General features: G+C 40.3%; 1 protein-coding gene across 3 annotated transcripts; it reads right to left on the bottom strand.

The window, feature by feature from the left end:
• Window positions 1-1,084: 1,084 nt before the first annotated feature.
• On the bottom strand, window positions 1,085-40,672 carry SIM2 (SIM bHLH transcription factor 2). 3 transcript variants are annotated; one of them, XM_070751777.1, is made up of 11 exons: window positions 40,458-40,672; window positions 21,499-21,581; window positions 20,236-20,325; window positions 18,231-18,339; window positions 15,127-15,212; window positions 13,386-13,585; window positions 11,407-11,513; window positions 9,131-9,278; window positions 6,373-6,541; window positions 4,352-4,757; window positions 1,085-2,437 (listed from the first exon to the last, which is right to left on the bottom strand). In XM_070751777.1, exons 1-11 carry the CDS (start codon window positions 40,630-40,632, stop codon window positions 1,713-1,715), a joined length of 2,298 nt encoding a protein of 765 aa, XP_070607878.1. In that variant the 5' UTR covers window positions 40,633-40,672; the 3' UTR covers window positions 1,085-1,712. The 3 variants fall into 3 exon arrangements, with proteins under 3 accessions (XP_070607878.1, XP_070607879.1, XP_070607880.1); XM_070751778.1 differs by lacking the exon at window positions 40,458-40,672 and adding an exon at window positions 26,041-26,799; XM_070751779.1 differs by lacking the exon at window positions 40,458-40,672 and adding an exon at window positions 25,985-26,797.
• Window positions 40,673-60,948: the final 20,276 nt, after the last annotated feature.

Here is a 60,948-nt window from a genome sequence, read left to right as displayed (position 1 = left end):
TTACTAACTTAACGATGGCAGTGATTCACTAAACTGGCAAGAAAGGGTATAAAATGGGGCAAACTCACTTCAAAAATGTCTCATATAACAAGAGAAATGTTGGGCTCAATTATAGACATAATTGAGGACTACCTGTATTATTATATATCAGTATATATTATACACTAGTGCAGTGATGGTGAACCTTTTAGGCACATGCGTGCATGGCCAAACTGCATGTGAGAACGTGCGCATATGCAGACATGTGAGCATGTGCAGCACAAACCCAAAGACCAACTGGCCAGTGGGAAGCAGGGCATCCTAACACCGGCAGCACAGCAAGAGGTAAGATCTTTTTTCTTTCATGAGCTTCTATTCCATTGTTTGCAGGGCAACAGATGCTCACAAAACAAATACCAGAGATCTGACCTGGGATGATGGCACATGTGCCACAGAGAGGGCTCTGTGTGCCACCTCTGGCACAAGTGCCATGGGTTTGCCATCGCAGCACTAGTGTATAATGTACGTTATACACACATACAGGTATGTGTCTATTATGGTTTTTTTAGTCTGTCATTAAAAATAGGGAAATGTATTTCAATAGTTACATCCAGCTAATAGCATATTCCAGTAATTGCATGCAGATGATTTCTTATCCACACAATAATTTATATTATCTGCAATCAGCGATAGGAGCAGGAGCACATGAGTATTGATTCCTTTGTGTGTATGCTGAAGTGCTCCCAAACAGAGATTTGAAGAGTAAGTACTGTGAATACTTACATAAATATGTGTTTAGACTGTGTTATTCTCCAGATTCAATATAGGTTTAAAAAAATTAACGTAATATGTATTCTACTAAAAATCCAAAGTAAATTCTACAGGCCTATTCACATTATCTTTAGTTCCTTCTGTGAATGCATTTTATCATAGCTTAACAAGCCAAGTACCACAATGTGTTGGGATAAAACACACACACACACACTTTGGAAAAGGATTTCTGCTGAAATGAAAGGAATTGAAATATCATCATCAAAGCAAAATGAACAGAATACAGCTTCTCTACCTTCTTGGATCAAAATTAAAAGAAAAGTTGAATCTATTCTTTTATCTAGAAATTGTATTTGAAATAGAAAAAGCTCTTCTCAGTTTTCAGAGATTTTTTTAAAATGTTCATATAATAACTACTACAGTCTGAAAGTCATCAACTCTTTGGTAAATATTTCAAACAGTAAGCATTGAGTTTTTCATTGTTCAAAGATGCATAGTTGTCATGCAGGATGGCAATTCTTGAGTGCCTTGATAAAAGGTATTAAAGTCAGATGCATTAAAATGAATGATTTGTAAACATCAATATTCCTGGGATATTGAATAAAGATTATTTGGGGGGGAAACTGTCATAAATAATTGTATCCATTTGGCAGCTATGTTAACATATAATTGTAGAATTGAAGTTGATAAGAAAACCATCTTTGTACTGATACTTGTAAAATCTAAGGGATAAACTCTTAAGAATAATAAAAAATATCATCTGTTACATGGCTTCTTGATGGCAGTGTCAACATTGAGGTTTTCTGTTTCCTGACTGTAGATGCATTACTTTACATGGCTAACCTATAAGTTTGTTCCCACTGACCTTGAACTTTCCTTATTGGCTACAGCCATGCATATTCATGCTCTCTGGAAACAATTCCAATGTGTTTATTTTAATTTAGTAACAGGCTCAATTACTGTTACCTTCCACTAGCTATTATTACAGACGTTCCAATATAATGAGGAAGCGTGGAGTCTTTGTGCGTTTCAGGGGAAGAAGCTGATGAGGGACTTTGGTTTTTGTAAAACATATTTACATCCTCAGAATTATGTCCATAATTTTCTGTTATGTGGCCTGTCGCCATGCATGAAGAAGTTTGAAATGTGCCATGTTTGGCTAAAACTCGGTGATAGTTCAGAAAGACAAGCGGAACTTGCCCTGCTTGTCTTACATCCACTGTATGGTCAGTTTCAGGGTCACTGTCAAGCTTTGCAACCATTCTGTCCTCAGATTCCAGTTCACTTAAGTTTGTAGCACGATGAGCAATATTTTCATATTTTGGTTCTTTCATATAAATTCTTCTTGCTTGTTCATATACAGTTTGAACTGGGACAAAGTGACTTAACTGTCCAATTGATTTGTTTTGGAAAGGTTCTGATTTTGATACAAAGGTATTGGGGAAGGAGTTTGAAAAGGCCTTTTCACTAATGCTGTTTTTTTCTTGCAAGTCTCTGCTGAAAGTTACTTTAGTTTCTTCTTTAATGAGATTGTGTGCTGGACATGTTCTGTTTTCTGTTTTGTTCTGTTTTATAATGCCAAAATCATAGATTTCTTCTTTGTATTTGTTATTGGGTGTTAAGCTGGCACAACTTGTAAAACTTTCAGAGGTATTTTCATGATTGTATCGTCTATGTGGTAGTGGCACTTAGGGGGGAAAAGAAATGCATTAGATGGGCAGCATTCAAAAGATGAAGACAAAATAAAAAAATGCAATTCCTACATTAAATATAAGTGGGTACAATTGTCATTAGTTTTAGAATAAAAAGCTGCTAGTAATGGCAAGAAATGAATACGGAGCTACACTACACTCAAGTACAGTGGTACCTCGAGATACGAGTTTAATTCGTTCCGGACCTGGGCTCTTAAGTCGAGCAGCTCTTATCTCGAACGACTTTTCCCCATAGGAATTAATGTAAATAATTTTAATTGGTTCCAGCCCTCAAAAAACTCACAAAGTTGGTCTAAATTATGCAGAAAGACATGTTTTTAATGAAGAAATGTACATGTACATATAAATGAATAATGAAGTTTCTTTCACTTAACTTGTAAACTTTCTTAAACTTTTAAATTTACATATGTTCAACTTCTCTGCCACCCAATCCTGTAGGACAGAGGTCCCCAACCCTTTTTGAACACGGGACCGGCTTTAAGCGATCAAGAGAGGAATGGGTGAATGAATGGACGGAGGGTGGGAAGGAAGGAAGGAAAGAGGGAAGGGACAGGAACAGAGGAAGGAAGCAAGGAAACTTATGAAAGGGGAGAGTAAGAGAGGAATGAGTGAAGGGAGGGAGGGAGGGAAGAAGGTGGGAAGGAGAAAGAAAAGAAGAAATAGAGGAAGGGAAGGTAAAAGAGAGAAAGAAAAAGAGCAAGAAAGAAAGAAAGAAAGAAAGAAAGAAAGAAAGAAAGAAAGAAAGAAAGAAAGAAAGGGGGAAGGGACAGGAACAGAGGAAGGAAGCAAGGAAACTTATGAAAGGGGAGAGTGAGAGAGGAATGAGTGAAGGGAGGGAGGGAGGGAAGAAGGTGGGAAGGAGAAAGAAAAGAAGAAATAGAGGAAGGGAAGGTAAAAGAGAGAAAGAAAAAGAGCAAGAAAGAAAGCTGCAAGCACCCCCCCCCGAGCCCCCCAGGCCGGCTGCAACCTTTTAAAACACGCGCGCCGCTTCGCAGCTGTCTCCTGAAGCCGAATGCGGAAGTTAGCGTTTGGCTTCAGGAGACAGCTCCTTGGCGCTTGTATCTCGAATTTGGGCTTGTAAGTAGAACAAAAATATCTCTCCCCTCCCAGCTCTTATCTCGAGTTGCTCTTAAGTAGAGCAGCTCTTATGTCGGGGTTCCACTGTACATTCAAGAGGAAAAGGAACACTGTTCCATACCAAATTTCAAGATGAAGTTGAAGCAGCTTCTCAGCATCTCTAAAGAGTGAAATTATTAATAAAGTGACCCTAAATTGTATTCACAATTGTAATTCATATTAAATATGTCAAATTTAAAAGATTAAAATATTTTTTATGCTCATCTACGGTGGGTTTTTTCTATTTTGTAGGAAATTGCAAAATAAACTCCCAGTTTTATTTGCACTTAATTATATTAATATTAAACATTCATGAAATCTTAGACTTTGACAGTTAATATTGTGGGGATATGGTATTCTAATGTCTTCGCTAAAATATATAATTATCAGGAAGCCCAAACCAAGGTTATATCTCTTCATAGACTGAGATGCTTAGTTTTATGGGTGAATTCTATAAAAAAATAAATGTAATCTAGGATTTTTTAATTAAACTTTTACATTAGGCTTATATTGGCAAAACTGTAATAAATATAGAAAAAATACCATTACTATAAATGTGGCTATCGATACTCAGGTGCAAAATATACAAATTGGCACAAGAAAATTTGCCAGTGACTTAAAAGGATTCTTAAATCTAGGGTTGTTGTCTTGCAGACTCTGGATTTAACATAAACACCTCTGACTTCCAGGAATTCGATTACAACTATACAATGAGAATTACTATACATTTAAAAATCTAAACACTATTCTTAGATTGTTTGAATAATACCCACCTTCATAATTTTGTAAGAGATTATGCCGTACATTACATGCTGACTGATCAGGACTTTTACATGGTGATTGACTCCCTGGTACGAGAGAATTGGCGTAGTGCCACTGGCACTCTCCACTTGTCTGCAATGTACTTAAGAAGAACCGTGCTACTTCACAAGGTGCTCCTTGAGGCTGGCCAAATTTAGAAGGCAGCATTTGTTTTTTGCTACTGAATACATGAGAGTCTACTGGAAAGTGCCCATAATGATATGAGAAAGGTAGGCTGTAGGGTGGAGTGTATAAAAGTTCACTGTTTTCTGAATGAAAGGCTTGTTCTTGGATGGTGGCAGAGTTTGCTATGGAGTTGGATCTCCAACTTCCAACTTGGCCGCATTCCAACTTCTCTGTCTGGAAGGAACCATACTGCTGATAACGAAAAGAAAAGGAAGCGTTTAATAGTGGACTCTGAAATCTATCAGTATTACAGAGTATCAGAATGCATGCAGTCAAGTAATCACCTTGAAACACTCATACATTAAATGAAACAGACTTAACCAGACTTAAATTTCTAAAGTGAGAAACCTTATCAAGCCTTTTAGGGCCTCCTTTCATTGCCTTTGAAAACCCTGCTCTTTAATCCCAGATATTCAAAACAATATCAGCAGAGGTGGGTTCCCCTCAGTTCACACTGGTTCTATAGAAACAGTAGCAAATCACTAATAATATCACGGAGCCAGTTCTGTTGTTGCCAGCTGGTAGACGCCGCAATCTTTTTTGACGAATTTTTTTGGGGAAATTTTTTGCTGATTTTTTCTTTTGTGAATACGCAGAAGCCATGCTTCCAGGACTGAGCGTATTTTTGGATTTTTAAAAAATTGCTAATTTTTGTCACTGTGCATGCCCGCGTGTGGGGATATGGCACAGCTATGTGGTGTGGGAGGAAGTGAACCAGCGGCGAGGTAAGTTAGAACCCCCCCTATAGTACAGGTACATAGGTAATCCTTGACCTATGACCACTGTTGTATCCTGTAATGGCTACCTTGTATCTCTGTAAATAGTTATTCCTTGTTAAAGCGCTGTCTGAGCTAGAATCAGGAAGTCGCTCCTGATTGGCTCAGACGCGGCTGCTCTTGCTTTGGCGGGAACCGCAAATGTATAAAAGGAGCGGTTTCTCCCAGCTAGAGCACACGGTACTAGCTGAAAGTCACTTACCTCTCTGAGCTGAAATAAAAGTACCGTTCTCACCCAACCCTGTCTCTGGGTCTACTTCACTGGCGACATTGCAGAATTTTTTGAAAAAATCAGTAAGGATGCTATCTAAATTGCTTTGTCAAATAACATTTGAACCATTTAGATTTTAAACTTTTTATCTTAGGATAAAAAAATGAGGGATAAAAAAGCCTTACATGTTTTGAAACAGACCAGAGAATAATAAACACCAGCTGAATTAGGCTAGGAAACTGTTTATTTTTAATGCACAGTAGTGCAATCTTCATAACATGATCAACTAAGATATTGTACTGATGGCACCAAAAATGATGGTCTCTATAAATCAGTGTTTGATAAGGTGTGCAATAAATGGAAGCAATGAGGAAATCTTTAACCCTGGCTAATGCCAGTGTCCAAAAAGAAAAATACTATACAATAATTATCACAAGAGTACATATTATTGATACATGCAATTGTGATATTTAAAAAAATATATAGATAACAGAGTAATAACAAACATCAATACAGAAATGACACCACAGTTCTTACTCAGTCCCTGAATATTTATGGACCAGTGTGTCAACTTGTAGATTACAAAAGGTGCAAATATTGATAATTTGAATAGCAGAGAAATTCTAGTAACTATTCCTAAAGCACTAATTGCATGGATGCAATTGGTCAAAAATTGAACTTTTCATTATTGCTTTAACCATTATATTTGTAAATGGTCACTAACTGATGTAGTCACTAAACAAGCAGTGGTTTCATTACATCAAGGCTGTCATGCTATTAATATATGAACAGTTTTGTCCAAAGGGAAGGAAAAAGATACCTGCTGTGGATAAGGAGTTGTTCTGAGTTTCACCTTCATTTTATTACTCCTAGGTTTTGTTGCTTTTCTTGTTTCTTGTGAGGTAGACATCAAATTTCTGCATGAAAATTGTGACTTAGAAACGGTAATTTGATCCAGTGACAAGGGAAGTTCTTTATATTCTATATCTCTGCAAGACAACGTTACAGCAACAGGTTGATTGCAATCTATTTCTCATCTAGTTTCGCCAAGAAGCTATCCACGTAAACACAGTTTTAAACATTTTATCCAAAAACCATACAAAAAGAATTTAGTAGATTGCCTTGAAATTGCTGGTAAATATAATTCATAAACTTTGAAATTTAAATCAAAATCCTCAATCTGAACTACAAAGATCTTTCTAAAGAGGAAGAATTTAGGAACATGCAATTATATGAGATTCCTGGTTGAGGTTGCACAGAAGTAAATGGACAACTGACAATATCGAAACATAGAAACATAGAAGACTTATGGCAGAAAAAGACCTCATGATCCATCTAGTCTGCCCTTATACTAATTTTTGTATTTTATCTTAGGATGGATCTATGTTTATCCCAGGCATGTTTAAATTCAGTTACTGTGGATTTTCCAACCACGTCTGCTGGAAGTTTGTTCCAAGGATCTACTAGTCTTTCAGTAAAATAATATTTTCTCATGTTGCTTTTGATCTTTCCCCCAACTAACTTCAGATTGTGTCCCCTTGTTCTTGTGTTCACTTTCCTATTAAAAACACTTCCCTCCTGAATCTTATTTAACCTTTTGACATATTTAAATGTTTCGATCATGTCCCCCCTTTTCCTTCTGTCCTCCAGACTATACAGATTGAGTTCATTAAGTCTTTCTTATACGTTTTATGCTTAAGACCTTCCACCATTCTTGTAGCCCATCTTTGGACCAGAACTGAACACAGTATTCCAAATGGGGTCTCACCAGTGCTCTATACAGCGGGATCACAATCTCCCTCTTCCTGCTTGTTATACCTCTAGCTATGCAGGCAAGCATCTTACTAGCTTTTCCTACCGCCCAACCACACTGCCACCCATTTTGAGACTGTCAAAAATCACGACCCCTAAATCCTTCTCTTTTGAAGTTTTTGCTAACACAGAACTGCCAATACAATACTTAGATTGAGGATTCCTTTTTCCCAACTTGTATATAAACTCAAGATATAATATGAGAATAGATTGACTATAGTCGGGCTAAGCCTAAGAACGATGAAGAACAATTCAGCCAGAGTTCAGATCTTTATTTGATCAAACACTAGAATCACACTAGATTACTCTTTTACTATTCTCACCCTAACAATATAACCTGGGACATTCTAGGGCAGTGATGGTGAACCTTTTTTAGCTTGGGTGCCAAAAGAGTGTGTGCGCATGCCCGCACCCATAATGCAATGCCTTCCCCCCCATGCATGAATGCACAACCCTCTGCACTGACCCCACCCACGCATGTATGCAGGCCTCACTGAAGCCTCTGGACTTCCAGTAGGCCCGTTGGGCCATTTTTCACCATCCAGAGGCTCTGGAGGCTTTCCTAAAGTCAGGGGTGGGCAAAAACGGCCTCCCCCACCCTCTGGAAGGCTTAAAATCAGCTGGCCAGGCTGGAGCTGACACAAAGCTTTGTGTGCTCTAAGATATGCCTCTGCGTGCCACCTGTGGCACCTATGCCGTAGATTCGCCAACACAGTTCTAGGTAATGACCATCCTTACTTACCCTCCCTTTCCCCTAGCCAGATCCTGCCAATATTACTTCTTGTCTTGCCTACCCACCTCTTTTCTGGAATATTCTCCTTCCTAGGAAACTGCCACTTCTATGTGTCCATTATACCTTAGTATGCATGTTATTCAGGTTATTGTAGGAAATTACCAGGTGGAGCCTGAAGGTAGGGTCAAAACCACCATTAATATGGAATCCTTATGCAGCCATTGGAGACCTAAGTCCAGACTCCTGTGAATTCTGTTGACTCTTATCTAGTACCAATTTCCCTTAACTGTCAATAGATCAGATTCTTTCTTGTGAAAAGATAACATGCAATAAATATTTAGTATTTTGAATTCAACACCTGTTCCTACTTATTTGTGTCCCAATTATATTACCAATAGTCAGAATACAACTCATTTAAAAATGTGTGAACCAACATTTTTAATTCCTGCCACAATATATTGCTGTTATCAAGCAAGCCAGCAGAGGGGAAAAATTGGCTTATCTAGTCTATATGTGAATAACCCTTGCAAAGATACGCTGACTCAAATTGTACTTGTTTACTAAAACAAAAAAATAAGACATTGAAGATGCACAAAAGCCTCCCACCTAAAGGAAAACGGGGTTGGGAAGGAGATTAGGGAAGGAAGGAGATTAGGGAGGGAAGGAAGGAAGGTCCACCCTGCATTGAATGAAATCACTTCATCAATTCATAAAGTGTCTGAAACAATTAGGCTACAAGATTATGACTCCAGGATAATTGAAGGTAAGATATTTTACAGAACCTACTGAGACAGGAAATGAAACTACATTCTCTCTGGAGAATATCAATAAGCAGTTGATAGCTGCTTACAGGCATTGAAACCAACAATAAATGATACTAGAACCAAAATGGTTTATTGTCATTCCCCTATATTGTCCCATGACAATATAATATATTTTTTTAATTATTAATCCCTTAGTAAATGAAAATAAGATAAAAAGCAGCTACAATTATACATTTGTCAGCATCTAATTGCAAGAAATGACAACTTACGTTAGGACATAATTGACACTCACTATGCAGTGAGGTCTTGATGAGCGGCTATTATGTACAATAGTGGCATAACTCTGGACCCAAACCCAGCCACCATTTTTTGATAGCAACCGATAATATTTGGTTGTGACTTGTCCTTTCACCAACACTATAAAAACATTAAAAAGGTTTAATTACATTCATATTCTGCCTGGTCCAAAGCTTCTTGGCTTTTGTAAAATTACAGAACTTGGAACTTTTCAAGCAAGATTGTTCTTTTGTTTTTTAAAAAGAGAATCGAATAGAATATACATAGGGGAACATAATTCTCTATTTTAGTTTTTACATATAAATACAGTGATACCTCTTCTTACGAACTTAATTGGTTCCGGGATGAGGTTTGTAAGGTGAAAAGTTTGTAAGACGAAACAATGTTTCCCATAGGAATCAATGGAAAAGCAATTAATGCGTGCAATCCCAAAACTCACCCCTTTTGCCAGCCGAAGTGCCCATTTTTGCGCTGCTGGGATTCCCCTGAGGCTCCCCTCGCTGGGAAACCCTACCTTTGGACTTCCGTGTTTTTGTGATGCTGCGATTTTACTGAGGTTCCCCTCGCTGGGAAACCCCACCTCCGGACTTCCGTTGCCAGCGAAGCACCCGTTTTTGCGCTGCTTGGATTTCCCTGCTGGGATTCCCCTGCAGCATCGCAAAAACACGGAAGTCCGGAGGTGGTGTTTCCCATGGAGGGGAGCCTCAGGGAAATCCTAGCAGCGCAAAAATGGGCACTTCGCTGGCAAGAGAAGTTCGGAGGCGGGGCATCCCAGTGGCAGCGGCTTGGGTTTGTAAGGTGAAAATAGTTTGGAAGAAGAGGCAAAAAAATCTTAAACCCCGGGTTTGTATCTCGAAAAGTTTGTATGACGAGGGGTTTGTAAGACGAGGTATCACTGTATTTCCTTTGTCCAAATCGTCTAACACAAAATTCACTATGTAGTTAATATAACAATCCTACATATGTTTACTCTTAAGTCCCATGCTGTATGATTACTTTAGGTTATCCTGATAACTTATTTTATATCTTATTTTCTACATGTATAAAACACTGTTTCAAATCAGCCAGTATTTTGGACATCACAGAACTTAACTATTAACATTCCACATACACTATTAATCTAAAATATGAAGTCATAGCAAATAAAAAATTGGATTACATATCCTCATAATGCCTCCACTGCAGCCTATGCTGTTTTTGCAAAGCATGTTCATGTAACAAAAACAGAAATGTTGTGTTTGGAATTTTTTGATATATACATTGAAGGGAGGAAAAACCTGAAATAATACATTTGTGGCTGCAGAAAATTTAAGTTTAACACATTTTATTGTCTTCTCACCCTCATTCCCATTTGCCAATTGATACAACATAATTACATTCACAGCAATCTTTCGGGAATCCACATCCCTCTCAAAAAGAGAATGGTTTTGCTGTAATCTAGGTTTTTCATTTTAAAAAAAATTGACCAGTTGAGAAATCTGAGATATATTTTTCTAGGAAAAAAAAATCTTCCTTTGTAAGCTTACCAAGATTTTTGAAATCTTCGTTAAATTTCAACAAAGATACATGTAAGTCTTTTCAAAAAATATTTCTACCCCTTTGTTCTGAGAAGAAAAAGAACAGGGTTTGATGGTTCTCGCCATCCATGATAAGGCTGGAGCAGTGAAGAAGCTATCAGCCTGTATCTTATAAAAGGAGTCTAACTTCGTGGTCCAGAATATGATGAAAGAATTATCTTGGAGAATTCCAATATGTTGGACAGTGTTATATGGACATTTCTTCACTGCCATTGCCTCTATTCAAAAGGCTACTGAATTTATTAATTTGTTCCATCAACCCATCTTTCTTAATTATCTCCAGTTCCTGATAAATCATGAGAGTATTAAATGGACTGTTCTTGTGAGACAGGCTATTTCATCTATGTTTTCTTTATATCTTATTTCAACAAGCATGTGATCCACTGCTTGAGACTTCTTAGTAATTCCTACTAATTCTTCTCTCACAAAAAACGGATAGTTTTAAGTTAATAAGGGATCACTGCTTCACATCATTGGTTGTTAAAGATTGTGCTCAGAACATAACATCTCATGTACACATTGAGAATATAAGAGGAAAAGAAGTCAGCAGCAGAATTGGTCGCAATTCTGTATTTTTTTAATGGCACGTTTGAAAATATCTATAACATACATTCAACTGAAAACCCATCTATATTAACATTGTACATTATTATTTGTTCCCTATTACTTACAAAGGTGGTGAGCATATCGTAAATGAAACACGTCACATCCATGTACATGGTGGTAAAGAGTTTTCTCTATCAAATCTTGTGGTTCATATCCAGTTAATTCAGTGACTCTAAAAGATAAAGTATATCCAAGAAGCATTACAAGTGGTCCTCAACTTATGACCATAACTGAACCCAAACCTTTTGTTATTAAATGAAACATTTGTTAAATGAGTTTTGCCCCACTTTATGACATTTTTTGCCAGGGTTATTAAGTGAATCACTACAGTTGATAAATTAATAACCCAATTGTGAAGTGAATCTGGCTTTGTCTTAACTTTTCTTGCAAAATGTGATCATGTGATTCAGAGACATTGCAGCCATCATAAATATGAGTTAGTTGCCAAGCATCTGCATTTTAATCATGTGATCATGGGAATGTTGCAATATTTGTTAAATGTGAAAAAGGGTCATGTCATTTTTTTCACTGACTTTAAATGGTCACTAAATGAATTGTTGTACATTGAGGTCTGCCTGTACTTTGTCAAACAAATTATCATTTGTTCCAGAGATCTAGAAATTGAAGTACAGCTAGTCCTCACTGGCCATAATTGGGACTGGCAACTCCATCCATTAGCCTTATAACAAGTTGCTCAACTAACTAACTTAGATGCAGAAATAGTGTTAAACCTATGTTTAAAATTAACCTGTCTGACAAGTTACATGCATAGAATAGGGAAAGGGAATGAAGTGAAAGGGAAGGATCAATCAGGAACAAGCTCTGTCTAACAAAATCCAAATAAAAACAATAAAAAAGATATAGCAAGAACAATTCTTTTTTGATCAAAGCAACAGCAAGCCTGTAATGCATTCAGTGATGATAGAATCAGCAACATAAACTGTAGCTGCAGAGCATATGTATAGCTTTCCTAGCTTAAATCAACCTTCTACCCAAATCTAGTGGGTAGATTCAATTCAAGAGTGTTGAATTAGTGTCAAAAAGAAGCTGTTATGGATACTTCCATTGATTCTGAAACGAAAGAAGAGAATCTAGGCTACTTCTGGCCTGTAATACAAGAGGCCACAAGGAAGTAATGGATGTGATTCAGTGCAGCTGGCCACCGATTCCAACAGTAACACGTCAGAGCCAGACATTGGAAGACCATCAGGATCTAAATCACATGTCAACTCAAAGGGGGCCAAGTAGCAAAGGTTCCTTCGGCCGCCCAACAGCTGATCTGCTCCGCAGCGCGGCAGCAGCGAGGAGCCGAAGATGGGGTTTCCCCGTTGCCCAGGCAAAGGGGAAACCCCAAGATTGCTTGCCGCTTGCCCGTCACCCGCTCGCCCGGCCGCTCGCTTGCCGCTTGCCCGTTCGCCCGCCCGCCTGCTCGCTTGCCGCTTGCCCATCACCCGCTTGCCCGGCCGCCCGCTTGCCGCTTGCCGCTTGCCCGTTCGCCCGCCCGCCTGCTCTCTTGCCGCTTGCCCGTTCGCCCGCCCGCCCGCCTGCTCGCTTGCCGCTCGAGAGCAAGAGGGGGAGAGATAGAGAAAGAGAGAGAAGGAAAGAAAGAGATGAGGGAGGGAGGAAGAGAGTGTGAGAGAGGAAGAAGCAAGATAGAGAAAGAGAGAGAGAAAGAAAGATGAGAAAGGAAGGGAGTGACGTCATCGGGTGGAAAAATCGCGATATAGCCTTTCGCAATGATCGGGATCGCGAAACTCGGGGGATCACTGTATAGCTACTTAAAAAAGAAGTCATGGGTAATAAATGGTAACTCACTTTCCTATCAATAAACATTAAATGTTTCCTATCAATAAACAATTACTAAATTATTAAAACAATTTTATTTAGTATGTAAATATTGAATCAATCCAAGGAGAACATTATTTCTTCAATTTTGTATACATTATATTGTTTCTTTATACTGATTTAACCTTTATGTTTTAAACTGTGTTCTGCAAGTTAAGATGATGAATAAATAGTCATGTTCCAAAAACTTTCTACTTACCTGGAATCTAGAAAGATAAGCTTTAAATCCAGGCTTGCTCTGAACATAAACATATTACTATGAAGTTTGATTTCCGTGATTGCACTTGGAGGTAGTGACTGACCTACAGCAACCAATCCCACAATTTGATAACAGGTGTCATACAAAGATATATCCAGCATATACTGCCGAATCTTCAAATAGCCACTGCAATGGATCACCTAGTGTGGACAAAAATAGCATTTGTAAAGAGAGAGAAAATAGCTAGCTTCTTGATGATACTGAGTAAAAACTCAGTATTTTTCCCTTAATTACATTGATTTTTGCTGTTAAATTTGCTAAAATGTCTGCTGCAAAAACTATCAATATTTAGGCAATTCTAAATAAATAAATTGCATGATATTAAATTAACATTAATGTTAAATTAATTTATAATTATTAATCTGATATAAATTGGCATGTAAATTAGTATTAAATAAAAATGAACTGAGAAACCCCTGATTCAATATAGTTACATTTACTCTATATTGGATTTTCAAATTCCAATTTGTTATTATTTTTAACCATTTAACTCTTGGCGATTTTATAGGCAAGTGCTCTAATTGTCATATAGTTTCTTTCAGTTATTGGATGTTCATCTTTGTATTAGATTTGATGTTATTAAGCCAGCATATTCTTTGCTGGCCCCTTCTTCTTGTTCTATTAACCATTCCTAGCATTATTGTCTTCTCCAATGAATTTGGATGCATGACATGGCCAAAGTAAATCAGATGTAGTCTTATGATTTTAGCTTCTAGTGATGTGTCTGGTTTTTTTAAATTTAGCACCTGTCTGTTAATTACTCTGGCTGTCCATGGTATACACAATTTTTCTGAATGCCTACCCTCACCAAACTCCTCTCGTACCCCTGGGGGTACACGTACCACATTTTGGGAAACACTGGTCTACACAATAAACGAATTCGAATGTGTATGTATGTATGTATGTATGTATGTATGTATGTATGTATGTATGTATGTATGTATGTATGTATGTATCTGTCTGTTTGTCATCTATCCAGAAAATCCACTAATTGAAAGGAAAGAAACTGCCAATAGGGCATATGGTAACACACAATTTGTCCTAAATAACTTGCAAGCCAGTAACCAAATCTGAAAGGGTTTTTTAAACCAATTTAGAATCAAGCCAGCATGAACACAGGACAGAAGCAGCTTATGTGTGAGTTTGCCTTTATAGAGGAATCTGCTAGAATGCTGGAGAAAAATAGTCATATGCTAGAATTCTTGGCCCTAATGGAAATTAGATCTTAAGTGCAATTGAAAATTGAATGCTTAAGCCTAAATGTTCAAGGCAATGATAGGTAGGTCAGAAAAAAGAGTAATTGGAGATCTTGTGAAGATGATGATAATAACAAATAATTACCAACAAAGAAGGTACAGAAAGTACCAAAACCAAATAATTCCACTTAGAAATAGATCAAACAAAGTGTAAGTATCTGAAAGCAAAAGAAGGAGAGAAAATTGAAAACGAGAAGCTAAAGCCTGTTATGTCATCAAGAAAGAGTGCAGAGAGAATTCCTGATTGCAGAAATATTTTAAGTCATTTCTTAATCAGAATAGGGGAGAATTTCACAGTAGATTTTGTTTCACATTATCACTACCCAAATTGTTTAGCTCAGCCTTCTCTGGCCCACTATTTTTTATTAATGTAGATGAATGTATGAAATTAAATATTCTGATGACAGCATGAAAATGTGCTTTACCTTATAACCACTGCTTGTTAATCCTGCATTTCGCTTGGCCAAGACACACTTCATTCGCAGGAAAAAAGATCTCTCTATTTCATATTCTGGAGATAAAATATAAAGAATTAAAATACAAACATTTACCCTATTTTTCGGTGTATAAGACGCACCGATGTATAAGACGCACCGATGTATAAGACGCGCCTAGATTTTAGAGGAGGAAAACAAGGAAAAAAACATTCAGAATCAAAGGGTGTAGTATTATATTGTTTAATAAAATACCAGTGTAGCAGAATAGTTTTTACAACTATGTATACTTTTTAAAACCATGTACACTTTTAAAAACCATGTACACTTTTTACAAACTTCAAACTTGACTTAATGACTTAATGAACTCAATGAACTCAATGAGACTTAATGAACTCAATCTGTATAGTCTGGAGGACAGAAGGAAAAGGGGGGACATGATCGAAACATTTAAATATGTTAAAGGGTTAAATAGGGTTCAGGAGGGAAGTGTTTTTAACAGGAAAGTGAACACAAGAACAAGGGGACACAATCTGAAGTTAGTTGGGGGAAAGATCAAAGGCAACATGAGAAAGTATTATTTTACTGAAAGAGTAGTAGATCCTTGGAACAAACTTCCAGCAGACGTGGTTGGTAAATCCACAGTAACCGAATTTAAACATGCCTGGGATAAACATATATCCATTGTAAGATAAAATACAGGAAATAGTAAAAGGGCAGACTAGATGGACCATGGGGTCTTTTTCTGCCGTCAGTCTTCTATGTTTCTATGTTTCTATGACAGCTTCAAGACTTGTGAACTTCAATTCCCAGAATTCCTCCACCAGTCATGCTACCAAAGAACTGGGAGTTGAAGTCCACAAGCCTTAAACCTGCCAGGTTTAAAGACCCCTGCACTCCTAACCTCTAACTCAGGTGTCTTCAAACTTGACAGATTTAAGACTTGTGAACTTCAACTCCCAGAATTCCTCCACCACTCATGCTAGCTCAGAAATGAGTTGAAGTCCACAAGCCTTAAACTTGCCAGGTTTGAAGATCCTTGCACTCCTAACCTCTAACTTGGGGGTCTTCCAACTTGCAGCTTTAAGACTTGTGGACTTCAACTCCCAGCTTATTATTCACCCGCCCACCCCCTTTTCTCTCTCTCTCTCTCTTTAAAAGAAAAGCCATAACACCCAGTTATGAGTTAGGAGTTTTCCAGTTTTCTTATTTAAACTTCATGCTATAATAAGATATAAAGTTACAATAACAGCAGGTACATTTCTATCCATACCTCTTTTTGTCAACTTGATTCAAATCTACAGATCAAATTGAAGGTTTATGTTTTATCTGAAGACTATATAATCCAGGAAAGAAATTTAAAGATCTATCCACAATCAGATATTTATTTACATATCCAATCTGAAACAAGATCTCAAGTGACAAAAATGGCTTAGCAATATAGAGTGACAAACCATACATCTGTCACTGACATATTTTTTTTAATGAAATGTGTCTATTCAATTATCTCTTTCCAGTTTTTGGAGATTTGAAGACAACATGTCAAACTGAAAAAACTATTCTAAAATGAAATGTCTATATACAGTAATACCTTGTCTTACGAACTTAATTGGTTCCGGGACGAGGTTCGTAAGGTGAACAGTTCGTAAGACGAAACATTGTTTCCCATAGGAATCAATGTAAAACCAAATAATGCGTGCAAACTCATTAGGAAAATCCAAACTTTAAGGCTTAAAAAAAAAAGCGGCAGGCGGACAAAGTGAAGGCTAACAGAGTGGAGACGGACAGCGAGAAGAAGTGAGGAATGGAGGTCCTAACGAAGGCTAACGCCACCCCAAATCTTTCCAAAAATCGCTCCCCCAAAAGCTTTGTGTCTTGCCCCAAATCTCTCCAAAAATCGCTCCCCCAAAAGATTCCTATCTTGCCCCAAAACTTCCTATGCCAGCCAAATTGAGGTCCTAACGAATGCAAATGGAATGAAAAAAGGCAGCAAGGAGAAACGAGGCATTTTGAAAGAAGAGGTGAGTTTGGAAGACTTTAGAAGTGATTTGGGGTGGCTTAGGAAGCTTTTGGGGGAGCGATTTTTGGAGAGATTTGGGGCAAGATAGGAAGCTTTTGGACTGACGATTTTAGCAGCGAGATGGGGTGAAGGAAGTGGCAGGCTAGGGGGGATTTTGGCAGCAGGATGGGGCGGCTGCGGGGAGCAGAGGAAGCTGAGGGCTAGAGGGGAAAGTGGCAGGGAAATGGGCAGCTCCGGCGTTCCCCGCCTCAGTGCAAGCAAAAGGGGGCAGGGAATTCCAGCGGGGAATTCCCATGCAAGCAAATGGAAAATCCTGGCAGTGACAGTCATAAGGCAGGGGAATCCCTTCAGCAGTCAGATAGCTCATACGCAGTGGAAGAGCATAGGCGCAGTAAGAGAGCCCAAGGACCCGGGCTCAGGTTCGTAAGACGGAAAGGGTTTTTAAGACAAGACAAAGAAATCTTAAACCCCGGGTTCATATCTTGAAAAGTTCGTATGACGAGGGGTTTGTAAGACGAGGTATCACTGTATATGTAAAGGGTCTGTTCTGTTATATTTCATGGTATATTAAAAAAGAGGCATTGGCTATCTTTTGTAATGAATTGTGTTTATTCACTCAGATTGCACATGACTATTAAACAAGATTCTATACACACGTCTGTGAAATTACATTTGTGCTTTAAGGACCACAAACTCATCCCTGAGATGATGGAATGAAATTAATCTTTCTTGCTTTCTTCCATCTTTTATATGTTTATGTGTTTTCATACATTTTTCTCTGTGGCCCTTTTTAAAATTTCATATCCTGTAAATAATTATTCTACATAACAGAGTCTTTATTATTGGATACCTGTAAATTATAATTCTAAAACTGCACTTAAATCAATATTCAAGTAAATTTCAACTTACAAATGGTATCAGTTTTAGGCAAATATTGTCAAATTTTGGCAGAAGGAGAAAGACGCTATTACAGTATAGACTTGGCTATATACCAAGATTTTAGCATAAAAGCACAAAGCTCAGCTTGATATTTTACCATTTTTTTATTTAAACATTTAAGTAATTCATTAAATACCTTGTAAAAGATGAGGATGAAGTGGTTGATGAGCTGTTAAAATGGCTGTCATTTCATCATGATCTGAAGGATGTATATATTCATAAATGCTATTGCCAGTTAGTTCTACCTGCCACAAAAACGGTTAACAACATCAGAATTACTGAAAGTTCTCTAATCTTTTAATATACTTCACAAATCCTTATAAATTATATTTATGATTTACACTAATTTACTACATCTTTTCTAATGTGAGTTGTTACTTAAAACAAAAGCAACTGAACCAAAAACTATAATGCCTACTTAATTCTAACTCTGGAAGTTCCAAAGTTCTAATTGCACAAAAGATGGCCTGAAGATTATGGTATATATCTATAATGGTAATACAGTATCTCTTTTTAATGTTAAGAATCTCTACAGTCATTTTTCATACAGCTATTATTTTTATTTTCCAATTCATTACAAGGGAAATTAGTTTTAAAGTAAATCGGCTTTTTCATACTTCTTTATAGCTAATTAGCAGGATCTGAACATTTCAAATTAGCTATACTCATTCAGTTCTGGATATAAGACATGGCTTGAAAATTGTGTATATTCTGCACAGTTTCATTAAGACTGGTATTGATATGAGAAAACTCGCAGCCAGCGATTCAAGAAACAGAAATATTGCAAATATTAGGGGATGGGCGTGGGTGGGGAAACAGCAAAAAATTCTAGACAAATGTTATATATAAAAATGCAATGGTTATCTGAGTATCCTACATTGTTAATCTCTAAATCAGGCCAAACATAATTATCTTACATTTAGTTTTGATTTCTTAATGCTAAAGAACATAAAAGTTGTTTGCAAGCCTTCCAGCAATAGATGTAAGTTATAAAGCACTTTTAAGTAGTTTCTGTATACTAGTAACTATGCCATCTTCACAAGACATATTGAACCACATCAACAACATTCTGCAATTCCAAGTCCAGGTATATCCAGATTAGGAGGATACTTGTTACCTTGTTACTTTAACCTGAACTTGGTATGAGGTTGGTATGACCTCTTTATTTTCAGAACAGAAATACAATGCTACAGAGATCTACAAAAATGAGATTGCTCCAGCTACCCTCTTTATATCATCAACTGTATCTCACTGAGATACTGAACTCAGATACTGAGATTCTGAACCCATTTAGACAGGATTTTGGTTAGGTTGCATTTTTGAATTGTGAGCTATAAAAATGGGTGACATTTTAGGAGAATAGCCATGCTGGTTTATAATGGCAGAAAGACAGAAGGAGCCTACTAGTACTTTTACTGACTAAAACATGTTATTAAAAGGCAGCTCATTTCATCAGATGCATTTTTTCCAACCTTGGCAATTTGTTGGCTGAGGAGTTGAAGCCCACACATCTTAAAGTTGCCAAGGTTGATAAACACTGGTCTAGACTGATGCAGGATTTAAATTGGGATGGGAATGTGAGAACTATATCAAAGTTTGGTTATATAGATGTAGGTTACATGAGAGACGAATTACAACCATCTTATCAGTTAACAATTAATGGATACTCCATTTTAACCAGGGCTGTTCTTAAGAGCCAGGGTGGCGCAGCAGGTAGAGTGCTGTACTGCAGGCCATTGAAGCTGACTGAGGATCTGCAGGTCAGCGGTTCAAATCTCATCAATGGCTCAAGGTTGACTCAGCCTTCCATCCTTCCGAGGTGGGTAAAAAGAGGACCCGGATTGTGGGGGCAATATGCTGGCTCTGTTAAAAAGTGCTATTGCTAACATGTTGTAAGGAAAGGGGAGGCATAAAATTGAATAAATAAAATAAGTTCCTTTTTCAGCTGGTGGTTGATAACTGATTTAATTATTTGTCAATACCGGTAGCACCAGATTGGCAATGTCCTCCTACAATTTTGCTTGTTTAGGGAAAAAAAATCTAAAATCAAGCCAGGCAGGATACTGTATATATCTGGCAAGATAATATTAGATGCCTTTCCAATATCAGCATTCAACAGAGGGACAGAAACGTATTCCTACCTGGGATAAACCTAGATGAACTGAAGCTGTTTCTGAGATATACATTATTTTGCCATCAGACGCTACCACAAAAACAAATCCATCCAGAGTCTGTAAAAGAAAAAGAAAATAGAGAAAACGCTTACCACTTACAATTTACAATCAAGTTCTTTGCGAGAAGTTTTTAATTTCCCCCTACAGAAGAATATATATTAAGCATTATAAAAATCACATCTAAATCATTCTGTTTTTAGGTATGATAATTGTGCATAGGCAGCAATTAAATTAACTGTGTCCAGATGAGAAAGTTTAAAATATTTCTTCACACAAGTTCTATTATGGTATTCTCAAGAGATAAAAATCCTAATTTTTATGGAATATTTTTTCATAGTTTACAAATTTTATTTTAGCTGGAGGGAATTTGTATGTCCTTCTGACTTTGTGTTTTAAATTAAAGTCTTTATATATGGGGATTTTTTGAAAAATGGACTCTTGGAAAATTGTGCATAAAATTAAAATATTTAGAAAATTTTATTAAAGTATGAAACTGTGATTATTATTGTACGCTGTCTTATTATTGCTGTTAGCTGCCCCGAGTCTCCGGAGAGGGGCGGCATACAAATTCAATCAATCAATCAATCAATCAATCAATAAATGATTTCCAAAAATATTACATGGATATTATTTGAGAAAACTATAAATATGGTTATAAAATACTCTCTTGGCCCATTTCAAAATGCTTGTTTGAGCCTCACAAATATAATTTAAGAAATAACCAGTAAAAATAAGGTAACTTTCAAGTTTAAAATACCAAGTCTAAAAAATTCAAATAAAATCAATGTTAAAAAATGAAAACTTCTTTAAAGCACTAAAGTGATATTCCATAATATTCCATTCTAATTCCCAAAAGAATATTCGGAAGCAATTTTAGAAGAGTGTAATCCAATGGCAGAACATTTGCTTTGAATGCTGAAAGTTTTAGCTTCAAATCTTGAAAGTACAAATTAAAATTTAACATTATCAAAACTTTATTCTGACTTGATAGTGTTGCTCCACATTCTCAAGCAAATATTTTGTACCTTAATGAGGTATTTCTAGATGTGTATTTCTTAAATATTTTAAAAGACTAAAAAAAAAGTTGCATGAAAAATAATGGAATTACCACAGTTCAGTGGCAGAAATCTTGCAATGTTCCTTTTTCCATTGTAATGCAAAACATGGGGAAAACCTATTTAAGCCTTCAGAAACCATTATTTACCAGAGAAAATATCCCAAAGATTTTACCTGAAGTAAATGCGAACCCAGCTCCTTTGCAATGTTATCCAAGGGGCCTAATCTATTTGGCTGGCCCCAGGCATCTCCCAAACCTAGGGGGGGGAAATCAAGAAACTTCAATCAAGGCATAGATGACAATATCTTAAGTCATGGCTAAAAACCAATTTGCCTCAACAGACAATGAGTGTAAAAGAGAGAATGGTGGAATTTGCTAGGTGAGTGTCCCTTCTATTGTGCCTAATAAGGCTAGGTGGCCTTTTCTTCTAGAACATCAAATCTGTGATTCTTGTTCAATTTATAAGTTGCGCCTAATTTTTTGCATTCCCATAGACTAGACCTGGGCAAAGTGCGGCTCAGGGGCCGGATGCGGCCCGCCCACTGTCTGTGACTGGCCCGCATAGGTAAGAAAGAAGGAGGGAGGGAGGGAGGAAGGAAGGAAGGGAGAAATGGAGGGAGGGAGGAAGGAAGGAGAAATTCTTTTTCCATGCCCTTTTGCAAAAGTCCAATAAATGCTAATTTTTTAATTGTTCATTGGTTTCATTGGCCTTTCCAAGAAATTTAAAGCAAACCCCCCACTCCACCTCTCAGGGGGGAAAAGGGAGGAGGAGGAAGAAAAGGAATCCAAAGCTACTTTCAGGCAAAGCCTTCACTATGTTTTCTCAACTGACAATGTAGGTCAGTTGAAGAGAGGCAGCTGAAAGGAATATTTTGAAAGAGAAGTAAAGAACTGCCCAAAAGCAGAAATAAAAGGCAGAGAAAATCAGAGAGACAGAAGCTTCTCTCCATCTGGAGAAGGAAGGAAGGAAGGAGAAATGGAGGGAAGAAGGAAGGAAGGAAGGAAGGAAGGGGTAGGCAATTAATTTATAATTTTAATATAATTATAATATATAATTATATATAATATAATATAATAATTTATAATTATAATATAATTAACTCAGTTCTACCCAATAATAGACAGTATATTGGGTAGAACTGAGTTAATTATATTAATCCGGCCCTCTAAAATCATCCCAATTTCTCATGTGGCCCCATGGCAAAATTAATTGCCCACCCCTGCCATAGACCATAGCACCCCAGTCCCTCCCGGACCTCCACTGTCTCCTGAAGTTTGCCCAAATTCATGTCCATTGCGTGGATGACAATATTTAACCATCTCATCTTCTGTCACCCCTTACTCCTTTTCCTTTCACATGTTCCTTGGAATTAAATTGTTATTTAAGGGATAATTTCACATAACAGGCACACATACATACTCCTCACACATCTCCCTCAAATTGGCCAACAGAACCTGATTAAATGCACTTTCAAAAGAGGTGGGTTTTTTTAACCTTTTCAGAATTTCCAGGTATCTAAAAGCCTGATAAAACCACCACAGGCCTCAGTTATTTCTGGGGTAAAGGAAAAGCAATAGCAGTCCAGGTGGTTTAGTCTCTTTGCTCAAAATGTGACTGCTTCAGTAGATTCATTGTGTTCCTTCTACAGTTTTATCTTTTTTGTCCTTACAAACTCCAACTTCAGACAAAAATTGGATGATCATAAAATTTGATGCCTCAATGTAAAGTCATTTGTTTTTCATCTTTTCTACCTTTTCTCCTTCAAAGGATTCTCTGCCACCATATGCCACCCTTCCTCTAATTCTCCCCTCCGAGTTTTCCATAAAAGTACAAATGCGCTAGTTTGTTTATTTATTCATTGGAAACTGTCAACCAAAAATGAGAACAAGAGAATAAAAATACAGTGACCGGGACTATAGGCACATTTAGTACATTTATTCATTCCCTCTCTACTGACCACTTAAGTAGTTTACTTGATTCTGGGAAACAACCCAACAGAACAATCACATTCTTAATAAATAATCTGCCCCAACGTCTAACACTGAGCAAAAGCTTAGTTCTTTTGGCCATTGGAAAAACCATAGCTAGCCATCACCTGGATGGTGAAAATCCTACTCTCTTCTCCAAGCAAAGCACTTGCCACATATATCGGCTGAAGAATCAAAACCATTAATTCATTCTGGTTTCTTAAGAATACTTAATGGTGACCTATATTCTGAAATTATGTCCTCATATATGTTGTGATTCAGCCTGAGGCTCCTCAGGGACCGGCTGGAGCTCTGCCGGATCCATGCCCAGGAGGGGGAGGACCAGGCAGACGGGGGAGAGGAACGTCAGGAAGAGGAGGAGGGAGAGCAGCCTGAGACCCCCAGGGGGGGGCTCTCCCCAGCTAGTAGCCTGGATTAATTGGATGAAGACGCACAGGCTATAATAGACATGAGGCAGAGACGTGCAGCTCAAAGAAGGGGCCAATTAGAAAGGTACAGCATTTCCATCCCTGAATTGGCAACAGCTGGGTTTGGGTGTGGTTCTCCTCAGCAGGGTTGAAAAGGCAGGCCCGCCCTTACAGTCTTGTGGAGAGTTATCAACTGGGAGTCCTGTGACCTTGCTTCGATTCTTGGTGTCTCTGATCTTGGCTTGCGGCCTAGAAGGCTGAAAGACTTGGGGGAGGCGTGGGTTTTATTATCTCCAGTGTTGTTTTTGCCAGCAAGAATCCTGTTTTATTGCCTGGCCTTTGTGAAACCTCTGTGAAGCTTCATCGTGTTCCTGTCTGTAAGAACAGTTTTTGTTACCTGTGTTTGCTTTCCAGTATATAAACTGCCTTTGCTTTTTACCAGTGTGTCTGAATACTCTTTTTGGTTGGTGTTGGCATCTTGGGGGACCCAGACAGAACAATATATAAGAAACAAAATGGATGGACTGATTCAAAACACTGCAGTTCCATAGCATTCCTGAAAGAATTTCTCTTTTGTTTTGTTTTCATCTGGAAGACATACTGTATTCATATTCCATCACCATCCTTGGAGAACATTCAGAAACAAGCTTCCTTTTGTGAGCTGAAAGACACCAGAAATCAATCTCCCGTCTTCTTTTGTTGAAGCATGTGGGAACTATGTGCCCACTATGCAAGTCATTCAGCCCCCAAACAGCAGGAATTTGCCACACCAAATCTTGAAGGCAAAGGGGACTAAACTGGCACATTGCACATGTTTGGGAGCTTTGGGGATTGAAAAGACTTTCGTAATTTATTTACTGACCAAATTTGACAGTGACAGCCTCTTCCCAGTGGGAATTATTTGTTAAGTTTTTATTTGGATATAGCATTAGCATGACACAAGGCAAAACATTTGCAATCATTGATCCCTGTCTGCTGCCATCTAACATTTAGATTTTAGAAGAGAAGAGAATAGAATTTTCTATTGGCTAAGTGTGATTGAACACACAAGGAATTTCTCTTGGTACATATGCTCTCAGTATACATAAAAGAAAAATACATTTGTTAAGAATCATGAAGTACAACACTTAATGATTGTCATAGGGTACAAATAGTTTGGTTACAAATAAGCAATAAAATTATATTAGGAACCAGTCAAGCATGATTAGGCATGGCTAAATGCATTTTATACATAAGTTGATTTTTCTATTTGTCCCCTTTCCCAGTTAGACTTTAATGCTGTCATTTCGAACAGTTGCAGAGTTTCTTGGCTTGCGCAGTAACCCAAATTATTATATCTTTTGTTAATTTCAATTCTTTGTACTCTGCCTATGATATTCCTTTCCTCTGATGCCCTGTTTCTGCAACATAATTGCTGTTCAGTGCGATTCTATTAAGCTATGGACAAAGCAATCTTTTTGCCAATGTCCTGCAATCTAATTTGATTCTCATAATTCAGCTAGTGTTGTTTCATTTCTATTGTTACATTTGAACCATGACGTACCACACATCACCAAGCTGTTAGCATGCTGGGGAAAAAATTCTTCTGGAGCCAGATTTTAGCATCTGGTTCAATGAAGCAGAACCAGTAGGCAACTCATATAGCTGGAAGTTTGATTGCGGCCCACAATCACAAGAGATAAATGGTTTCATTACAATAATGCAATTCTACCCACAAACATGGAAAAAAAGTTTTTATAATCTCACCACCTCAACACGCATATTCACTTTTAACTGATATTAGCAATTTCATAATGGAATAACATTTTCTTTTTGCTCACACTTTTACCCTGATGTTGCACCAGGCTTAAGCATCTCCACCTAACCAGCCTGGATTGAATATTTGGTTTCTGCTAGGTATGGGTAATTGTTTCAGAAGGATGCCGAGGTAATTTGTGGTTTCCCTTCTTATTTATTTGGGTTTTATTTGATTTTTTTAAAATTCGCTTTTAATTTTATCTATTTTAACCACAGTTTTTGGAACCAGATTTCTGAGTTTAATTGCAAACTGATTGCAAACTTGCCCACAGACTGGTGATTAGAGCGGAATATAAAACTGGTCGGAAACCAAACAAGCCAAACTAGCTCCTCTATGACATGTGGACTTCAACTCCCAGAATTCCTGAGCTAGCATGATTGGCTCAGGAATTCTGGGAGTTGAAGTCCATAAGTCATAGAAGAGGTAACTTTGCCTACCCATGAACCAAGGGAAATACAACCTGACCCTCTCCGCCAGCAGGGGAGGCGGCTGCGGTGGGTGGGTGTCACAGGGAAATCTACCAATGTTGGCCGCGGACTGCGACTCAAAACAGCCAAAGGGGATTCCCGTAGCAGTGAGCTCGCGGAGCACTCCCGCTGCAGTCCTGTGCCGGCTCCCTCGCATCTCCCAGCATGCAAAGCGCCCCGTCGCTCTCCCGCTATTCCCAGGCCTAAGGGGGGAAGCGCCAGAAAGGCCTTTTCTTTCTTCGTCCTTAGTCCGCCGTGCGCGTTCCCTTCAGTCACGGAAAGCCCAATGGCGAGGCATTTCCCCTGAGGGTTTGGGTTTCGCTCTTTGTGGTCAGAGTCTTGCTTTTCCCCAAAAAGGGAGCCAACACACGCACTTCAGCGGAGTCCAGGCTGACCGGCCGCGCCCAATTCCACCGTTTCAGTTTTTGAAGCCATAAAGCCGACGATGCTTCCCGTCTCCGCCTCTGCGGAGGTGCAAGTCTATATTAAACCATTAAAAGAAATAAATGGGCTTCAAGATGGCGGCGTGGAGAGGAACGGGCGTCTAAACGTTCAGCTGTTGCAGTCGTTAAGCTTCCACATGACTTTTAACAAATTTGCGGCTTTGCTCATTTTGTTTTGAAAATGCTAATCCAGAGGGAGAAGATCAAGCGGCTTGCCTAAACCGTTCCGTCCTTGGAACAGAGGAACTTCAGCTTTTGTTCCCGACGTTTGCAGGGCTGCAGGGCTTGGCACCCGCGGTCTGGAGATGGGCCTGCGCGGCGCCTCCTAATGAAACAAGCTCATGCAGAACCATGAACTCTTGCGCGTCTCTTTCTTTCTCTCTCTCTCCTTTTTAGTAACACGGGAGACGTCTACAAAGAAACGCGGGGGTGAGGAGGAGAAAGAAAATCTTGCTTTTCAAAAAACGTACCGAGCTACTTTTTTCCTGCAAAAACTATAGCTATGAAGATGTACACTGCTCAAAAAAATAAAGGCAACACTTAAACAACACAATATAATTCCAATATAAATCAAACATCTGTGAAATCAAACTGTCCACTTAGGAAGCAACACTGATTGACAATCAATTTCACATGCTGTTGTGCACATTCAACTTTGTTCAGGACAAAGTATTCAATGAGAACATTTCATTCATTCAGATCTAGGGTGTGTTCTTTGAATGTTCCCTTTATTTTTTGAGCAGTATATTTTAAGTCTGAAACGAGATAATACCGGCGTCAGAACAAGTTTTGATAAAAAAGGAAACAAGCCTTTCTCCATCGAGTCGACTTCGTCCAAAATAACGGAAACAGGAGAGAAATCCGTCGTGGATAAGCCGAGTTCCAGGGCACTTCGATTATATTAACAAGATTTTTCGACAATGGGAGGCACTATTCCTTCACTATTTAAGGAAACCCCCCCCCCAACAACTTCAGCTAATATTTATTTATTTATTTATTTATTTATTTATTTATTTATTTATTTATTAGATTTGTATGCCGCCCCTCTCTGTAGACTTGGGCGGCCCACAGCAATAATAAAAACAATGTACAATAACAAATCTAATATTTAAAAATATCTTAAAAACCCTTATTTAAAAACAAGACACACACACACACAAATACAGTATACCATATATAAATTATATAGGTCTGGGGAAGATTATTCATTACTATGGCAAAAATTCTATATATTTCTTTGATTTGAATAACTGGCTTTGCAAAATGCCAGTTCAGAAACGTTTACTTTTTTCTTACGAGTTTTAAGAAAAACATGGTCGAATTGTATGAGGTGCAAAAATGCAGGTTTGTGTTTTCTTAAGAAAAAGAACGCCGTTTGATTTGTGGCTCCTCTTCTTGGTTTCAAGGTTTTCTCCGGATGAATCTGAAATGTGTTCGTCTCTTGGTGTCTTTCTCTAAAGAGAAATATGTCAAAACCATTTATATCTTGCTTCCGTGTTGCATTAAATCAAAAGTCAGCTGTTCAAATGTAAAGCTTGAACCTTCCTCATGATCAAGGAACAATTCAGAGAATGAAATGGGTTGTTTCAAGATAGGCAACTGCTCGGATAAAATTGTGTCTGCTGACAAATTTGTTCTTTTGAGCTAAGCAGCAGAATGTATTAGATTGGCTCGCTTTGATATTATTTCGCAGTAATTGTTGCGGGATTTTTAAGAGGTGCAAGACTCATTAAGTCTGGATGAAATCTAAAGCTGAAATCCTTTAGCCACATTCACTGTTGTAATCCCGCCAGTGAAGCCAAGTGCCTGAAGCTCGAGAGAGCCTGGCCCCCAAAACAATAGATTTAAATTGATGGAATCAGCGGCTTAAAAGCAACTTTATCCACCGGCCTCTGCAGAAGTGAGCCTGTGGAGCTTTCTCCTAAGCCACTCATTTTAGAATTTTTGTCATTAGGCGCATGTGTGCGATTTCTTCCCATTGCCAAATTGGGCACATTACGACACATTACTTGGAAATAAGAATGATTATGATTTAATATTTCCAAATACCTAGACGTCCCATCTCCAGAACCTCTTCTATCAGAATCTAACATATAGTATTTGAATTGTAGTTGAATTCCATTTTTAAAAACGTATTTCTGTATTTCTCTGTTCAGATTGGTAAATGGGGGACATGATCGAAACATTTAAATATGTTAAAGGTTCAATAAGGTTCAGGAGGAAGGGTGTTTTTAATAGGAAAGTGAACACAAGAACAAGGGGGCACAATCTGAGGTTAGTTGGGGGAAAGATCAGAAGCAACGTGAGAAAATATTATTTTACTGAAAGAGTAGTAGATGCTTGGAACAAACTTCCAGCAGATGTGGTTGGTAAATCCCCAGTAACTGAATTTAAACATGCCTGGGATAAACATATAGCCATCCTAAGATAAAATACAGGAAGTACTGTAGTATAAGGGCAGACTAGATCAGTGTTTCCCAACCTTGTCAACTTGAAGATATCTGGACCTCAACTCCCAAAATTCCCCAGCCAACATTTGCTGGCTGGGGAATTCTGGGAGTTGAAGTCCAAATATCTTCAAGTTGCCAAGGTTGGGAAACACTGGACTAGATAGACCATGAGGTCTTTTTCTACCGTCAATCTTCTATGTTTCTAGTTACACGACTTTCTACTAGGTAAAATATATACTGCTTTAAAAAATTAAGAGGCCACTCAAATAACACATCCTAGATCTGAATGAAATATTCTCATTTAATACTTTCTCCTGTACAAAGTTGAATGTGCACAACAGCATATGTGAAATTGATTGTCAATCAGTGTTGCTTCCTAAGTGGACAGTTTGATTTAACAGAAGTTTGATTTACTTGGAGTTATATTGTGCTGTTTGAGTGTTCCCTTTATTTTTTGGAGCAGTGCATTTAGGCAGCACTTCGAGTGGGAGATTTTTCGTCCCAGATAAACATTGCAGAGAAGGGGAAATGTGAGAGTTCCTTTCGTTTTCACAGTGAGCGGAAAACGACACCACCCGCACACGGCTGTCCTAAACCGCAGAATCAAAGCACTTTGCAAATTGAGCGGGTCTGAGCACTTCCAGTGTCGCGGTTGGCATTTAGTCCTACACTTCACAGAAGAGGTACGTGACGAAGGGGCTTCGCTACGCCTCGATCTCCAATCTGAGCAGAATCCCTTCCGGCTGCTGCGGGGACCCCGCGATGGGAAGGACCCTTAAAACCCTGCAATTCGAAACAAATATTCTACCAGACAGAAAGCAAAGCGATTTCTTTCGGCATTTAGCTTTTCTATGTTCGCGTCTCATGCAAAAGAGGATTTCATTATAAAATCCCCCATGCATAATAAAAGAATAAAATGATAATGCTGTGCTATGTAACCGTTTTTCTTTTTTTTTCTTTTTTTCTTTTTAAATTTTCTTTTTTAAATTTTTTTCTTCCTGTCTCTCTTTCCCTCTCTCTCGTTCCTTTCCTTTTTATTCTTGTTATGTTTCCCCCTCTTTCCTCCTTTCTCCAGTTTTTCTTTTTTCTAATTATATGTTTATTGCTCTTTTTGAATTGTACTGTTTTTCTATTTGTGAATAAAATTAATTTTTAAAATTTTTAAAAAGAAAGTTTTTTTAAAAAAAGAATAAAAGCCTAGAAAAATTACTAACTCCAGCCTGGCTATTTATGGTCGCTGTCAAAATAGACGCAACTGCTTCAAGGCAGTTCTTCTCATTACAAGGTGATCTGCATTATTTTTCCCCCCTTCCTTCCTTGACTCCTTGTGTAAGCTTTGTTATCTCCTAGTCTCCACTCCTGGCTATTAGAAGCGCCTAAGAGTACCGAATGCCTTTTAATGAGTTGGGTTTTCTGTCCACGGGAATTTCAAGCGACTCCATGAAAATCACTACTTTACAGCTGGCAAATTTTGGAAAGAAAAGGACGGAATAAAAAGTGCAAATAGGGAAGCGGGGACGGGTCTTCTCTGGTCTGTAAACCTGTTGCTTCCTGCTTGCCATTTGAAAAGGCTTTCAAGTTCGTGGACCTTAAAAACTCGTCGGAACCAAAGCGGTTTAAACCTCGAAGCTTTCCCAGCCGCATTCAATCATTTCCCGCAGAGTTCTCCTGATTGGTACCTGAGTATTGTAGTCTTAATTGCGGATAGTGGAGGCGAGAATATACGCCATTCACCAACCCGAAGCGGGGTTTAACCATCCCCCCTCCTTAATGCTAATGCAAAGGTTTCAACCTTGACAACTTTAAGACTTGTGGACTTCAACTCCCAGAATTCTCCAGCCAGCTTCTGGAGAATTCTGGAAGTTGAAATCCACAAGTCCTAAAGTTGCCAAGGTTGGAGACCCCTGTCCTAGAATGCTGAAATGCTTTTTTCTACATTTTCTACATTTATGAAAATGAAGCTTGCCCCTTCTTTCTTCTTCTTTCTAGACACTAGTTAGCACTTAAAACATAGAAGTGAAAAAAGGTCAGTTTAGCTAATTTGACTTTAATGCAAACCACAAGAGAGGCAGGCCCAGTAACAGGAAGGTGATACTCTGCACATGTTCAAAAACATTCTTTATAAATACTCTCAAACAGCGGGCTTAGTTAAATTAAGACTCTAATCCTATGGATATTATATATATTTGGCTCTAAACCAATAATACAAAGAACCTGCTTCTAAATAGAAATGCAAAGAATTTCACATCCTCAAGGTGTACAAATTAACAACAGTCATCTCCCCTGGCAGAAATAACTAGCGTTTAATACTTAATTCACATTAAGGTGCACATTCCACAGGCAATATTGGTAAATAATTAATAATTAATAATAATTACTTCCATATATTATATTACCAGAACAATTTTATGTATCTTATAAAGTGCATACAACTATGATGTAAAAGGTATGAATTGCATACAACTATGGTTTAAAAAGGCTGCAGTTTTAAGTTAAGGTTGTCAATTTAACAAGGCCAATGAGAATTTAATGGGAGTAATCCCTTACCTATGATTTTGAGATTCCTAACTTAATCCCATCTCAAAATAATGATTTTTTTTAAAAAAAATCCTAATTTAATCCCATCTCAAAATAATGATTTTTTAAAAAAAATTACATAATTTTGGTAGTAACGTAATAGGACTAAGATCTTAATGGTAAAATCCAGGCCATGCTTAATGTACATAATGCCGCCCCGAGTCTTCGGAAAGGGGCGGCATACAAATCCAAATAATAAATAAATAAATAAATAAATAAATAATCATATAAATAATAATATAATGTACTCAAGTATTGAATGCAAGGCCATTATGATAAAAAGAAAACCTTCCAAACAGAATTGGAGTTGCCTCTAAAACAGTGTTTCTCAACTTTAGCAACTTTAAGATGGTGTGTGTATGACAACTGGCTGTGGAATTCTGAGTATTAAGTTCTTACATTTTTAAGTTACTGAGGATGCTTGCATGAATTAAAATCCTCTTTCTCAATAGGATTTAGATCCATCCTAACTGAGCCATAGAGCTCACTCATGTATATTCCAGCCCTGAGATCTGTGAAAGTAAGTTGCATTATTTCATATTTAGGAAGGTTTACACAGTTTGATCAATACTTCATCAATCACTGGAATAAAATGCTCCAGCTATTCTCAAAGGAAAGAAATCGTATTTCTTCTCGTGCTTTCTCCTTCCAACATCACTGTGAGGTACTTTGGGGGAAGTCAGGGGCAGAATCAGCATCATAACTTTCTCACTGCTGCCTGCCACTTCATGCAATTCTTGCTCCCAATAGTGGTTTTCCTCTTGTTCCTTTCAATATTGTAAACAATATACAATATTGAAATAAAGGATTGTTTTTGTTTTTATTTTTTGCTATTTTTGGCATTACTTGCCAGCCTTAGCTGTTTCTGGACCTTGGATTTTCTGACTCCCTCTTTACAGGTTCAGACTAATTTCTATTCTGCTTTAGTTATGTGCCCATCTTTCTACTTTTTTATATTCAACCTTTTTATCCCTTAACTGAAGGCATGTCTTTCGCAAGTTACTCAAGACCCACCTATATCGCCAGGCATGGGGGAATTAAGACATCTCCCCCAGGCTTTTTTATATTTTATGTTTGGTATGTATGTGTGGTATGGTTTTTAAATTGTTGGGGTTTTTAAATATAATTTTATTATTAGATTTGTTCCATTATTATACTGTTTTTATTATTGTTGTGAGCCGCCCCGAGTCTTTGGAGAGGGGCGGCATACAAATCTAATAAAATGAATTAAATTGAATTGAATTGAGTTGAGTATAAATTCTCCATGTGTGCATCTATATTCATGTGTATATATGTAGCATCTATATGTTTGTGTGTAAGAGAGGAAGGGGGGACAGTGAAGGAGAGGAAAAGCCCACTGAATCTAATTGGCTTACTCTATCCCCCCTAAACACATTAAACTTACTCTTTGTTTATCATTGATACATTAAGCTGCTACTTTGGAAGCTAAGAGAGATTCCTAAAGAAGGTTTCCTATTTCTCCAGATTCTTTCCTCCATTAGGTAGCAGAATTATAGGGCGTGCAAGTGTGTTCCATGTCATTCATTAAGCAGCTTGCCTCGTTTGGTTTAATAATTAGGAAGGGGGTTATTTTAAAAGTTCATTTTCAGTGCTCCACCGAGTCACAATTTAACTGCAATGTCAACAACCTTCAGGGATGAAGAAGTTGGGTTCTAGAATGTTTTCTTTCTCCCTTTTTTTCTGGTTGTTTAGTGGTGGAAAAATAAGATTATCAGCCAAGGAGAACAAGAGAAATCAAGGAGGGAGAGGAAGGGCAGGGAAGAGGGGGAGAGTCCCAGTAATAAAGGATACATATGAAAACTACTGTAACAGATGTTACTTTGCAGCCTAGATCTGTGCTGATCACTGCTTCCTTCCTGCACTCATTCAGAACTCTCAAAAGTCACCACAAAACTGTAGAAGTCCAAGAATCCAGGAGAGAAGAAGGTCAAGCTAACACAGTGTTTCCCAACCTTGGCAACTTGAAGATATTTGGACTTCAACTCCCAGAATTCCCCAGCCAGCATTTGCTGGCTGGGGAATTCTGGGAGTTGAAGTCCAGATATCTTCAAGTTGCCAAGGTTGGGAAACACTGAGATAACAGACTTAGCCTTGATATTACACCCCCAAAAGGATTAGTTCTTTCAAATAGAAGAGAGCCTTCTTTGGTTTTCATCAGAGGTGACCAACAGGCCACTAGAATCCTCCAGCTAGATTGCCTGCTAAATTTTGGTGTCAGATTGTTGCCAACACAGGAACTGTTTGTCCTGTAGATCTGATCTGCAAATGGGTACAACTGAAAAGTTAGGATTTATACCATTTGTATTGTAGAGCTAAGCTCACAAAACCTTTTGCTGATAAAGGTTGCTTTGGAAGAAAAACCCACGGGATGGTTTTCTTTGTGGTTTTGTCTAGGGCAACCACCTGTTTCACCACAGATCATATTTCCAGAAGGAAAGGCTGAGTTTGACTGACCAGGAGAAACCCAAGCAGTTTTTCCAAGCAGCAAAACAGAATAGGAATTATGACAGATAACAAAGAGAAAACTCCAGCCTTGTGAAAACACAGAGAGGAAAGAGGGAAAAGTCCACAGCCCTCCACTAAGAAACTCTGGTGCAATCTGCCCCACTTCTTCTGCCTTTTAAAATTTAAATAATGTATTTCTTGCTTAAGAGTGGCAAAACCAGCTTTATTGAGTTAGCAGCTGCTCATTTCCTGATTTTACCAGGTTGCTGTTGTTGTTGTTGTTGTTGTTGCATCTCCTAGTGGGACAATTAAGAGGAAGTAAATCCTGGACTACCTAGTGAACCAACAGATCCTTATTTTTCTGTACAGTATTTTGAGTTGTCTGTGTAGTCAGAGATACTTGGGGGAGTTACTGGAAAATGTACTTACGGTATTTGTGTTTATTTTGTTTGAATGGATGTATAAACTGTAAGTGTAATAGGAAACTTAAAGCAAAGAGTGCTGTGGAAAGCTACCCTTCAAGTTAAAGTGCCTGCAAATCACCCCAATTACTAATGTCTACAGTCATCAAAGTTTTTTTCCTCCTTCTGATGTTGAAAAGGAAATGCACAAGAGTTTACACACACAGCTACACATCATGATTTATGTTTTCACGATTTTAATATGTTCCTGCTCTTTAAAAAATAAACACACACACACACACACACACATTCACCTGCAAAGACGATTTTTTAAAAAATGGGGGTGGGGGGAATCTGTGCATTTCAAAATTCAGCTAGAGAGTTCGGTGGGAATTGATTTCTATGGCAAAACCCTTTCCTTCTTTCACATTAAGCTGCTAAAATCAGACAATTAGCAACAGTGGAATCAGCTGATCTCAAATCAGATCTGAAACATTTCATTTGGAAGGTTGACCTTCAGGAGAGGTTGTGTGTTAATTCGCCACAAGAAAAGCTGAGCCTTCCCTCAGAGCAGAGGTCCCCAAACCTGACAACTTTAAGACTTGTGGACTTCAACTCCCAGAATTCTCCAGAAGCTGGCTGGAGAATTCTGGGAGTTGAAGTCCACAAGTCTTAAAGTTGCCAAGTCTGAAGATCTCTGCTGCCCAGAGTGTGATGTGAACTGAGGGCAAGTAGCATGATTTGTGGTAAAATCCTGGACCATTCAAAATTAATCCTGTCTGGTACAATGGTGTGAGATCCTTTCAGCCACGGTGCTGATACCGGTATATGCTAAATAGCAATAAGGGCTGGCTTTCTTTCAGCACCACGGTGCCTGGTTCATGTTATAAAATGTTCCAGACCAGCATTTGGAGAATGCTGGTTGTTAGCTGTGTGTGTGTGTGGGGGGTGTGTGTGTGAAGTCCACAGATCTTAAAGTGGCGGAGGTTGAGAAATGCTGCTTTAAATGACTAATGAAAATGGCCCCAAGATTTTAGCACTGTCCACTTCCGCAAAGTCTTACTCGGAAATCCACCTCGAGCTCTCCCACTCCCATGTAAAGACAGTGGGAATTGTTTCCCACTCCAGATAGGAACTGAGACCTGCTTTTATTTAACCAACTGGTCAATATTAAGCAGTATTTTCCCTCCCCCCCCCTTTTTTCTTAGGAAAGGTGTCACAGATGACAAAGCGGAACCTGGCTCGAATAGAATAGAATAGAATGGAATGGAATGGAATGGAATGGAGTGGATAGAGTAGGGTAGGATAGAGTAGAGTAGAATCGAATCGAATCGAATTGAATTGAATTCTTTATTGGCCAAGTGTGATTGGAGACACAAGGAATTTATCTTGGTGCATATGCTTATAGCACTGGTTGCTCCAGTTCTCTAGCTTAAAGAATCCTGAAGCATATTTTAAGAAGGCAAAAAAAAAAAAAAGCTCAGATGATTTGAGTCATTTAGGCTACTACATTCGTAGGTCCTTTTGCCTGGCAATAAGACTCTTTTATTTTCCAATGCAGTTTACGTCTGGGAAGAAAGATTGGGGCTTGTATTTACTCCACTTTTTTAAGATTGGAAGAAGAGGGGCTTCTTATTACAGAATTGCTAAGCTCCCTCAACGAACATTCAGTTGAGAGTAAATGCCATTCAACTCAATGGGTTTCGCAATGAAACAAGATTAAGATTGTTTCCCCACCCTTGTACTCTGAATGGATTGCATTTGTACTGTGCATTGTAACAAAACAAGAATTGGCTGAGTTTTATAGTCACAGGGTTGCCCATCAATTCATCTGGACACAGGAACACAGAGGGAGAGAGGGGGGGGGAGGAAGGGAGAGAGAGACTTGTACAATGGAAAGTAAAACATGCTAGTATCCATATTTTTTTGAATTAAGAGGGTTTAGTTATAACCTCTTCCACTTTGGAGTTTCGTGGAGAGCGCTTAGTTTGATGCGTCGGTTTAAGATATTGGGTTAAAAACTGGGAGGGTTCAGTATCTAGTCCCAGTTTAGGTACAAAGCCATCTGAGCGACCTGCGTCGTTATAGTTAAGAACTATAGCTGTCCCTTCCTCTAAAGCATCTTTAAAAGATCCCTTTTCCACAACGAGGCAAATAAAGCATTTTAGAGAATTGCGGAACAAGGCGACCCAGATAAACCCAGCCATTTCCTGCAAACTCAAACCACTTGCTGTAGTGGTGTGAGTAACCAGTCTCCTGACCTTGGTGGACTGCGGGGTGGTATCTCGCAGGGGGAGGGGAAAGGAGAAGGGAGTGGAGAGGAACTGTGGTTCTCTAGCAAGTAGAGAAAGCTAAAATATAGATTTGTTAAGAATCATGTGGTACAACACCACTCATTAAGTGTTGTACCACATGATTCTTGACAAATCTACATTTTCTTTTGTGTACACTGAGAACATATGCACCAAGACAAATTCCTTGTGTGTCAAATCACACTTGGTCAATAAAGAATTCTATTCTATTCTATTCTATTCTAAAGCTGCTGAAGAAGAGAGAAAGCTCTAACCCGTTTCCGAGTGGGAAGATAAAGGCCCAACTCTTAAGCAAGAGGAAAGCAAACTAATGAACTGGGTACCGGTTTGTGGAGGTTGCTTTAAGGATAGATCCGGAGCCCTGACGCAGGTGGTGGTGGTGGTGGGGGAAATACCACTCATTTCTGCCCACCAAAGCCGCCAAGTCCCCCGCTTTGGTTCGCCGATCCAGCGCAAAGAGCGGGTGAAAGCAGCTGCCTAGAAAAACGACCCTTGCTTCCATGGGAAAACCCCAGGACGGAGTTTAGATGTAGTACGGGGAGAGTTGTCCTACTTTCAAATACATGTACAGTATCTTTATGTTCAACAATAATATCCCGCTTGTGATTGACAGTGTCGCCGGCCATTTCTATCCCAATATATCAGCAATGAAGATATTTTATATATGTATACTGTATATTAGTATATATATATATATATCTACTGTTCAAAAATAAATAAATAAAGTGAACACTAAAACAACACATCCTAGATCTGAATGAATGAAATATTCTCATTGAATATTGAGATGTAATATATACATCTCATTGAATATTTCATTTGCAAAACTATTCCATTTGCACAACAGCATGTGATATTGAATGTCAATCAGTGTTGTTTCTTAAGTGGACAGTTTGATTTCACAGAAGTTTGATTTACTTGTAGTTATATTGTGTTGTTTAAGTGTTCCCTTTATTTTTTGAGCAATGTATATTCATTTATATCTTCATTTATATCTTCAGCCGTTGGTCCGAGTTTTAGCAAATCCAAGTTCCTTTGCCCGCTATGCACGGGAGCGCACCAATAATTGTGCGTTCGTTTAAAAGTTAGCTCTTATTTAAAGTCTTCCCGTTTGTAAATTTTTTGGAGAATGAGGAAACGATCATTAAATAAATGGAGGGGTTCTTCTGCTTGCTTTTCTCCCCACTAGATTTTTCACATTGGCCCTCGGATTATCTACATACAAATTCCACGCATACAATTTTAAAAGCAAATTTCAGTAAATAGAATTCAATCCAGTCGCCCCCCCCCCCCATCATTAAATTTGACGTTTCTATTCCAAATATCTTTGGATCTAGACTACGCAGGCGCTTTGGTTTCAAGGAAAAGTAATCAAATAATTTCTGCGGGCCTTTAAGATCCTCGGTATTTTTACTTAGCAGCAAATGTGCCACCCTTTATATTTGCCTGTTCTATGCTCGCTATGCTACACGGTTTGCAGGGAGCAGTCTTATTCTCCTGCAATCCAAAATAAATTTTATATTCAATCCTATGTCCCAGTAAAACTCCGAAGAATCGGGCTTGTTCCTTTGTCTGCTTCCTTTGCCTGTTCGGCTCCCTGAGTCCTAGAAAAGGGAAGCTTAATAAAAGAGGTTTGCATTTCGAGGGTTTCATGCAATGCTATTAAGACAGAACTTACGGTACACTAGCAAAAGATTAGGTAGGTAAATCATATTTTAAAATATGTCAGGAACATTTATAAGCATGGGTCTCGGTTATTTGGGGAATTTTCTTTTCTTTTTTTCTCTCTCCTTGTCCCCCCCCCCCCCCTTGACCTGGTACACAATTTCTACTTTGCGGGGGAAGGGAAGTGAACAGATCTATCGCAAGGATTAGCCTTTCTTTCCTCAAACACTTTACACACTTCGGGGTGGGGGTGTTCTTCTCCACCAGGCCAAGTCTATTTATTATTATTATTATTATTATTATTATTATTATTATTATTATTATTATTATTATTATTATTATTATTATTATTATTATTAATAATAATGTTCTTCTTCTTCTTCTTCTTCTTCTTCTTATTATTATTATTATTATTAAATTAGACTTGTATTAATCCTTTACTGCCTCTTTTCCCTTCTTTTCCTTCATGGGAAGGCACAGGACGTACACTGCACATTCCAAGGGAGATCTTATGTTGCGTCTGGTTAAGTTCTGTCTACTTCAAAGGACGTTACTGATTCTAACCTTCCATAACACCTACACAAGGGGCAACTAAGAGTAGTCTCGGCAGGTGGACTTTCACAACCTTCTCCGTATCTGTATCTTTTTCCAAAAAAAGATCCCGCGGTTCCTATTACCCTGCCTTAAAGGCGCTTTGTGGTCTTGAAGCCTTAAGGAAATAACTCTACAGGATTGCTCTGATTTTGAAATGACCACACTATGGAAATGTGAAATGCATCAATAAATCAAGGTATCCATAGGTAGCCGCTGCTGGCTACCTTCTTCCCTATAGAAGAAATGATAGCTTACCTTTGCCGTCGGTTAAAGGCAATATTAACCTGCCTTTATCCGCCTCTGAATCTCTTTCCCCCAAAAATAACTTGGATGCTGCTATCCTTGCGGCCCACTAAAGGTCAAAGATACTGCGAGGAAGCAACGGCAAACCAGAACTTTCTTGTCTCAACTTACGAGTTTGGAGACCTAACCCAAAGTAGGATTTTTTTGCCCCTTCCCCTCCATCCAGTTCATCAGATGCATTAATGCCTTTTCCATTTTCAAGCATGACTCGCTTTCTAGAGCCCATTCCCCTTTTTTTTCTGTTCCATTCTTTGAAATTGGCAGGAAGCGTGTTTTTTTTTATGATCTGTGTCGATTTCAGACCAACCTTAATAAAACCACCATATTGTGTAAAATTTCCTCTAGAATCGGTGAACGGTCTAAATATACAGCCTCCCTTTTTTAAAAAAAAAAAAAGTTGATAAGATCAGCTTTTTTGTGTGTTTGTTTTTTAGGGTCACAACGTATTGTATATCGTTTGACTCTATTTACTGTTACTGCTTATTTTATATTGTCTGATAGTTACTGTGATTATTGTAAAGCAGCCCCAGAGTCCAATTGGAGTCGGGCGGCATGTAAATCCCATAAATAAATAGATAGTTAGATAGTTAGATAGAAAGACAGACAGACGGACCGACGGACAGGCAGACAGGCAGACAGAGTAGATAGATAGATAGATAGATAGACAGACAGACAGACTGACAGACAGACAGACAGACAGAAAGAAAGAAAGAAAGAAAGAAAGAAAGAAAGAAAGAAAGAAAGAAAGAAAGAAAACAAACCCTAATCCTGATTTAGACCATACACACACCTACCAAGCGAAGCCGCACTTCAATAACCCTGCTTCCCTTTGACAGTCTTTTGACCCGGTCGGACTGTCGACAAGGGTCCGTCGATCTTCCTAACTGTTAAGGGGCTGAATTCTGAAACCTTTCGATCGGGGCCGGACAAAGCGGAGCAGAGAGAGTCCCGAGTTATGAGCCCGAAAAGGGACCACCTGGAGATGATGGGAGCGCCTGATTAAACCCGATCCTCTCAAGTGGGAGGGTGGGGGCCAATTCCCTGCCAGCACATGTGGGCTGCTAAGGTGGGACGGTGACGCATGCTCGCCACCGTGGCTCTGAGTGCTAGCGGAGTCCAGCTCAATGATGCTACTGCACCTGGGCAGGTGCAGTAGTATCATTGAGCTGGACTCCGCTAGCACTCAGAGCCACGGGGGGTCGCACCCGTCCCCGTCCCATCTTAGCAGCCATCTGTGCCCGGAGGGTCCCCCTGACTTACCTTCCGGGAAGACCGCCCTCATCTTCAGGTAGCTGGTGGTGAGGCGGATGACGGACGCCTTGTCCAGCTGGGAGGTGATGGCCGACGGCAGAGGCAGCAGCTTGGCTAGCTCGTAGAATTCGCCGTTCTCCTTCTCCCGCCGCGTCTTGGCGGCGTTCTTGGATTTCTCCTTCATGGGGGCGACGACAGCCGGGGCCTCGCTGGCATAATAGAGCCCCGAGCGGAGGCGAGACCGGAGGTGGGCGGCAGGTACAAGGACTTTGACTCGGGTCCGCGGAGAGCCAGCCTACCAGCCAATCGGCCAGCGAGCAATGGAGGGAGGGATGGAGGGCAGGTCCGGTTCCAGCGACTTAGCTTTTGCGGGTCTCCTAACCACGGAGCAACAGTTCTGGATTTGGCAGGCCGTGCAGTGGGACGCCTCCGTCTCTCTCCCTCTGTCTTTCTCCCTGCCCACTCTTGGCTGTCACCGGGGATAAGGGACTCGGGGAGACGCCCTGGTCCACTTCAGATCTGAATCCGGAACCAGAGATCCGGAGCCCCGACGCAGAGAGAGGGGGGTGGGAGAGAATACTATTCACTTCTGCCCATTCAGAGCTCGCCGTCTCCCGCTTTGGTTCGCCGATGCAGCGCAAAGAGTAGCTGAAAGCAGCTGCCTAGGAAAACGCAAGCGGAGAGTGCTTAGTTTGATGCATTGGTTAAGGCATCGGGTTAAAAAACTGGGAGACCTCCACGGGATTTAATCCCAGTTTAGTTACAAAGCCAGCTGAGCGATCTTCGGCCTAGTGAAAAACTGCAGCAGTCCCCTCTTTGCCCTGACCCACTTCAGATCTGAATCCGGAACCAGAGATCTGAATATCATTCAGCTCTGCCCATTCAAAGCCGCCAAGTCTCCCACTTTGGTTCGCCGATGCAACGCAAAGAGTGGCTGAAAGCAGCTGCCTAGAAAAAAACGCAAGCGGAGACCGCTTAGTTTGATGCCTTGGTTAAAGCAGGGGGTCCCAACCTTTTTTTGGCCAGGCCCCACCTAAGCATCTCTCAAATCCTGACGCCTCCTCCCATCCCCGTGACCTATAGTTCTGACTACCCAAAAAGTGAACTACTCACATGGAGGAAACCTAAAAGGCCATTAAGTTGGTTTAAACAAGGTTTCATTTGCCCCATTAAAAATCAAATCCCCATCCACAACCAGGGGTTTAAAGCATCGGGTTAAAAACTGGGAGACCGCTGTATCTAGTCCCAATTTCCAGCTGAGCGACCTTGGGCCGTTGTTGTAGTGAACAACTGTAGCAGTCCCTTCCTCGCCCTGGCTCACTTCAGATCTGAATCCGGAACCAGATCTGAAATCAAACTGGGGGAGGAGGGGAAAAAAATCCAAGCGCAGAAGCTCCAATCCCAGCCACTCCGCCTCTCTCGCCCCCCCCCCCCCCCGCCTCAAACAGAGGAGCTCCTCCGAGTCGACAACTTGGCCAGCTGGCTGTGCGCTCCGTCTGTCCCCTCCCTGCGCAAAAGCGGCGCCTTGCCGGGTTTATGTGGGACCTTCTTTCCGGGCCGGACCGATTGACGCGCCCCAGCCGCTTCCGAGAAACTGTCGAGGGTTTCCGAAGGCCGGGGCTCTCTCTCTCCGCTCCCACAGGGGGTGGGGATGGCGAGCGTTCGGTCCACTTGCAGGATCCGAGGCGACTCCGGGACCTAGCGAGGAGCGCTTTCCACTCGGGCGCCCAAACTCAAGGGAGGGGGAGGATTCGCAGCAGACAAATCCGCTTTCTCCCCCCTCACCCACCTCGCTGGATTCGGTCTCCGGTTGCCGGCCTGGCGGTCAAAGGCCCGGCTGGAGCGATTTCCCCGCCAGAACAGCTCCTCCTCCGCTGGCTGACTTGGCTGGCCAAGACGCTCCCAAGTGGCGGGCTCTTCGGCTCTTCGCCTTCCCCCGCGGCAGGTTGGAAGGGAGGGGAGGGCAACGCGCCTCGCGTGACTTGAGTCTCCGCCAAAGACAGCAGCCGTCGTAGCAGGAGCCCCGCCGCTGCCTTCCCCCGGTGGCCGAAGAATCCAAGCCGGAGAAGGGGAAGGGTTGGGAGGAGAGGGAGAGAGAAGGGAGGGGCTCCTGGGTCCTTCTCAGTTAGAGGGGTGTGTGTGTATGTGTGTGTTTTCTGCCACAGCTTCCCCGAGAGCCAAACTGGCACTTTCTAAGACAGCCCTGAGACGCGACACCATCCCCTGTCCCAGCTTTCTGGTCACCCTTTTTTCATTTCAAGCGCCTTTCATTAAGTGTTGTACCACATGATGCTTGACAAATGTATCTTTTTCTTTTATGTGCTGAGAGCAGATGCACCAAGACAAATTCCTTGTGTGTGCAATCACACTTGGCCAATAAAAAAAAATCTATTCTATTCTATTCTATTCCCCCGCGAAGGGCTCTATTAGCTTCACGCGCTGTTCTTGGCGAGGGCCTGAACTTGGGTTGGGAAGGAATTTTGCTGAGAGGCGGCTGGGAGCCTGGTGAAGTCAAGCACCTCGCCTTGGGTTTCCAGGGAAGGCGAGGTTTGGACCCCAGAAGAGCTCCTATCATGGGGGCAGGGGCCTGCATGCCTTGCCTCCTAAGTTACTTCTCAAGGAGAGAAGTAACTTAGAACTAAGGAGAAAGTTCCTGACAGTTAAAACAATGAATCAGTGGAACAGCTTGCCTCCAGAAGTTGTGAATGCTCCAACACTGGAAGTTTTTAAGATGATGTCGGATAACCATTTGTCTTATGTGGTGTAGGGTTTCCTGCCTAAGCAGAGGGTTGGACTAGAGCAGTGTTTCCCAACCTTGGCCACTTGAAGATATTTGGACTTCAACTCCCAGAATTCTACTGGTGTGTGTGCAATGGGGTAGCAAAAATGGAGCCCCACCCCAGAGCACCCAATTTGCACTGAAAGATGTTGAAAGAGAATGCATAAGCCACGCCCACAGTGTGGTAGTAAAAAGTTTGGTAGCCCTTCACTGCTCCAGACGCATTATAGGGCAAAAGGCCCACTTGGTAAGCAGTGTTCCCTCTAATTTTTTTTGGGGGTGGGCGGAAAAGTATAGTGTCTGAGCGGCAGTCCCTTCGGGACTGGGTGGCACAGAAATAATAAATAAATAAATAAACAAACAAACAAATAAAAAACCCACCCTGTTTTGCCTCAGAGAATTTCAAAATAAAATACTGTACTGTGTGTCTATAACAGTGAGCTCATAATAGGGCAACTCTATCAATATCAAAATGCCACTTAAATAGTTGAGCTAGTTTCAAACTAGATTTTGATTTTCTTTCTCTCTTCCTTACTCCCATTCTTTTTCTTCCTCTTTTCCTTCCTCTCTTTTTTCTATCTGTTTCTCTCTCTTCCTCTCTCTCTCCTTCCCTCTCACTCTTTCCCTCTCGGCTTCTGGGCAGGTTTGGAAAACTCTGAGTTGATGATGATTTTTAAGTGAGCGATTGCTCACTGCTCAGCTTAGAGGGAACTATGTTGGTAAGAAAAGGTGGGTGAGCTCAGAAGCCTTTTCGGCCCCAGGCAGGCTGCGAGACAGTTAGCAGAAGGCAGGACTCAAGTAAACATCCCCTTTCTTCTAGAATTCCACACCACCACAAAAATAAAAATAAGCCTTGGCTTCTTGGGGAGTAGGGATCCCATCCAATATGTAAGCAATTTAGTGGGATTCCTCTAGTGTTAAGTAAATAATAATAATGATGATGATGAGGACGACAACAACAACAACAACAACAACAACAACAACAATAATAATAATAATAATAATAATAATTTATTAGATTTGTATGCCGCCCCTCTCTGAAGACTGTGCTTGAAAAATGTGCCTGAAGTCTCCCACCTCCACAAAACAACAACAACAACAACAACAACAACAACAACAACAGAGTTGGAAGGGACCTTGGAAGTCTTCTAGTCCAACCCTCTGCTTAGGCAGGAAACCCTACACTACATCAGACAGATGGTTATCGGACATCAGCTTAAAAACTTCCAGTGTTGGAGCATTCGCAACTTCTGGAGAAAATCTGTTCCACATAATTGTTCTAATTGTCAGGAATTTTCTCCTTAGTTCTAAGTTGCTTCTCTCCTTGTTTAGTTTCCACCCATTGCTTCTTATTCTACCTTCAGGTGCTTTGGAGAATAGGTTGACTCCCTCTTCCTTGTGGCAACCCCTAACCTATTCACTGCTATCATGACCTATTTAGTGTCTCCCCTCACCTGTCTCCCCGTTGGTCCAGCCGCGGTGAGGGCGGAGAATGATGAACCTATTGCATTTGAATATGACCACCTCCTCCTAAGTCCCCAACCAACATTTGAGACGGGACCCTGCCCCTCCCCAAGGGCTAAAGCAGGGGATTCCAAAGAGGGGTTCCAAGGTGATGGGAAGGAGAAGAGGGGCCTTTTCCAGGAGTCATGGGGGGTTCTGCTGCCAAGAGCTTGAATATGGCAAAGCGCCTCCGACTGAGTCTGAGCCAATGGCATTTAGACTTCTATACCGCTTCATAGTGCTTTTACAGCCCCCCGCTAAGCGGTTTACAGAATCAGCCTATTGTCCCCAACAATCTGAGTGCTCATTTTATCCACCTCGGAAGGACGGAAGGCTGAGTCAACCTTGAGCCGGTGGTGAGATTGGAACTGCTCAACTACATCTAGCAGTTGGCTGAAGTAGCCTGCAGTGCTGCACTCTAACCACGGCACTCACCACCCCACCAGCCGGAGATGGTATTCCGTCTCTCCCTATCCCCCCCAGCTCCGGAGAAGAGGTAGGCCAACAGAAAAGCCACCTTTCGCCTTTACATTGCGCAGGAGATGGGCCGGGGCCCGAATGTGGTGCTGCGATCTGGACCTCGACATTAAAGAGGTGAAGAGGAAACTTGGAACAATACCATAGGCAACCAGACTTGAAATTCTAGGCTTAGAAAAGTTGGAGCTTCGTGGCCTTAAATACGACCTATGGCCTTAAATATGACCTATGAGTAGCCCAGAAAATCACCTGCTATAAGATCCTTCCTGTCAACATCTATCTATCTATCTATCTATCTATCTATCTATCTATCTATCTATCTATCTATCTATCTATCTATCTATCTATCTATCTATCCATCCATCCATCCATCCACCCACCCACCCACCCACCCACCCACCCACCCACCCATCTATCTATCTATCTATCTATCTATCTATCTATCTATCTACTTATTTACTAATTTACTTACTTATTTATTTATTTATTTATTTATTTATTTATTTATTTATTTATTTATTCTATTTCTAGGCCGCCTTTCTTCTGGGACTCAGCTTCAACCACAGCAATACACGAGCACATAACAGATACAAACTCAGAGTAAACAGCTCCAAACTCAACTGTGGAAAATAGGACTTCAGCAATCGAGTTGTTAATGCCTGGAACTCACTACCGGACTCTGTTGTTTCATCACCAATCGCCCGAAACTTTATCCTTAGACTATCCGCTGTTGACCTCACCCGATTCTTAAGAGATCAGTAAGGAGCACGCATAAGTACACCAGCCTGCCTACGGTCCCTATCCTAAATTTCTCTCTTATTAGTATTCATCTCATGTATATAGACAGCATTATATCTATGTATGTTACCAATATGTACTTGACAAAATACTTTTTTAAAAAAATGTAGCCCACTCGTATACCTGGGGAGAGAAAGACAAGCTGGAAGAGGGAAGGGCTGTTAATCCTCCTCCGTCCTTAGCTAAACAGATTTCCTTCCGCCCGGGTCCTTCGTTGGTTCCTCCAGCTCAGCATAGAAGGGTTTGGGCCGTTTCCCAGCTCAGAGCAGCTGAGGGGGGGGAATCAGTTCTCCCAGATGCCGGGAAAGGACTGAGCGATCCCACCAAGTTATTTGCCCGTTCAGAAGTTTAGCTGCATTTTATTTGGAATAAAATTGAATTGCTTGGTGGTAGACCCAGGAGACAAAACTAGGATAAGGATTAAAAATACATGTACCTAAAGTCAAGATTTAAATATACTGCTCAATGAATAAATAAATAAATAAATAAATAAATAAATAAATAAATAAATAAATAAATGGAACACTCAAATAACACATCCTAGATCCGAATGAATGAAATATTCTCATTGAATACTTTGTTCTGTACAAAGTTGGATGTGCACAACAGCATATGTGAAGTTGATTGTCAATCAGTGTCGCTTCCAAAGTGGACAGTTTGATTTCACAGAAGTTTGATTCACTTGGAATTATATTGTGTTGTTTAAGTGCTCCTTTTAATTATTGTACTGTATATTAGATAGATTTTGAAAAAGTGGAGTGATGGGTAAGAGTTAAGAAAAATATTTTAATTTGTTAGGTAATGACAATAGGACTATCCACATGGGGAAAGATTTTGAGGGTGGATGGGAAGTAGGAAGGAGGGAGAGAAAGGGGAGAAAGAGTAGAAAGAAGGAGGAAAGGAGAAGGGTAGTAGAAGGAGGGAGAAGGAGTAAGAAAGTAGAGGCAGAATAGCCGCCTGAGATAGAAAGAGGGAAGTGGAGAGAAGAAAGTTGGATATAGATAAAATAATATAAAGCAACCCTGGAACGTGATCTAGCTTATTGTATTTGGATGATGCTCTATGTGTATTAAGGTACTGTATATCAAAGGGATATAAAGCTGTATATTGAATGTGGAGGAAAAAAACTTGGGAGAAAAAATAAGTTTCATTCCTAGGGACCCCTGTGCGGTTAATTCCGACGGAAGGAGCGCCGATCCGAAGATCTTTCCTGCACCTGGGTGCTTTCCACCCGAAGAAGCAGATCCAGCAAGAGGACAGAACTATTTCCTTGGTGAGCCGGCGGGGCGGGGAGGGGGGGGGATAGAGATAGGAGGAAGTTTTTCTGCCTGAAAGGGGCCTGTAATTGGAGGAAGGGAAACCCCACTTTCCGGTTTGCCTCGGCCTCGAGACTTGGTCTAAACCCAGTTGCCTATCGCGGAGTGACCACCAGCCTCCGACCTTGCCTTAAACTTGCGCACTACCTCCTTCCTTGGGCTTCTCGGCTCCACAGATTTGCCTCCGTTGGCTTCGGGATAACGATGTAAAGCATTTAAGTGCACCATCTTCTGATAAATTGGAGACTGCTTATTCTTGGATGGCCTGAAAGCCTGACATTATCTGGAGAAGGAAGAAAGGAAGGAGGGAGGGAGAGAGGGATGGAGGGAGGGAGGGAGGCACAGAAGGAATTATTTATTTACTTACTTACTTACTTATTTAATTAATTAATTAATTAATTTTAATTAATTTTAAATAATTTTAATTAATTTATTCATTTAGTTATTTACTTACTTATTTATTTAATTTTTAATTTTTAATTTACTTACTTATTTAATATTATTTATTTATTTATTTATTTGCTTGCTTACTTACTTATTTAATTTTTAATTAATTTATTTACTCATTTACTTATTTATTTAATATTTATTAATTATGTGCTTGCTTACTTCTTATTTAATTTTTAATTAATTAACTTTCTTATTTAATTTACTTGCTTGCTTGCTTGCTTAGATTTATATGTCTCCCAAAGGACTCTGGGCGTCTGGATGTAAACTTGCAGAGTTGATATTGTGAATTAAGTAGGGGTTTCCTCCACTTCCCACTCTGGATTCCATCCCCACAACCCGCCGCTCTTGCTGCAGCTGCAAATTCTGGGCCCGGGACAAGGGCTTCCCGTAACTCTCCCAAACCTTCCGCCTTCGCGGAGGAAGAGTTGGCGGTTCGTGTCAGTTGGAAGCTAGAGGACCAAACGGAGCGAGTCTTGTTCGGTCTCTCGCCTAAAGAGATTTCCCTGGAAGTCGTGTCCAGTGGGGATAACTTCCAGGAAGGCGACTAGATGACCCTTGAAACTCTTCTCTTGGGTGTCGCTAATCTCGCGCTGAAACTCCCGAGGAACCAAATGCCTTTGCTGTAGTAAGACCTTCAGTCTGCAGTGAGGGGAGTTAAGGGCTAATAACTCCTCGAGGCTACAACGCGGAGGAAAAATCTTCTTTTCCTAAGCCCTCCGCCTAATACGGACTCTCTTTAGTCCCCCGCTACCTCTGCAAGAGACGAGTGCAAGGGTAGCGGGGGTCTTAGCAATGCATTGGTGCATTTGTAGTGGAGAGTTGCAGGTTCCATTCCTGGGCCTCTTGCCTCCGTTTGAAGCGCGTTGTAATTTGTTTGTTTGTTTTGTCAAGTAGGTATTGGTGGTATAAAGATATAATACAAAGGTACAGGGGACGGAAGGCACTCTGGTGCACTTACGCATGCCCCTTACTCTGACCTCTTAGGAATCAGGAGAGGTCAGCAGTGGATAATCTAAAGGTAGTTTTTGGGGGTTAGGTGATGATACTACAAACTCTGGTAGTGAATTTCCATGCATCAACTACTAGGTTACTAAAGTGGTATTTCCTGCAGTTGGGTTTAGAGCAGTTTACTTTAAGTTTGTATGTGTTGTGTGCTCACGTGTTGTTGTGGTTGAAGCTGAAGTAGTCTTTGACAGGAAGGATGTTGTAGCAGATGATTTTATGGGCTATGCTTAGGTCGTGTTTAGTTCTAAGCTTTCTAAACCTAGTCTAGTTGCGTAGGGTATTCTGTTGCAAGTGATCGATTAGGCCTACTGATCTCCCCTCACTTTAAATGGTCAGCTACGAGAGAGTTCCTCGCTATAGCTTTTCCCCCCTCTCTAGCCGCTGCAGTATAAGGGACCATTAAGTTCATAAGGAAGGCCAACCTACCTAAAAGGAGATCCTCAGCATAATTGTTTTTGTTTGTTGGATTTATAGGCCGCCCAACTCCTACTGGACTCTGGGCCGTGTACAGAAATCCAGATTTTCTCCGAAAGGCCAGCAGGGTGGGGGCGGTGCGGATCTCCGGAGGCAGCTGGTTCCAGAGAGCTGGAGCCGCCACAGAGAAGGCCCTCCCATGCTGGGACCAGAGAAGGCCAAACCTGTGGGTCCTAATCGTGAAGAAGGCCAACCCTATGGGTCCTAATCGGTTGCTGGGAGGTATGTGGCAGAAGATGGTCCTGGTTCTATAAGTAGCAATAGCAATAGCAACAGCAATAACAATTATTTTTTGATTTGATTTGATTTGATTTGATTTCTGCCCCTCTCCAAGGACTCTGGGCACAACATAATAAAAACAGTATACAATATCAATTAATATAAATACTACTCTAAAAACCCTGGAATATTAAAAATAATTAATTCACTTTCAACAACAGGCACCATTTAGATTTATATATCGCTCCTCAGTGCATTACATCTCTAAGCGGTTTACAGAGAGTAAGCACATTGCCCCCAACAATCTGGATCTTCATAAGTAGTCTGGCCCTAAGCCAGGAAGGGCATTATAAATGATAACCAACACCTTAAATTGCGTCAGGAGACCAATTGGGAGCCAGTGCAGCTCATGGAGTGTTAGTGTGATGTGGGTGTACCTAGGCACATCCACAACAGCTCTCATGCGGCTGCATTTTGGACCAATTGTCGTCTCCAAATGCTTTTCAAGGTTTCCAGCTACCCTTAAACTACCCTAGAAGCAGTAATAGGCTGCTAAATTTTTTACTGCCATTACTGTGGGCGTGGCTTATTCTGTGGGTGTGACTTGATAGTCATGTGACCGGGTAGAATAGTCATGTGACCGAGTCTATGGAGAGGGGTGGCATACAAATCTAATAAATAATAATAATAATAATAATAATAATAATAATAATAATAATAGAAGTGGCTTGTCGACCATGTGACCAGGTGAGAGTGGCTTGACAATCATGTGACCAGGGGTGGTTTAAAGGTCATGTCTCCGCAGAGGGGTGGCATACAAGTTTAATAAATTATTATTATTATAATTATTATTATGTGATTGGGTGAGACTGGCTTACCGACCAAGATAATCTTTCAAATAGGTGCTTTGATACTTTTTCAGTTGGTTAAGTCACATTATTTGAATAGCCACAAAAAAGACAAATGACAGACAGCATGATTTGTTGAGGAGCACAGTCACATTTTAAGGTTTTGTACTGAACCCACAAGGTACGGTATGATAATAGATTAGGCAAGTAGCTCAGTTTTCCTTAATTGCTATAAAAGTTCAGTTCTAGTTAATTATTAAAATGATTAAAATGTTTATGGGTAAAAACATACTATTTAATTATTTCCTATTTTAAAAGTAAGTAAGGATCATACTAAGGCAGTGATGGTGAACCTATGAAACAGTGCCACAGGTGGCACGCGAAGCCATATCTGCTGGTATGTGAGCTGTTGCCCTAACTCAGATCCAAGTTGCATGTGTGAGCCAGCCAGCTGGTTTTTGGCTTGCACAGAGATTCTGGGTGGGTATTTTTGGCTCCAGAGCGCCTTGGGGAGAGGATGTTTTAACCCTCTCCTAGCTCCAGGGAAGCCTTTGGAGCCTGGGGAGGGCGAAACATGAGCCTATTGGCCCACCAGAAGTTGGGAAACAGGCCGTTTCCAGCTTTCAGACGGCCTCCAGGAGGCGGGGGTAGCTGTTTTCACCCTCCCCAGGCATTGAATTATGGGCGTGGGCACTCACGCATGTGTGATAGCAGGCATGCAGGCACGCTCTTTTGGCACCCCGAGGAAAAAAAAGGTTCAAAAAAGGTTCCCCATCACTGTACTAAGGTATTAGAGGAGGAAGGATAATTTTTAAAAAAACTATTAAGTATTCAATAAATAGTGCATAAACTTACTACCCCACTGAGTCCCCTTCCGCCCCTTGGGGGCAGCAGCCAGTGAAGGGCTACCAAAATATCAAGCCGGGGTGGCGCAGCAAGTAGAGTGCTGTACTGCAGGCCACTGAAGGTGGCTGTAGATCTGCAGGTCAGCGGTTCACATCTCATCACCGGCTCAAGGTTGACTCAGCCTTCCATCCTTCCGAGGTGGGTAAAATGAGGACCCGGATTGTGGGGGCAATATGCTGGCTCTTTTAAAAAGTGCAATTGCTAACATGTTGTAAGCCGCCCTGAGTCTAAGGAGAAGAGTGGCATAAAAAAAAATCGAATAAATAAATAAATAAATAAAATCGAATAAATAAAAATTTTACTACCACACTGTGGGTGTGGCTTATGCTGGACGCCCTGCATGTTCTTTCAACATCTTTCAGTGCAAATTGGGTGCTCTGGGGTGGTACCCCACTGCCCCCCACCCGGTCCGGGCAGTAGCCCACCCCTGGCAGCAGCCCATTATTGCCTGGAAGGGTAGTTCCAGTTCACCCCAGCAGCTACTCCAGCTGTAGGATTTGGGTGATTCACCTCGCTGGATTCCACCGGCTGAGTGGTAGAACTGCCGGATCTCCGAGTCCAGCGAGTGATGGGTCCAATGTCATAGGAATCCCATGGGGTCTTCCTTTGGGTCAGAACTCCCGATCTAAATAAAGCTCGGGCATTTTGGTGCAGAGCAAGATGGGAAGAAGCTTTAGGCTGTTTGCGTTTGGAGGTGGGGGATGTGGAGGAGGAACCTGGATCGAACCCGGGGTTCGCACGCTTCCGTCCGCAGTTTGGTGACTGCGACGCCTCCAAATGGCTTTCGCGGCTTTCTCCTTTCACGACAAGTTGCTTGAACTTTCGAACAGACAAGGTGACTAAGGTTTCTCTTTCATGGTTCATTTTCTTGAAGGCACAACCGGATCCAGAAAATATTCCTCCAAAGTTATGCGGGAGTGCAGGCATGAAGGTCCACACTTGGGTATGAAATTGGGTGCAATTGGTTTTTCTACAAATTAGAGTCTGAAATTAAGCCAGTCTTGGTCAAAAGTCCTCAGACTGTTTCATAAATAAAGCTGACTTCTCCCTAACCCTTTTCATATCTGGCACAGTACTAAAAACCCTTTCAGAAACATATTTTGGGAAATGGCAAAAGAAGCTCTTTTAACTTCCAAATTTAGAAAGTTAAGACATTCACTGGAATCTAAGGACTGAAAGACTCCTGAGTAATTTAAGGTGCCAATTAAAGTTGGGTTTGAATCCAACTCGGGCTATAAAGTAGCGTAAAAAGGATTTACAGTTCTCTAAATCTGAGTTAATCTGAAATAAACCTTCATCGAAGAATGGTGTATAAAGGGATGGAGAGGATCCAGATTCTCCTATGTCCTTCCTTCTCCCTCTCCCCATCTCTTCTCTTTCCTGGAAATTAGTGTCCTATTCCAAATAGAATTCTCAGTAAATAGCTCAGAAATAATTCTTTTCTATGCAATAATCAAAGGATTTTTTTTTTTTAATCCAGAGGGGAACAGGACAAAGTAAATTGGTTTCTTGTCAAAGGGAATGTTAGGTTCCTGTCGGTTGCCTTAAACAAACCAGGGTGCTGTGAATCAAACTGCCTTCATGCCGACCTAATAACTGGGTGAAGGTCAGATTATGGACAGATTCCGCCTGAGATCGCTGGACCAGTTATTCTACAAAAGGAAGAAAAAAATGCATTTGATATTACTCGGGATCTGTGATACGTACAACTTTAGGACCTTTTTTTTAGGACCTTTAAAAAAAAAAATCCTGCTTTTTTTTTCTTGCCCTGGTGTTTGCTGTGGTCAGCAGCATTTATAAAAGCCAAACTGCACTTTGCTTCACATCCTCGGCTTCTGGCTTCCAGGGTAAATTGCTGGATCTGAACAATGTGTGTGCCTCCTTGGGTAGAAACAGCCTAAAGGGAAATAGATGAAACAGAGGGATGGTCCAGTTTATTAAAAAGAAAAACTCTGGCAAATGAGACAAGTATAAGTAAATCTGATATGGACAGTGCGTGCTACACGCGCGCTTGTGTATAGCACTTCACACGTTATTTGAACGGATTGGGATTCTTTCTCCTCTCACCAGATTCGGAACTCCAAACTTTCCTGAAAGTTGGTGACTCATGAGAAATAGAAATCTAAGTGGGTGGCTTTATAGGCTGGCTGGAATACACCCTATGGGGAGCAGAGAGGTCCTCAAATTTGGCAACTTTAAGACTTGTGGACTTCAACTTCCAGAATTCCCCAGCCAGCGTCCTTTCGGCCCGCCTTTCTGGCTATTTCTTCCCTGTGAAATCTTCCAAAATTGGTGAATATGTTAAGAACCTAACAACGGTTAAGCAATTAAGGCTTTTCTGCGGAAATATGCCGTCGCCCTTCCTTGCTAACACACACGGCTCAGAGTCTTGCAGGAGTTCAAAATGCTTTAAATTAAATTAAAATTAAGTTCTTGCCGCCCTCGGAGCGCTCGCAGCCCTTCAGGTTTCCAGACCCGTCGAGCTCGGAGCGCGCCAAAGCCTTTGTCCCGGGGAAGAAGGCGGCTTTAATCTCCGGCCATATACGCAGCGCGGCAGGATGCGCTCTATTACCCATCGATCTGCGACTTTGTGCTCTTGTTTTATGGGTGCCAGTTGCGGAATCCGCCTCGAAACCAAGTTTGCCTGGAACGGTAAAAAGTAGTTCGTTCTGGTGAGTGGGGGGGGGGGGGGGAGAGAAGAGGTGGGGGGGGAGGAGGAAAAAAGAGAGCCTGTTTAGGACCTATTACTCGGAAGTCATTTTATCCTGGGTTTTGGACTCGATCTTAAATTAGCAATAGCAATAGCATTTAGACTTATATAACGCTTCATAGTGCTTTTACAGCCCTATCTAATCGGTTTACAGAATCAACATATTGCCACCAAACAATCTGGGTCCTCATTTTACCCACCTCGGAAGGATGGAGGTTGAGTCAACCTTGAGTCAGTGTTGAGATTTGAACTGCTCAACTACAGTTAGCAGCTTGAAGTAGCCTACAGTGCTACCCTCTAACCACAGCACCATCCCGGCTCTTAAATTCTAATTTAAGAATGTCTTAAACTAGAACTTAAACTAGTTTAAGGTCTTAAACTCTGATTTCTCAAAGAACAAGAAAATAAAAATGTCTTTGTGGGCAGGATAACATATTATCTACATATTTATTTATTTATTTATTTGTTACTTACTTACTCACTCACTCACTCACTCACTCACTCACTCACTCACTTACTTATTGGATGTGCTGCCCCTCTCCGAGGACTCGGGCTGGCTCACAACATATAAAATATACAATACATAATATCTTAATCCAATTAACTAATTAAAAATCTAAAATCAGTTCAATTTGAAGTTTATTATTAGAGGAGAACTTCAATTTAAAAAAACACACAGGGACCCTGAAAAGAGTGGCCCTGTCCTTGGACTTCTTTGGCCACTCATGGGGCCACTCTTTTCAGGGCCCATGTGGTTTTTTTGTGTGGGTGTGTGGGCTTTAGTGTTACTCAACTATTCATTTGGCTCCTTACCTGGTCCTCTTTCCTTGGGGGAAAAGAATCCTGCCAACATTACTGACTCTCAGAATAGCAATAGCGTTAGCAGTAGCATTTAGACTTGTATACCGCTTCGCAGTGCTTTATAGTCCTCTCTAAGCAGTTTACAGAATCAGCATATACTGTATTGCCCTCAACAATCTGGCTCCCCATTTTACCCCACCTCAGAAGGATAGAAGGCTGAGTCGACCTTGAACCTGTGGTGAGATTTGAACTGCTGAACTTCAGCTAGCAGTTAGCTGAAGTAGCCAACTTCAAACTCTAAACCTCCCTTCGCTTATGTCCTGCTCAGATGACTTCAGAGTGTGGACAGGATTCCTGGCCAGAAATAAATCCCAATTTAGGGATTTAGTTCTCCAGAAGAGAGGAAGAGGGAGATGTCAACTTGAAATATTTTATCTGCAATTTATCTGCACCCACCCCCAAGACAGAGAAACTTACATTTATTTAAGCCAGCAACAACAACAACATGATGCTATGATTGGGCCATTCTCTAGTAATAAACCAGTTTGAGCATGTGCAAATCATTCTAGGAGGATCTCCCCACACATTCTAAGAAGATCTGCTCCTGGAAAGAGAGACCAATGAAAGACAGGTGGAAGTTGCATCAGAGGTGGGTTTCAGCAGGTTCTAACCAGTTCTGGAGAACCCGCCAGCAGAAATTTTGAGTAGTTTGGAGAACTGGTAAATACTACCCTTGACTGGCCCTGCTCTGTCTATTCTCTGGCTCCCAAGTCCCAGCTGATGGGGATTTTGCACTCCCCAGAGTGGGCTGGGAATGGAGATTTTAAATTATCCTTTCTCTGCCACGCCCACCATAGCCAAGCCCACCATAGCCACGCCCACCATAGCCATGAACAAATAGTTAATGGGATGTTTTCATACTGGGCCAAACAGAACCTGTCACTGAGCCCAGAATAATACAATACAGAAGGCAGTCTTTACAATACAATCTATCTGACAAGTAGGGTATGGCCTCTATCTAGCAAAGGATTTCTGGATCTCACTAATATCAAATCATTTTCCTGCCTTTGATTAAATGTGGTCATTAAATGTATTCTTTAGATTTTACTATTAATAGGAAAATTGCAGACTACAAGGACCGGTGCTCATCACTGTTTCTTCCTATTAATATCTATGCATTAAAAATCTTTTATTAGATAAAAATTGCACCATTTCTAATTATTTCAGTTGTGTCTTAGTTTTCATAACATCAAGATACCTTTCCAGGTGGATGGTTTTTGATGTTCCCCTTTATTGGCTTCATGGCTTCAGTGGTGATATACATTCCATGGGCAAGTTAGTCATACACTATTCCAAATACTTTCTTTTATTCAGCTCCTTTTCTTTAACAATCACCCAATATTTCTTACTATCTAGCAATGCAGTTTGCAATAAACATTCTCTTTTTTTTCATTGCGCTTTCTTCCTGAGTGGTCTTGTCCTTATCTATTGCAAACTTTCCAAATTTCCCAAGACTTTTAATACTGCCATTTTGTCAGTGAAACAGGGCTTCATTTTAATCACAGAAGTCTATGAAGTCACTGCTACTATATCCACTATATATAGGAATAAATCTGCAATATTTATTTGTAATATATTTATTTATTTATTTATAAACATGTACAATTTCTGATGCATTGCATTCAGGACTTTCAAAAATTTACCAATGATTTGGAAATATAGTCTGTTATTTCTTTAAAATTTGGTGCAGAACAATAAGAGGATACGATTATGATAAGGAAATTTTCTTAGATATTATTCTCATACTCATTACTATAATTAATTATGTCAGAATCAAGTTTCAGTATCTATCATCTATCTATCATCTGTCTGTCTGTCTGTCTGTCTGTCTGTCTGTCTGTCTGTCTGCCTACCTACCTACCTACCTACCTACCTACCTACCTACCTATCTATCTATCTATCTATCTATCTATCTATCTATCTATCTATCTAATTCTCCAGGATGATCTTTGCATCTCCTAGCTGTTATAGTTTTCTAATGGTGCGCCCATCACCACTGTAATTTACTCCATTATATTGCTCATCCTTTTCTTCTCTTCCTTCTATATTTCCCATTATTACAGATGTTTTTATGTACAAAATATGATAATTTTAGAATGGTGATTTCTGAGAACTCCGGCTTGATTTGTTTTATGACCTATTTGTTTGTTTCTTGCCTCGCCACAATATTCTCAAGTCTTCTCCAATATCAAAATTCAAGAATGTCCTCCCTTGCTTCCCCCAAATCATTCAGATTTCATCTCCATTGTGGCTATTAGAAAATGCAAAGCTTCTGAAATATACTGCTCAAAAAAAATAAAGGGAATACTTAAACAACACAATATAACTCCAAGTAAATCAAACATCTGTGAAATCAAACTGTCCACTTAGGAAGCAACAATGATTGACAATCAATTTTGCATGCTGTTGTGCACATTCAACTTTGTACAGAACAAATTACTCAATGAGAATATTTCATTCCTTCAAATCTAGGATATATTCTTTGAGTGTTCCCTTTATTTTTTTGAGCAGTGTATATACAGTGCAGAGCAATATTTTTGAAACCATATTCCATGATTTTCACTAATCCCTAAACTATACTCATAGTAGTCTGCAGTGCTATGATATTTCACATGTTATGGCTTATATGGACACTACCCCTAACTAATTTCTTCCTGAAATAAGAACGTAAAGTACTGTATCTTTCTTCCCATAGCTTCAGCACAGAACTGCCTGAGCTAGCCATTGAATCCTTCAGCATGGTAGGCCACAGTATCCCGTTCTCTGCCCAAATCCGCAATCTGGTTTAGGAGACCCAGGGAATATTTTTTGCCCCTGAAGAACAACTAGGATCTGGCACTTAGCATTAACTGCCTGTGACAGCCATCTTATTTTGCCTTACTCTAGTTTGCATGCATAAAAAGAAAGAAAGAAAATTCCAGAGGGTTGACTCTTTTCTGGAACCTCTGGGGAAATCTTTCACACATGTAATTGATTTGAAAGCTATACTTCATAAGTAGCACAGTTCATCCCTCCCTTCTCCCCCAGCTCTTCTTTTGACCAATGCTCGCCTGTGACCTTTGGCACTGAGCCATCATGTGCAACTCACTAATGCTCAGGAAATTGCCAATCAGTTTCAGGGAGGCAGGTTGTTCTCCTGCCTCCTGGGGCCACCGTCTCTGGAGAGAAGGGGGAGGCAACCACTTTGTCTCTCTTTAACATGTCACTGGGATTGTAGGAAAACAGGCAACGCTCGCTTTGCAAAAGCTTGACAGAAACAACCCAAGGACATGGGCCTGAACCCAAGGGGCTCAAGCGACACACAAATCTGGCTGCAGTCCCGTCCTTGAATGGCCTAGTGACAGCTTGACATTCCCTTCAGGAACAGCACCTTTGAAACCATTTATGCTGTAAATATATTATTGAAGGCATAATTTCAAGCAGGAAGAGGGTGCAACGTGCTTCTAAAGAAAAACCAAGAGATTGCTCATGAACTTTACTTGATCCCCTAAGGCCAGTTGAAGTAGTTTCCTAATCATTCTTGAAGCACATGTCGCTGTGGTACTGCCTGTCCTATTCTCAGCCCACAGCTGATACGGCCTAATTTCATATTTAGCTATTTCATATTTAGCTACAGTGATTTCTTTTGTCATCTCATGACATAAGCCTTGTTCTGTGCTTGATTTTTGGCCTTCTTGCAATGAGAATGACACAATCAGGAATCAAGATTTGCCTGGGCAATTTGATGTAGAACACATGCCACCTTGTCCCTCTGTTACTGGGAACTGTTTCCTGACATCATTTTGTTTACTGTTGTACTGACAAGAACACTTGGCAACAGGCAGTTGCCCACATAATGTCTACCTGGCGATTTCTGGAAACACAGACAGGTTCCATATCAATTGTATTTATTGATTTTATGAAACAGTGCAGTGGTATCTCTAGCTAAGAACACCTCTACTTACGAACTTTTCTAGATAAGAACCGGGTGTTCAAGATTTTTTTCCCTCTTCTCAAGAACCATTTTTCACTTACAAACCCAAGCCTCCGAAACTGTAACCGGAAAAGGCAGGGAGAAGCCTCTGTGGGGCCTCTCTAGGAATCTCCTGGGAGGAAACAGGGACGGAAAAAATGGGGAGAAGCCTCTGTGGGGCCTCTCTAGGAATCTCCTGGGAGGAAACAGGGCCTCCGCCCTCCCTGTGGTTTCCCCAATCACACATTATTTGCTTTTACATCGATTCCTATGGTGAAAATGCTTCTTCTTACAAACCTTTCTACTTAAGAACCTGGTCCCGGAACAAATTAAGGTCATAAGTAGAGGTACCACTATATTAGACTTCTTTCGACTCATGTGTTAGCACTCATCATAGAAAAATGCTATGCTGCTCTCTGTTTTTCTCCCTCTTAAAACAACAGCAGCATCGTCAGTAACTTTCCTGTGAAAAGCAGCAAGCCCTCCACAACAAATTTACTCTTCCAATGCTTCATGAGCTACTTCACCACGCTATTGACAATCAAATTAACAATTACCAATCAAAACGATTTGGGGTTGGGCACATGTCTCTCTTCTACAGTCCTGGAATGACATTAGACACGTTCAGAATTAGCCCAAGTGGCAGCCCATCTCCCAGAAGCATTTCTGTACTGATTGCCTGTCACTTAGAAAACTTGAAAAGTGGCATTTATTTTGTTAAAATGATAGTTACACTGTTGATATGGTCATAGCTTCTATGGAGGAATGATACTATTGGTGCCTAATTTGAAGGTACCAATCACCCCACTTTACCCTACCCTCAGATAGGGAGAGCAATTGATAGTTGTTTTCTCACCTGTCAGGTTGAATTGGGAACACTGGTGGAGACACAGTCATAAATCTCTCCCTCATTCTGTGTAACAACTGAATATTTAGTTTCCTGATAGTTTGTTGTATACATTACTGTAAATATTTCAGAAATCTTGACTTTCTAAAGAATTCTGTGGCAAGGATGGAAATTAACAAGAATGTATACAAATTAGAATCAAGATTGAGCAAATAGAGGTACATTCACACAATGGAGTAAGCAATGGTGGCTTTGATTTGATTTTGATCTATCTACTATGTTTTATAAATATAGCCTGAGGTTTGGTAAATGTAATGTATGGTTTAGCACATTGATTGAGCTTTGCCATCTTGGATTATTCAACATGCTGTTATTATAGTAAACGATAGCTTTGTACAATGTGGGAAGCCCAGCATATATATGTCACATGTTTTTTTGCTGAATTTGAAAATTAAGGGAGACTAGGATAGATCTATTTCGGCCTTATATTGGCCTCATCAGCTAGCCATACCCACTGGGACTTGAACCTGCAAACCTTTGGCTTGTAAGGCAGATAATTATCCTCTAGGCTACAGTATCCAATCCCTTCAGCTCTGCACCAGGGAAGGGTTACATATTTTTGTGTCGAATATATATATATATAGTAAAAGAATTGAACTTCATAAAACATGAGCATAAAGAGATTATGGTTGCAGTCCTTGGGACTGGTCAATTGCTTCTTGATTATATTGTACCAAGAACAGACTGTAAGACCTGTTTTGCATCCATTATTTATAACTTCTCTCTCTCAAGAATCCTAATTAAACTGAAAAATTATTCAAGTGCAAGCAATAGGGCTTCTTACTGACCTGCTTCCAGAATTTTGTTTTCCTTTTCACAATGATCCTGTTTCCCAAGCCTTCAAATGACAAGGGAGGGATTGAGGGAATTTGATTCTGTTTTCATACACGCTAAAGGGCACGTCAGAGACAAGATGTTGATTTGAATGTCAGAGCTGGCAGCTTGTTGCCTATTAAGGGGATTGACAGGCAGACTGGGAGAATGAAGGAAAGGATGAGAACTGCTTGCATTCACCACTTTTCCCCCAACTTAAAGATGGTAGTGTCACTCTGTCACTCCGTGGAACACCTTGGCAGTGTTTTCCCATTACTGACTGGAAGCTGAGATTCATGGTAAATGAAATGAAGAAATTGACAGCATCTTTGTAGATGGATCTTATATTCTGAACGTTATAAATCTTGCCAATTCACAGTTCTTTTTGGTCCATGGAAAGGCACAATACAGCACAAACTATTTTGTTCTTTTTAATCACAGTGCCACCACTGCCATTCACACTAGGCCACAATGGATGCCCA

Source organism: Erythrolamprus reginae, chromosome 4, assembly GCF_031021105.1.
Source record: "Erythrolamprus reginae isolate rEryReg1 chromosome 4, rEryReg1.hap1, whole genome shotgun sequence".
Lineage (NCBI taxonomy): Eukaryota > Metazoa > Chordata > Lepidosauria > Squamata > Dipsadidae > Erythrolamprus > Erythrolamprus reginae.
The sequence above is the reverse complement of the archived record's forward strand: the minus strand, read 5'-3'. Positions and strand labels throughout refer to the sequence as shown.

Bases quoted from the DNA above. Each gene is read 5' to 3' on its own strand.
- SIM2 (XM_070751777.1), bottom strand. From the start codon at position 40,632: ATGAAGGAGAAATCCAAGAACGCCGCCAAGACGCGGCGGGAGAAGGAG. The intron at 15,213-18,230 runs GTATTTAATGAA...TTTTATCTCCAG, and splicing joins TCATCCTCATCTTTTACAAG to AATATGAAATAGAGAGATCT. The intron at 2,438-4,351 runs GTGGGTATTATT...TTCCCCCCTAAG, and splicing joins TCTCTTACAAAATTATGAAG to TGCCACTACCACATAGACGA.